At 43.9% G+C, this 72,089-nt stretch overlaps 2 protein-coding genes across 4 annotated transcripts; both read left to right on the top strand.

The window, feature by feature from the left end:
- Positions 1-16,924: 16,924 nt before the first annotated feature.
- On the top strand, positions 16,925-20,140 carry LOC132386148 (N-acetyllactosaminide beta-1,3-N-acetylglucosaminyltransferase 3-like). The gene is made up of 2 exons (XM_059958443.1): positions 16,925-18,038; positions 20,073-20,140. Exons 1-2 carry the CDS (start codon positions 16,925-16,927, stop codon positions 20,138-20,140), a joined length of 1,182 nt encoding a protein of 393 aa, XP_059814426.1.
- Positions 20,141-35,698: 15,558 nt separating this feature from the next.
- On the top strand, positions 35,699-42,641 carry LOC132386146 (probable G-protein coupled receptor 139). Of its 3 annotated transcripts, none has more exons than XR_009509414.1 (3): positions 35,699-35,814; positions 37,547-39,946; positions 42,043-42,641. XR_009509414.1 is itself a non-coding variant. In XM_059958442.1 (2 exons), the coding sequence occupies exons 1-2, from the start codon at positions 35,748-35,750 to the stop codon at positions 38,455-38,457; spliced, it is 978 nt and encodes a 325-aa protein (XP_059814425.1). In that variant the 5' UTR covers positions 35,699-35,747; the 3' UTR covers positions 38,458-39,968. The 3 variants fall into 3 exon arrangements, 1 of the variants encoding a protein (XP_059814425.1); XR_009509413.1 differs by lacking the exon at positions 42,043-42,641 and adding an exon at positions 40,798-41,454; XM_059958442.1 differs by lacking the exon at positions 42,043-42,641 and having other exon boundaries at positions 37,547-39,968.
- Positions 42,642-72,089: the final 29,448 nt, after the last annotated feature.

Genomic DNA, 72,089 nt, shown 5'->3' with positions numbered 1-72,089 from the left:
ACAGTCTCCCTCCTCTTCTCCGTCCACCCTTCTCACCCCCTCTCTCGGCCCTCACCCCCTTTCTCACACCCCACTCTCTCCCCAACTCTCCTCCACTCTCCCCCCTCTCTCCCACTCTACGCTCTTTCCCCCCTCCCCTTCTCTCTCCCCATCTCCCCTCCTCTCTCCCCATCTCCCCGCCTCTCCCCATCTCTCCCCCTTCTCCCCCTCTCTCCCCTCTGCCCCTCTCTCCCCATTTCTCCTCCCCCCCCCTTCCCCCTTCTCCCCCTCTCTCTCCTCCCGTCTCTGGAATGGCCTCCTCAATATTCAGCAGAAGCAGATTATTACCATTAATTCTGTAATCCCTGCATTGTAAATATCACTGCCAGGTGCATGTCTGTTTTCCTTAAAACACACACACACAGTAAAAAGCATCCACGTCCGTAATGCCACACAGTTTTGAAGACGATATCGAACAGGATAAACATGGAAATCCTCTCCTGACGAGGGACGTATTGAAACATCACAACGTTCCCCACCCAGTACGGTCTCTGTGTGTACTTGGTGCTGAGCTTCTCTTTCTGTTCCAGCGAGTCCGAGTCCCTGAACTTAGTGGGTGCAAACAGTAAGTGAGCACACCGTGAGCAATATTCAGTTGATAACACACATATAAACCTGGGCTTCACATCATTCAGCATGTAATTCCACACCCTGCTCCAGAGCGCATTAAGTATATGACACAAAAGCTGATTCAAGCAAATGATTCTACTGGGCTGTTCGGTCCAGGCTTCCTATTGTGCCTCATTGCACGGTGACACAGATTACCTCCAGTATCTGTCCACAACTCAATCTGCTCCAGGGAGCAACCGCGACCCGCAACCCGGCTGCGTTCAGTTGGTGTCATCACACTAATTCATTGCAACACGTTCAGAATGCTGGAGGAACTCAGCGGGCCAGGCAGCATCTATGGAAAACAGGACAGTCGACATTTTGGGCCGAGACCCTTCGGCAGCACCACTTTGCGGAGCACCTGCACTTTGTCTGCCGGAAAAAGCAGAAGCTCCCAGTGGCCAGCCATTTAAATTCCACTTCCCATGCATATTCCGACATGTCAATCCCTGGTCTCCTCCACTGTTGTGGTGAGGCGACATTCAGACTGGAGGACCAACACCTTATATTACGTCTGGGTAGCCTCTCACCTGATAGCATGATCATTTTTTTTCTCAAACTTCAGGAAATAGCTCCCCCCACTTCATCATTCCCCATTCCCCTTTCCCTCTCTGGCCTTAACTATTTACCTGCCTATTGCCTCTCTCCGGTGCACTTTTCTTTTTCCCTGGCATTCTGTCCTCTCCTATCAGATTCCCACTTCTCCGGCCGTGTATCACTTTCACCAATCAATTTCCCAGCACTTTATGTCATACCTCCCCCTCCCTGTTTCACCTATCACTTTCTGCTTCTTCCTCCAACCCCCATCTCTCTCCGTCTAGCTGTGACCCAACATCTTTCTTTTCTCTTTTCTCCAGTCCTGCTGAAGGGTTTGGGCCCGAAACTTCGACTGTTCTCCTTTCTGTAGATGCTTCTTGGCCTGCTGAGTTCCTCCAGCATTTCGTGTTTGTCGTTTGGATTTCCAGCTTCTGCAGACTTTCTCTTGGCATTAATTTATTGTATACTTGGGGATCAATTTATTTTCAGACTGAAAACGGTAGTGACAGCTAAAGGCAAAGATCGTTGTGGAATTATTGTAAAGACACAACATCAGGACGGGCAATGTGAAGTCGGGTGAAAAGTTATGCTTTTGGAATAATATTTTCTTTTGAACTCTGGTCCTTCAATTTCACCAGATTTAACTGTGCTTCCACTGCCTGGAGCTCCACTGATCTCAGAGTCAGCCCTTTTATGAAGCAAATTTCAACAATTGTCCACAATGGGGCCAGTAAAATAATGGGCAAGGCGGCAACTGTGTCGAGATTACAATCTGGAGATAACCTCGCCCTAAAAAGTACAAGAAGATAAAAATATATTTCACCTTCAGATGAGCGTTCACTTGCTAGAGATAAGTGACCTGATCAAGCAGATAAAATTATCACTAATGGGTCTAATGGGTCCTCCCGTTCAGATCCCTGAAAGCTGCCTCACGGGGATGGGGGGGGGGTGCTATGTTTACTGAATGATGAAAAGCCCTTTAACATTAAATTCACTGGATGTGTTTTTGTCAGCCAGAGGATGTTGAAGCGAGATTTAATAAAATTCACATGCTGAATTTACTGTGACCGACCTAGTTCAATTTGTGATCTCAGCGCCTTAATCCTGCCTCTCACCTGTAACATGTCACTCACATGTCCTTCAAGGACCATTACACTGCACAGATTACAGAATTATTTGCAATAATCTGCTTCTCCTGAATATTGAGGAGGCCATTCCAATGAGACACTAGACCCAGAGAGAAAAAAAAACAACTCAACTGTCTACAACTGGCGATAGCCAGTTTCAGTTCTCCCACAACAGAGACTATTTTGGTCACGTCCCTGTCAAGACGCCGCGGGATACTTTATGTCTGATCAAAGACCCCACTGATTTTACCAAACTGCTATGGATGCAATCAAGTACCTTGTATTTTTTAAAAGACTGCGATGTATAGATCACCCTGTAAACTTAGGTCATGTCGAATTCTTCTCAATCACTGAAAAAAGCCAAGATCACAAAGGCTTCATCACAGGACAACTCACAAGATGAAGATAACTCTCTGTTAAACCTTCTTTAGATCTCTCACCTACCCACACCCTTCTGACAGAAGGGCATCAACACTGCCGGCGGTGATCCACTACAGGTCTCTACAACCGATTATATAATGGGACCATCAGCTCTTTAAATCCCTGCAATGTGGGTAGTTAATAATCTGCAATGCGGGTAGTTCTCATAAATTCACCCTCTCCCTGTAGCTACCGACCGAAATGACGCCTAGGATGGACAGATAGTGTTGTTACGAACCCCGCAACTGGGTCACTTACCAGCAAAGATAGAGAGGTCCTTTAAAGTCTGATGATAGGATTTTTAACAGTATTTATTAGTAAAAATACACAAAAATAATATCAATGCAAATATACAGATAATATACGTCGTCATTACTAAATCTAAAAGTGCGGGTATGATAATCATCAATAAGAAGTGGCTGTATCGTTGTCCGGGGAGAATGTATTGTCCGATGGAAATATAAAAGTCACTCAGTTCATGCAGGCTGCAGCCTTTGGTTGGAGAGCGAGAGAGAGATTTGGAGAAACTTGCCAATTCCTTTTATGATTTCGATCCGTCGAAGTCTCGTTGGTGTGGCCGTTCACTTGTGGCTTCTCCTTTAGCTAAGCCGTTCTTCCGTGGTGAGGCCGCCAATCCCAGGCAAGGGAAAGGACGCACACGAGCCCCACCGGCTGTCGCTATTAAACGCTGTCACGGGATTCCTAGCGTTTCTCTGGTGCGTCTAAAGGGGTTGTACCCCAGACCCTCTTTTATCCTCACTCACGGGGTCTCAGATGTCAATCAGGTTGGGATGATGCAATCCCTCAACCAGACCACTCTGGTCATTCCCTGAGGGCTTCAATGAATAGTACAGCACTCAATACACAATTCCGTCTCCCAGAGACAATGGCCGTTATCCGTAGCTTTGTATCGCTGAGGCCAGGACACATTCCAAAACCTTGAGGATACTCTCTCATTTTCTGGGTCCCAGACCCGAATTAATAGCGATCTTGCGATTCTGAAAAAGGAGGGGGCGACTTTGTACCCTTCGGCCCCTCAGAGTTGTGGCACATTCGTAACAGTGTCGATCCCGCCAGCGAAGGAATAAACAAAGCGAATCCTCGGTTCCGTCAGTCAGCGATCAGTAAAGCCCCGGCTGTGGAAACTGCTGGAAACTGTAGCCCGGGGACAGTTCCGAACATCTGGAAGCTAGCTCCTTCCTAGCCTTTGCTGTTCATTCGCAACTGCATTGAAAGTGCGACGTTTCCATTAACACTTCCAACTACACCAGTTTCCCGCCGGGCATGCACAGGAAGTTGTTCTTATTAGTCGAAGGGAATTATTATTTCTTTCAAAAGCGATTCACCTACAGTTCTACTGTTCAATACACCAATACGTTCTCTGTCTCATTTAAGTGTTCACAGAAGTGGCTAACTGCCTTCATGATGTTTATATTTCAGTATATAGCGCTTCTTACCTTGTACCGCGGCTCCAGGTTCTGATACCACCCTGTCCCAGTGAGGCTGTGTTACGGGTTCTGTAGTTAATGGACACACCCTAGTTAATGTTCAGTCAGCTCCTGTTCATAATCATTAACTAAACTCAGAGCTTCATCAGCGGGTCTCTCCTTCTCCTAGTCCTTGGAACAGGGTACGTTCGGTCTCTCAAACACATCAGAATGGGGATGAAATGTGATCTCAGTGACTTAGAACGTGGAATGGTTGTTAATGCCAGACGGCGCAGTTTATAATATCGCAGAAACTGCGGATTTCCTGGGATTGTCGCCTTCAACAGTTTCAGTTTGCGGAGAACAGCACAGAAAAGAAGTGAGGCTGCGGCAGGTCCGTGAGCAAAGACTCCTTATGAATGAGAGTGATCGAAGGGAAAAGGCCAGACTGATTCTATATGTCAGGAAGACGACAGTATCTCAAATAACCACGCTGCAACAATAGCGTGCAGAGAGGCATCACTGAACGTGTAACATGTCGAAGACTGAACTGGGCGGCTTACAGCTGTAGAAGACCACGGACATACACTCAGCGGCCACACTATTAGGTACAGGAGGTGACCGTGAGATGTACTTCAGAAAGTTTTATTTCAGATAGTCTTAAGATAGACTCTATCTTTGCGCAAGGTAGCACAAAAACATACAGAGAGAAACAAATAAACAAGTGCCGAGCTCTTGATTCCGTTCCCAGTGAATTCCCTGGGTCCAAACAGTGAGTGAGTACACCCCGCGGAATGTTCAGTTGAGATCACGGTCAGCAACCCGGACCTCACACTGATCGGGATGTAACTCCACACCCCGCTCCCCAGTGCTTGAACTGAAGGACACCAAACCTCAGTCAGGCAAATGGTTGTATTGTATCGTTCGGTACCGGCTTCCGATTGTACTTCGGTGCACAGTGACAAAGATTACATCCAGAATCTCTTTCCAATTCAGTCTGCTCCAGGGTTCCTGTTTCCTTTCGGTTGGTCTGATCGAATTAATTTATTGTTTAGTTCTGGACCAGTTTATTCTCAGACTGAAAAGCCCAGTGACAGCTGAGGGCAAAGTTCAATATGGGTTTATTGGAGAGACACCAGCAGGACGGACTCTGTCAACTCTGGTTGGGAATACTCTTCCTTGTGAACAGTGGACAGTCGCTTTCGCCAGGTGTGACTGTACCCCATCTGCTGCAGCTGCACTGACATCAGAGTCGGACCGTTTATAAAGCAACCTTCAATATTGTCCACAATGGGGCCTCTATAATAATGGGCAAGGCAGCAACGGTCTGGAGATAACCACGCCCTAAAGAGTACAGCAAGATAAGAATATATTTCCACAGATCAGTGTTCACTTACTGGAAATAGATAAAATTATTAATCAGATAAAAAATATGACGAATGTGTCTGTTTACTTTCCTCCCGCTGGTGTGCTTCCCCGCCCTCACATTTACAGATACCGGAGCCGTTTCTCCTTACTGTGTGATGAATATTCTGTCTCCTGAATATTGAGGACGGTCATTCCCATGACACGCTGGACCCACAGAGAGAGGGAAAACATCTCAACTGTCTTCAACTGGCGGTGCCTGGTTTCAGATCCTCACACAACAGGAACTATTTTATACACGTCCCTGTCAAACTCCGCGGGATACTTTGTCCCATCGAAGTTCCCATTCATTATACCAAATTACCGCGGATACAATCGCATATTGTTGTTTAAAGAAAAACTGTAATGTGTACAAACCCCTGTTTTATGTCACACCACAAGTCAAGATCACAACAGATTCCTCATACAAAATCTCGCTGGGGCAAATATCTGTCTGGTAAACCTTCTTTTGATTTCCCACCTCGCCAATGACTTCTGACAGAAGCGAAACAACACTGCAGGCGGTGATCCACAACAGTTCTGAGCAACCGACTATATAATGGAACCATCAACTCCTTACATCGCCTGCCCCCACAGCAAGTCAATGCATTCAATTAGATGAAGGGAATTATTAATTCATTTAAAAGCGATTCGCTACAGTTCTAATGTGGATGAACACAATATGTTATCAATCCCATTAGTGTTCATAAAAGTGTCTAAATATCTTTATGATATTTATATTTCAGTATATAGCGCTTCTTACCTTGTACCGCGGCTCCAGGTTCTGTTACCACCCTGTCTCAGTGAGGCTGTGTTACGGGTTCTGTAAGTAATGAACACACCCTGGTTAATGTTCAGTCAGCTCCTGGTGATAATCATTAACTAAACCCACAGCTTTATCAGCCGGTCTCTCCCTGTCATGTTCTTTCGTAAAGGGTACGTTCTGTCTCCAGCAAACATCACAATGGAGATGAAATGTGATCTGGATGATTTTAAGGTGGAATGTTTGTTGTTTCAGACGGTTCAGTTTGAATATCGCAGGAACTGCTGAAATCCTGGCATTGTCAAGTTCAATAGCCTCAATTTTGCGGAGAATGGTGCTGGGAAATAAAACAGGTTGCGGCAATTCTGACAGCAAAAACGTCTTAGTAATGAGAGAGGTCAGTGGAGAAAGGCGGGATTGATTCAATCTGCCAGGAAGACAACAGTAACTCAAATAAGCACGTTACTCCTGCACTGTGCGGAGAGGCATCGCTGGACGCGTAACGTGTCGAACATTGAACCGAATGGGCAGTAGGAGACCACGGACATAGAGTCAGTGGCTGTATTACTGGGTACCGGAGGAACACAATACAGTGCACACAGACATTTGTTGTCAACAGCCAATGACATTTAAATCAGCAAGTTTTATTTTAAATATCACTGACAGATACTTGCTGTCTTTGCTAGAATAGCACACTCACTCCTGCAGAAAAATCAGGCGGATCCGCAACGCCACACTATTTTAAAGACAGTAATGAAATGGTAGAAAAACTAGAATTCCTGCCATCACAAGTGGACGCATTAACTCATCGTAAAGTTGCCCACCCAGTACAGTCTCCGTGTTCACTCTGTGCTGAGCTCCTGGTTCTGTTTCCAGCGAATCCGAGCACCTGTATCTCACGACAAATCGATCAGCTCCAGGGAGCAACCGCGACCCGCATCCTGGTTCAGATCGGGTGGTGTCATTTCGCATTAATTTATTGTTTACTTTGGGACCAATGTACTGTCAGACTGTAAACTTCAGTGACAGCTGAGGGCAGAAATCGCTGTGGACTTATCGCTGTGGGCCGAGATGGCCTGTTTCCGTGCTGTGATTGTTATATGTTATATGGTTATAGGAAAGACATAGCAGCAGGATGGGCCATGTGAACTCTGGTAAAAAGTTATGATTTTGGAACAATCTTTTCTTTTGAACACTGGACATTCACTTTCGCCAGATTAAACCGTGTCCCGGTAACGTGCAGCATCACCGATCTCACTCAACAACTTTATAAAGCAAACTTAAATATTTGTCCACAATGGGGCCATTACAATGATGGGCAAGGCAGCAGCTAAGTGGAGATTGCAAACTGGACATAGCCACAGCCAAAAGAGTACAACATATTTCACCATCAGATTAGTGTTCACTTACTGGAAATAAATAACCTTATCAATCAGATGACTTTCATGACTACTGGTTCTATTTACATTACTCCCGTCGGTGTGTTACCCCGCTATCACCATTACTTTGCAAATACCCGAGCTGTTTAAAGAAGAGGAAGTGCTGGCGCTATTAAGGATAGTGGATAAGTCTCCAGGACCTGATAGGATATTTCCTGGGAATTTGAGGGAAGTTAGTGCAGAAATAGCAGGGGCTCTGACGGAAATGTTTCAAATGTCATTATAAACGGGGATGGTGCCGGCGGAATTGCGTATTGCTCATGTGGTTCCATTGTTTAAAAAGGGTTTTAAAGGTAAACCTAGCAATTCTAGGCCTGTGATTATGACATCAATGATGGGTAAATTAATGGAAAGTATTCTTAGAGATGGTATATATAATTATCTGGACAGACATGGTCTGGTTAGGAACAGTCAACATGGATTGGTGCGTAGAAGGCCGTGTATGACAGATCTTATTTAATTTTTTAAAAAAATTAAAAAACAATTATTACATTTTTAGAAATTTACAAAGAATAAATGAGGTTATAAAATAGTAAGAAAAAGAAAAATAATATTAACCCTCTCCCCTCCCCTTAACCCTCCCCCCTTAACGCTTGTCTAAAGAAAAAAAAAGAAAGAAAGAAGAGAAAGATTGCCTGGATACCGGAGGATCCCCACATGCTCCATGAAGTTCAAAATAATTTTAATATTTATTTTTACTTTCCCCAATTACTTTATAATTTTATCTCCAAAGGACCTATATATTTAATCCCACACTTTGTAGGTATGGGAGCCAAATTTTAAAAAATATATCATATTCATTTCTTAGATTGTATGTAATTTTTTCAAGTGGAATACAACTATGTATTTCATTATTCCAACGATCCATAGTTAAATATAATCAGATTTCCATGTAACTGTGATAACTTTTTTGGCTACTGCCAATGCAATTTTTATAATTTTTTTCTGATACTTATTCAATTTAAGTTTCGGTATTGTCCCTTCAATGTATCCTAATAAAAATAATACTGGACTATGTGGGAGTTGTACTCCAATAATTTGTTCCAATAAAGGTCTCAGATTTATCCAAAATGGCTGAATTTTAAAACAAGACCAAGTAGTATGTAAAAAAGTACCAATTTCTTGATTACAGCGAAAACATTGGTCAGACATATTTGAATTTAATCTATTTATTTTCTGTGGTGTTATATATCATTGATGTAAAATTATATTGTATTAATCTAAGTCGAACATTTATTGTATTTATCATACTATCAGAACATAAACTTGACCAGCTTTTTCCATCAATTTTAACATTCAAATCAGATTCCCATTTTTGTCTTGATTTATGAATTCCTGATTTAATTGTCTGTTTTTGAATCAAATTGTACATAGAAGATGTATTTTTTTTAATTTTTACTTTTTGAATTAATATTTCTATTTCACTAGGTTTTGGCATGAACATTGTTTGACCAGCTTTTCTCGTAAATAATCCTTTAATTGAAAATAACAGAAAAGAGTGTTCTTTGATATTTTATTTTTATTTTTTAATTGATCAACCGACATCAATATACCTCGTTCAAAACAATCACCTATATATTTAATCCCCTTTTGGAACCAATTATATAAAAGTTTATTATCCATTGTAAAAGGAATAAGCCTATTTTGAATTAAAGTTCTTTTTGCTAATAAAGATTTCTTTATCTCATCGTCCATATTTACCTTATTCCATAAATCAATCAAGTGTCTTAATTTAGGAGATTTTTTTCCCTTATCCATTTGGATTCCCATTTATATATAAAATCATCTGGTATGTTTTCTCCTATCTTATCTAATTCTATTCTAATCCATGCTGGCTTTTCTTCATCAAAAAAGACGCAATAAATCTAAGTTGATTTGCTTTACAATAATTCTTAAAATTTGCAATTTGTAACCCTTCTAAATCAAATATACATGTCAATTTTTCCAACGATATTCTTGACTTCTTTCCTTTCCAAAGAAATTTCCTTACATATCTATTCAGTTCTTGAAAAACTTCTGAGGTAATTGTATTGGTAAAGTTTGGAATAAATATTGCAATCTAGGAAATATATTCATTTTTACAGCATTAACTCTACCTATTAATGTTATTGGTAACATAATCCATTTATCAAGATCCTCTTTTATTTTTTTAATAATGGCAAATAATTTTGTTCATATAATTTTTTTTACATCATTATCAACTCTAATACCTATATATTTTATCCCATTTATTACCATCGAAATTGAGTTACTAATCGACATTGATTATAATTTCCTTTGGTAACGGGTAAAATTTCACTTTTATCCCAATTTACTTTATACACTGATACCCATATTCTTTCAATCTAAAAGATAATCTTTGCAAAGATTGCAATGGGTTTGTTAAATAAATCAAAACATCATTAGCAAATAAATTAATCTTATATTCTTCTTGATTAACTCTAAAGCCCCCAATGTCTGAATCTGTTCTAATTAATTCAGCTAATGGTACTATTGCCAATCCAAATAAAGCAGGTGATAATGGGCAGCCTAGTTGACCTCGTTAAGCAAAATGGTGTTGAAATCTGACCATTTGTAACTACTTTAGCTTGAGGATTAGGATTTCAGGTTTAAATGCATTGTATAAAGGATTTTCCTAACTCATATTTTTCCAATACCTTAAATAAAAAATCCCATTCCAATCTATTAAATGCTTTTTCTACATCCAAAGCAACTGCCACGCTCATTTTCTCTCTTTTTTGTGCCAAATGAATTATACTAAGTAACTGGCTTATATTATCCATTGATTGTCTGTTTTTAATAAAACCTGTTTATCCATATGTATTAATTTTGGTAAATATTTAGATATTCCTTTAGATAAAATTTTGCTATTATTTTATAATCTGTATTCAACAAAGAAATGGGCCTATATGATGTTGGGTTTAAAGGATCTCTATCTTTTTTTGGCAGAACAGTTATAATCGCTGTTAAAACTGCATTCTTTCCACGATATATTTCTTCCATAAAAGGAGGAATTAATCAATCTTTAAACCTTTTATAAAATTCAGGAGGAAAACCATCTTCTCCTGGGGATTTATTACTCTGAAGTGATCCTAAAGCTTCTTCAACCTCTTTTAATGTAAAGGGCATATCTAATCCTTTCTGTTCTTCCAAATTTAATTTTGGAAGGGTTATTTATGATAAAAATGTATCTATCTCAGTAATCGTATTTTGTGATTCTGATTGATATAGTTCAGTATAATTTTTTTTTAGTTTCATTAATTTGTAAGTGACCTTATACACACTTGTTCTAATTGCATTTATTGTTTTAGAAGCCTGTTCTGTTTTCAACTGCCAAGCAAGAATCTTATGAGATCTTTCACCTAATTCATAATATTTCTGTTTAGTTCTGATAATTACTTTTTCTGTACGATATGTCTGGTGTATTATATTGTAGTTTTTTTTTTAATTTAAAATTGTCTTCGTTTTTCTTCAGTCATATATCTTTGAGATTCTTTTTCTAACTTTATGATATCTTTTTCTAATTGATCTATTTCTGCCAAATATTCCTTCTTAATTTTAGAGGTATAACTTATAATCTGACACCTTAAATATGCTTTCATCGCTTCCCATAATACAATTTTATCCTGAACTGAATGTAAATTTGTATTAAAAAATTTGAATCTGTTTTTTCATAAAATCACAAAAGTCTTGACGTTTTAATAAAATTGAATTAAATCTCCATCAAGAGATCGATTTCTCCTTATCCATCATTATCATTATTATCAAGGGGAATTATTGCTTTATATTCCACACTTTTCACTCTATCTTGAATATTTTTTGATAATAAAAAAAATCAACCCTTTAGTAAGTTTTATGTCTATTTGAATAAAATGAATAATCTCTTTCTCTTGGATTATTTTTTCTCCATATATCAATCAGGTTTAAATCTTTCATTTATAATAAAGTTAGTTTTATTACTTTTGATTTTGTAGCAACTTTAGTTGACCTATCCAAAACTGGATCTAAACAAAAATTAAAAGCTCCACCTATTAATATTTTATCATGTGCATCAGCCAAGTTCAGAAAAAACTTCTTGTATGAATTTTACATCATTTTCATTGGGTGCATAAATGTTCATACAAGTCCATAATTCTGAAAAAAATTGACAATGTATGATCACATATCTCCCCACAGAATCAATTACTACATTTTATATTTTAATTGGTAAAGATTTATTAACCAAAATTGCAACTCCTCTCGATTTTGAATTAAATGAAGCTGCAATGACATTTGCAACCCAATCTCTCTTTAATTTCTTATGTTCTGTTTCTGTTAAATGTGTTTCTTGTAAAAAAGCTATATCTCCTTTCATTTTCTTAATATATGTTAAAACTCTTTTTCTTTTCACAGGTCCATTAAGTGCATTAACATTAAAACTTAAAAAAAAATTAAGTAAATTAATCATTCATAATACATTGGGAACTCTTTGAAATTCTCCATGTTGCTATGAGTCTCTCTCCAACCAACCAGGCAAAAAAGAAGACAAATAGAAGAAAGGTAACTTATATATAAGGAAAAAACCCCAAAATGCTCCCTCACTAATGTTGCGAATAAAAAGAACACAACATTACTCCCTCCCCTCCACTTACGGGTCATGGCAATCGCCATGATTGTACAAGTGAAACTCGCAGCCATCGATCAGGAGCTCCTCCAAATCCCTCGCAAAAAAAAGAAAATATATTAGTGAAGAACAAAAGAAAATAATTAATGTCTCTGCTCCCAATTCATACTCAACTATTTTTTCCCTTATAAATGTCTGTCAAGTCCAACCTTGTTTCATTCTTCTTCATTAGTCCACTTCATTTCTATAATTCTTTACTCCTCTTCGTGGACATCAGGTAATTCTTATACAAGTTTCTCTGCTTTCCGGTAGTCAACGAAAAATCTTCTTTCTTTGTTATCCAGGAAAATTATCAATTTTGCTGGGTAGCTCAATAAAAATTTATAGCCCTTTTCCCAGAAATATTTTTGCACTGGATTAAATTCCTTCCGCCTCTTCAGAAGATCGTAATTTATGTCCGGATAAAAAAAAAACTTTTATCTTCTATTATCAATGGCCCATTTCTCTTTTTAGCACCTTGAGTAGCTGCCTTCAAGATCACTTCTTTACCTTGCTCCCTTAAGCATTTTATCAAAATTGATCTCGGATTTTGATCTTGCTGAGGTCTTGGTCTTAAAGCTCTTTGTGCTCTTTCAATTTCAATTACTTGGCTTCCTTCTTTCATTTCCAAAATTTTCGGAATCCATTCTTGAAAGAATTTTATTGGATTTTCTTTCTCTGTACCCTCCATAAGACCAACAATTTTGATATTATTTCGTGCACTTGAGTTTTCACGCGCATCTATTTTTTCCAACATCCGTTTTCTTTTTATTGTCCAGGCGAGATTATTGTCTTGTATCTTAACTATTCTTTCAGTGTTTTCTTCCACTTTTACTTCCATTTCTTCAACTTTATTATCCATCTTCTTTTGTTTTTCCATCACATTATCGAGTGTGTTCTTCATCCTTCTTATAGCTTTTAATTCATTTATAATATATATCAGGATATCTTTTATGACTCCTTTAATCTCCATTATCTTTTCCTCTTCTTCTTCCTCTGAATCTCCCACAGAGTCTGACTCCACTTCCGATATACTTCCAGGTTCGCTTCTAGCCGTAGTTGGGATTTGTAGTTTTGTTACTTTTGCTGATATCTGTTCATGCATACTTGTTTCTTCGCGCATGCATTGTTCTTGCCGTTTCATTTAGAGACCGCCGACGTTGCTGCAAATTCCTGTCCCGCATCAACAGAAGTGCCATGCACTTCACCGGGAGGAGATCCAACTTGAGTCCGAGGCTTCGCCGATACGGTTAGGCCTTTACCCACGCCGATTTGCGCAGTCTTCGAAGTAGTAGCTTTGTTTTGTTTTAGTTTAGGAGCCATATCAAAAGATAATACTGAGTTATTTATAAATAGTTTCTAGTAGATATTTGTTAACTCTTCTTCATTTAAACCTTATTTCATTACTTTTTCCGAGGGAGCTGGATTCCAAACGTCTTGATCCTACGGCAGCACGCGACGTCCGCAGATCTTATTGAATTTTTGAAGAGGTTACGAGGAAAGTTGATGAGGGTAAAGCAGTGGAGGTTGTCTATATGGAGTTCACTAAGGTCTTTGACAAGGTTCTACACGGATGGTTAGTTAGGAAGGTTCAATCGTTAGGTATTAATATTGAAGTAGTAAAATGGATTCAACAGTGGCTGGATGGGAGATGCCAGAAAGTAGTGGTGGATAACTCTTTGTCAGGTTGGAGGCCGGTGACTAGTGGTGTGCGGCAGGGATATGTACTGGGTCCAGTGTTGTTTGTCATATACATAAATGACCTGGATGATGGGGTGGTAAATTGGATTAGTAAGTATGCTGATGATACTAAGATAGGTGGCGTTGTGGATAATGACGTCGGTTTTCAAAGCTGACAGAGAGATTTAGGCCAGTTAGAAGAGTAGACTGAAAGATGGCAAATGGAGTTTAATACTGATAAGTGTGAGGTGCTACATTTTGTTAAGACTATTCAAAATAGGTCAATCATGTTAAATGTTAGGGCATTGAGGAATGCAGTAGAACAGGGTGATCTAGGAATAATGGTGCATAGTTCCCTGAAGGTGGAATCTCGTGGATCGGGTGGTGAAGAAAGCTTTTGGTATGCTGGTCTTTATAAATCACAGCATTGAGTATAGGAGTTGGGCTGTAATGCTAAAATTGTGCAAGGCATTGCTGAGTCCAAATTTAGAGTATTGTGTACAGTTCTGGTCACCGAATTATAGGAAAGCAGTCAACAAAATAGAGTACAGAGAAGATTTACTAGAATGTTACCTGGGTTTCAGCACCAAAGTTACAGAGAAAGGTTGAACAAGTTAGATCTTTACTCTTTGGCGCTTAGAAGGTTGAATGAGGACTTGATAGAGGTATTTAAAATTATGAGGGGGGTAGATAGAGTTGACGTGGATAGGCTTTTTTCCCATTGAGAGTAGTGGAGATTCAAACAAGAGGACATGAGTTGAGAGTTAGGGGGTAAAAGTTTAGGTTTAACACGCCGGGGATCTTCTTTACTCGGAGAGTAGTAGCTGTGTGGAACAAGGTGGCAGTAGAAGTGGTAGAGGCAGGTTCGATCTTGTCATTTAAAAAAAATTGGACAGGAACATGGACAGGAAAGGAATGGGGGGTTATGGGCTAAGAGCCGATCGGTGGGACTACGTGAGAGTATGCATTCGACACGGACTAGAAGGGCTGAGATGGCCTGTTTCCGTGCTGTAATTGTTATATGGTTATATGTGAGGTGATGGACATTCAGATGAAGTAGAACTTGTACAGTGAATGGCAAGGCACTGACAAGTGCATAGTTCACTAAAAGGCAGGATTGTGAGAAAAAAAAAGCGTTTAGCATGCTTGCCTTTATCAGCTATGGTGTAGAGTGTAGGAGCGGGGGATTATTTGCAGTAATATAATTTGTTGTGAGACCACTTTTGGAATATTATCTACAATTTTGCTTAACCTGTTATAGGAAGGACGCTGTCAAGTTGGAGAGGGTGCAGAAGAAATTTACGAGGATGCTTTCTGGACTAGAGGGTCTGGGTTACAGTGAGGCTGGCCATGCTGGACCTTTATTCCTTGGAGAATGAGAGGTGACCTCAGAAGTTTAAAAGCATAAGGGGTATTGATAAGGTAGATCGTCATTATTGAAGAGTTGGAGAGCACAAAATGAAAAGTCACAGAGAGAGGAGAGGAGGGGAAAAATTGAAAAGAGACCTTGGGGACAACCTCTGTACACTGAGGACAGGGAGTACCCGGAAGAAGGTACCAGAGGAAGTGGTTGAAGTGGGTTCAACTGCAACATTTAACCGGCATTTGGACATGTACATGGAAGGGAGAGGCTTGGAGAGTTATGGACCAAACTAGACATGTGCGACTAGCAGGGAGGATGCTGTGGTTGGTATGGACCATTTGAGCCGAATGGCCTGTTTATCCTGCATTACTCTAGGATTCCTTAATTCTAAAGTGACACAAGTTGCATCCCTGTGCAAATACTTTTACTTGTACACATCGTTCTGCTATCAGTCACTGGTGTCTTTTCAGGGCTCCTGGCATCCAAGGTTTTACACATACACATTGTGGATCATGCTAACTATCTGCCCTGTTCTGCTGTGAGTTAAAATACAATGAAAATCAGATGTTTGCAGTAGCTATGCTAACACGTTACCTTCCCTGCACTGCCATATATTCAGTTACTAATCAATGGTCAATAATACATCATGTCCTATAGTATCAGTAACCTGTGAACTCAATCTGAATGGTGAGCGAGCTGGGACCTTACTCTTCAGAGTAAAGGTGGGGGTGGGGAATTGGGGAGAGGTGATTTGATAGAGGCGTATAAGCTGGTAAGAGGCATAGATAGAATGGAGAGGCAACAACATTTTCCCAGGGTGGAAATGACTAATATGAGGGGGCATAATGTTAAGGTGATTAGTGAAACGTATAGGGGATTGTCAAAGTATTTTTTTTAACAAAAAGAAAATGGTGGTTGTATGGAATGCGCAGCCTGGGTAGTGATAAGGGCAGATGCATCAGTGAGATTTAAGAGGCTTTTAGATAGACACATGGATGAAAAAAATGGACAGCTATTTGAGAGAGTAAGGATCGATTGATCTTGGAGCAGATTAAAAGTTCGGTGCAACATCATGGGCCAAAATCCCTGCATTGTGTTATATTGCTCTATGGCTTGCCCAGCTCAGTTTAAGTCCTGAGAGGAGTGACGAGAGCTGTGAAGCGAGGTGCAATAAACCCTTTGGAATCATATACCTTTAAGGCCCAGAAATAAACTATGCGATTTTCATTTTAATGACAGAGATGGTATCCTATAGGTAGATTTGTTTTACTGCTGGGATGGAATGCTTCAGGTCAATTAAACTTTCAGCAGCGTGTAGGGCTCTGCCTATTCCTTACCTCACCACCATTTTGGGGTCAATATTACAAAGCATTAGTGAACTTCATTACAGTCTAAACTTCCCATTCTTCTCAAGCATCATGTAAATGTAAAGTACTTTGAATTAATCCATATTTTTCTCTACTTCAGGTGAAAGATGAGCGGACATTGGCGATTCTATGAGAAAGTAGTGCTGGGTGTTGTTATTACTCTGAGATTGTTATTCGTGTTCTGGGATAATGGCCAACGTCGAGAGATTGATGTTGCAGAATCTGTTCATCTCAATGACCTGCCCAAGGTTGTTACTGCTGATGCAACTGAATCAGTGCTCAAGCCAAAGTGCCACGCGAACAGGACATTGCTGCACCTGTCCTCATTTCATCAAGAGAAAGAGCACATAAAAAACTTCTTGATGTATAAACACTGTCGAGAATTTTACATGATTCAAAATGTTCCAGACAAATGTGGTGGTGGAGAAGAATCTCAGAATGTCTTTCTGCTCCTGGTCATCAAATCTCACCCTTTCAACCAGGATCGGCGGGAAATGATAAGGAAGACCTGGGGCAGAGAACGCGAATTCAATGGGGTCTTAATTAAGAGAGTCTTTATTTCTGGTGTCTCTCCTGACCAAAAAGAAAGTAGGAAATTGAATCAGCTGTTAGCCATGGAAAACAGAGAACACAGAGATATCCTACAGTGGGATTTCTTGGATACCTTTTTCAACCTCACCCTCAAACAATACAAGTTGCTGCAGTGGGTCAGTGAATTTTGCCCCAGTGCTAAATTCATCTTCAATGGAGATGATGATGTCTTTGCCAATACCGATAACATGGTTGATTACTTGCTAGACATGAAGGTTCACCAACACCTGTTTGTGGGCCGTCTCATTTATGGGTTTGGACCCAAACGCCAGAAGACGAGCAAGTATTATGTGCCAGAAATAGTGACCACCATCAAGTCGTACCCACCATACATTGGTGGAGCGGGCATACTTATGTCTGTGTATACAGCTCACATCATTTTCCACATATCCCAAGACCTTGAACTATACCCCATTGATGATGTATTTTTGGGGATGTGTCTGGCCAAGGCTGGACTAGCCCCACACTCCCATAGCGGATTTAGGTCAGCTGGAGTCAGGGTTCCTTCAACCCAAGATGAATCTTTCAATCCTTGCTATTACCGTGAGTTGCTGCTAGTGCATCGTTTTCGACCTTTCGAACTGCTACTGATGTGGGATGCGGTGCATGATGCCAATCTGAAGTGTGCTCGTGCTCCCCAGGAGTCTGCATCCACGGAAAGGACCACATGAGTCATGAGAGAATGTAGCAACTGTTGGAATGTAATGCAGTTTGTGCACATGTGTTAATCAGTTGTTTATGCAATGTAAGAGGTTTAATTCCTAAATTCTATTGGAGTATACATTAATTCATAGAGTTGGTGCCTTTCTACATTCTACAAATGTTTGAAAAGCTGTTAGGTGTCATCACTCAGCCTAATTATTACTGCAGCCATAATGACATTACAATATTGCCAGGAGCACCACAATTTAAGTCAATTGTAAAGTTATTCCAAGTGAGCAGTCCTTGTTGCATTGCGTGCAGATAGGTACAGCATGTTCACTTGGGGCATTTGTATAATAAGCCACCAATAAAATTTTTATTAACAGTGATTTCTGTGTATTTTCTTCTTGCCGTTTCTTACATGACACTTGCAAAATGTGAAAGAGACAAATGCATTTCTTGGACTGGAACTGTGAGAACAACAAAGAATCTAGATCTGAAATTGTCTCAGGGTTGGAGGAATGGAGACACTTATGGTCATCACTTCTGTACTCAAATGTCAGCCTGCATTGTGTCTGTGTAACTGCATATCAAATAAAAGCACACACGCAGGAGATGGCTTGAACTGGAGTGTTTACATTGCAGAGAGGGAAAGAGATCAATGAACATGTGGGGACAACAGATCAATATGCATACATAGACGGCAGTCCATATGTAGTACGAAGGGAAGTGGCATTAGATTTGGCAGGTGTCTTGTCTAAGACAATGTACTCTGTTGCCAGTGTCATGTTGTTGGTATTGACTCGGTCATCACTGAGAGATAAGCCCGGTAGATTTCACTAGTGGCAACCTGGACATCTGAGATCTGGAGAGGAGGGGACTTCAATAAGGCTCATTGTCCGAGGTGCAGCTCACGGCAGTAATATAGAGCAATCGGTGACCAATCAACTAGTGGCCAATCGGCATTTGGGATTGATTAGTAAGAGCAAATTAAAGGAAGGTGGGAAAAACCCAGTGGCCGTCTTCTGAGTAGAAGCATAGAAAACCTGCAGTACAATATCGGCCCTCGGCCCACAGAGCTGTGCCGAACATGTCCCTACCTTAGAACTACCTAGGCTTTACCCACAGCCCTCTTTTGCAAAGCATGTGAGCATCCAGGAGTCTCTTAAAAGACCGTATCTTTTCCGCCTCCAGCACCGCCGCCGGCAGCTCATTCCACGCACTCACCTCTCTCTGTGTAAAAAAAAACTTACCCCTGACATATCCTCTGTATTACTTCCAAGCACCTTAAACTATGCACTCTCATTCTAGCCATTTCAGCCCTGGGGAAAGTCTCTGACTCTCCACACGATCAAGGCCTCTCATTATCTTGTACACCTCTATCAGGCGACCTCTCATCCTCCATCGCTCCAAGGACAAGAAGGCCGAGTTCACTCAAACTATTCTCATAAGGCATGCTCCCCAATTCAGACAACATCATTGTAAATCTCCTCTGCACCCTTTCTAAGGTTTCCATGTCCTTCCTGTAGTGAGGCAACTATAACTGAGCACAGTACTCCAAGTGGGATCCAACCAGGATCCTATATATCTGTAACATTGCCCCTCAGCTGTTATACTCAATCCCACAATTGGTGAAGGCCAATGCACTATATGCCAACTTAACCACAGAGTCAACCTGTGTAGCAGCTTTGTGTGTTCATTGGACTCGGACCCAGATCCCTCTGATCCTCCGCACTGCCAAAAGTTTTGCCTTTAATGCCATATTCTGCCATCATAGTGTAGGGACTGCGGTCTGCAGTCAGGTACTCAGGATCACTCAGCATAATGTTGCACGAACATTATTAGCAAAACACTCCGACACCAGACGGGTTTCATTTTGTTACAGACAAAAATGCCAGTTTGTACTACAAGTAAACTACATTTCCACATTGGTGGAGAAGTGTGCTGATACCCGTCGCTATCTGTAAAAACTGTGACGAGGTGCTAAGGTGTATTCAATATGGACTGTGTCTTTAAAAAGAGAGACAGTTGGTGTACACCGATTCAGAGAGAGAGGGAGAGAGAGAGAGAGAGCACCGAGCAGCTCGTAAGTCGCCATGGTTACGGAAGGGCGGGGCTATATAATGGGCAGCTGGCGTTCAGCATATTTGGGATATATTCAAGGTCAGCTGGCTTTTCAGACAGACACATAGAAGGCACGGACAGAAAAACAGAAGAAATAGACACTGGATGAACTTTCAGTGACCACGAAAGGCTGGGTTTTGATCGCAGTGTGGGAAAGGGGTGACCGGTGGAATGTTATCGGTGTGTTTAACCTTTGATAGCGTTACTGCGTGAAGGCGGTACTCTGGTGTGATCACAAAACTTTAACAGGAATTCGGAAGGCAACGGAAAGATTGACGACATCAGCTTACTTGGAAAACAAAGCACCTCTCCCTCTCTCTCTCCTCAATTCTACGCCTCTTAATATCACAAACTGAACTGACGTCATTCCTATACCATCGTAAGACTGTATCATTTACCACCTAAGCTGAAGAAGTTTGCGGTTTTATATTTACACACTTACATTTGCATAAACTCCGGTAACCTGTTTGATTTGTCTGGTTTTATATTACGAGATTACGTGGAAACTGATAAGTAGTGTTTTGTTTGTAACAATACCAGACTCCAGGTGTGTTCCAATTCTGCTGGTTCTTTTAACCCGTTACGGGGCACGTAACAAAACCGTTCCAACCCCTACATCACAACGCATTTCTGTAAACCCCTTCGACCCCTACAGCACTCGGCATCTCCGCAAAACCTCCATCATCCACCCTGGTGCATTCAGACAACAGCAGACCCGAGAAAGATACAGTCGTGTCAGATTGAATGGCTCACTGTTGGCAGGAAGAAACTACAGACTGATCAAGGGCGGGGACGCAGACAAACCAGTTCTCTCTGTTCCCCCCCCCCCCCAGCATTTTGTGGACTATGAATTGATTCTTGAACTGGAATAATTGAATCAGAGGAACTGAATGTGGACACAGGGAGCTTCAGGTAATGATCTGCTAAACCTGAGACCATTTTCAAAGAAGTCGCCATTTGTTATGTGAAGGGCGTGGACTCTGAACGGATTCTTGACTCTGGGACAATCTAATCAGAGCAATAAACCTGAGACCATGCTCAGAGGAGCAGCTACTTGTTATGTAAAATGCCAGACATATCAAACAGGCAATCCGCAGTCTTGTTAGTCTCTGACTGGGTTGCCTCATTTAACTGGTTCAGACCAGTCAGGGTGTAAACATACGAATACACAAGGCCGGGGTGGGCAGAGCCAAATAAAATATGTCGGTTGTAGCTCTGTACAATGATCAGTAACCAGGTGACCCAGGTAGGTCTGGTGACCTTGAGCTAATGGTTTGGGGATCCAATGGTTCAACTGATGAGGAACAATATAAGATTCCGCAGCTTCAGATATGCAGGGGTGATAACTCTCCAGCGGCCAGAGAGCAACCATTGCCGAAAAGTAGGGCCACACGGACACGTGGAGATCGGGAACATGGGGATCGGAAGATGATGAGACGCATTGATCGTGTGGATGTTCTGAGGCTTTTTCCCAGGGCTGAAATGGTTGCCAGAAGAGCACACAGGTTGAAGGTGCTGGGGAGTCGGCACAGAGGAGATGTCAGGGGTAGGTTTTTTTCACTCAGAGAGTGGTGAGTGCGTTGAATAAGCTGCCGGCAACAGTGGTGGAGGCGGATACGATTGGGTCTTTTAAAGAGACTTTTGGATAGGTACATGGAACTTAGTAAAATAGAGGGCTATGTGTAAGCCTTGTCATTTCTAAGGTAGGGACATGTTCGGCACAACTTTGTGGTCCGAAGGGCCTGTATTGTGCTGTAGGTTTTCTGTGTTTTCTATGTTTCTATGGAAAGAGTTGCCAGCGTAGACTCTTTTCCCGTATAATACCTTTTCTCTTCATTGACTGTTCATGGAGTTTCAAGGTTTCCAGTAGGGTGCACACAGGAAGAGAGTATGTAAATCTACGTGCTTTTAGTAGAAATAATAAAAGATACTTGTTGTTAAATATAGATTCTCTGTATCTCATTGATCAATGTTACAAGGGATGATTCTTGTCACAGTGGCGTCCATCATTAACATTGCCCACTCACAGGACGTGCCCTCTACACAGTGTTACCATCGGGAAGGAGATACAGAAGCCTAAAACCTCAGGCACAGCGATTCAGGAACAGTTCATTTTTCCGCGCTGCCACCTGTATCTTAGTTTTGCTTTCTCTATATTTATTTATTCTTTATTTCATTGCACTGCTACCATAACGTTAACAATTTCACGACGTATGGCTGTGATATCAAATCTGGTTTTGATTTTTTAAATGTACGATTGAAACCTTTGATTCTGATTGATATGCAGGGGAGATGTGTTTGATCGAACTTACATTAGTTGAAAGCCTAACAGAACCTCGTGGACTGTGCTGTAATATTCTATGTTCTGTGTTCGATCGAGCGTACCGTATCTTGCTATAGTTAAGCAAGTCGATTAATTATTTAGAGCTATGACGCCTTGCTTGTCCAGACTATTCTCAATGCGTCGGATACTAAAGTGCAGGAGAATTTAAAAAAAGACAATAGGGCATAAATATCAGTACCGACCGCTGGATGATCTCGATAGGTTTGCTTGGAAGGGACTCGCCAAGTATTACGTAATGATGAATCGTCCTCGGTGTTCAGACTACGCTGGTCATGGGGTATGAAGGGAAGTATCTGGACAAACAGGAACATTAGCGATAGTCAGGATGGGCCAGTGCGTAGTCGGTCATGTCTAACCAATCTCACAGAGCTTTACGAGGTAGTCAACCAGGAGTGCTGTGGAAGGCAAGGCAGTGGATGCCGTCTAACAGGGACTTCAGCCACGATTTTCTCAAGGTTCCGTATGGGAGGATGCTCGAGAAGGTTCAGTCGGTTGTCTTTCACGATGAGGTAATAAATAGGATTAGTCATTGGGTACGTTGGGGAAGCTAGAGTGTGGTAATAGATGGCTGTCTCTCCGACTGGGGACCAGTGATGAGTGGAGTGTCCCAGGGATCGTTGTTGTGCCCGTTGTTATTCTTAATCTATATCAACGATCTGGATAATCATGTCTTTATCTGGATCAGCAAATTTGCCGATGACAGCAACATTACGGATGTAGTCGACAGTGATGAAGAATACCGGAGCATGAAACGTGATCTGGACCAGCTGGAAAAAAGGGGTGAAAAATGTCAGATCGTATTTAACGCAACAAGTGTTAGATGTTGCCCTTTGGGCGGACCAGCCAGGGTTGGCCTGACACAATGAGAAATAGGACACTGAGGAGTACGATAGAACAAACGAATCTGGGAATGCAGGTTCATAATTCAATGAAAGTTGCGGCACAGGTAGACAGGGTTGTAAAAACAGATTTTCCCACATAGACCAAAGTACTGAGGACAGGAGTTGGGACGATATTTTGCTGCTGTTTTAGGCTTTATTGGGGCCTAATTTGGAATATTGTGTGCAAAAAAGATGAAAATATTATTAAAATAATGCAGAAAAAAATGCACGGCTATTGCCGGGACGGACTGAATGTTTTTGATTAAAAGGAAAGATTACACATGTTAGCAGTTTATTCCTGAGCGGGTAGAAGACTGAGGGGAGATTTGATTGAGGTATACAACATTATGAGGCGTATAGAGAGTGTAAATGCAAGCGGGCTTTCTCCACTGATATCGGGCGAGAATACAACTGACGATCATGGGTGAGTGTGAAATGTGAAATCTTTAAGGGAAACATGAGGGGAAACTTTTTCTCTCAGAGGGTGGTCAGAGTGTAGACAGAGCTGCCAACACAAATGGTAATTGAGATTCCGATGCCAACGTTTAAGAGATGTTTGGAGAGGTACATGGATGAGAGGGATATGGATGGCCACGGTCCGGGTGAGGTCGATGGCAGTAGGCAATTTAAATAATTCCTCACTGACTGGACGGGCTGGAGACCCTGTTTCTGTGCTGTAGTTTCCTATGGCTGTCTGACTCTGTATCAAGGTTAGAACTTCAGTGTCACACAGCAACGACCGATCTAGAAAGTCGTTGATACTGTTCGATCCCTCTGTCCATGCAACACTGAGGTAATTTGGATGGTTATTCTGTATTCCCCAATTGCCTGCGATGGTCTTGAAGGAAGACAAGTGTGAGCCTGATTAATTGCTTTGCCTTCTCTGCGTTTTTAGTTTGTGTAGTTTTGTATGTTTCATTTATTAATGATTTCATAGGGAGACACGGATTCCACACCGGCCATGAGGATTCAGGGTTAAATAGATCGAAATAAGAGCGTATCTACACCCGATATGCTAAAACCACGATTCAGAGGTAAATTGGCATTTGGATAAATTGGTGTGTACTTGAATTGGGAATTCGGATTGGCATTTTGGACTTTTAATAAGCAGCAGAAGCTGCTGCTGAGCACTTTGAAATGCTGGTTTTAAATTGTAGGGCTCCATTGGAAAAGATGCTTTGAAGTCATTGTAGCATTTGCCCTGTAATATGTAAATGACAGGTCAGTTTAGAAAACGCGCTGGTGCAATCAATCACTCAGCGATTTGCTGGCATCTTCAGCCCTAATTCCATTAATTATCCAGGTGCTACGGTGTGATCAGATTAAATCGATTATTTCCTCAGCCCTATTTCTGAGAGCACTGGTAACTGCAGACTCGCAATAGAGTTGTAAACTGCAGCAGAATTTCGACTCTGCTTGAGGAACACGGCTGCGCTATGTCTTCCAGCCAGAATTCACTCTATCTACTACATCATCTGCCTTCGTGTTAGGAAGCCAATTCTGAATCAAAGCAGCCAGGTTTCCCTGGATCCCATGCCTCCTTACTTTCTGAATGAGTCCACTATGGGGAAACTGATCAAACTCCTGACCATGTTCGGATTCATCTGTTTGTTTTACTTACACTTTTTCAAATAATTCAATCTGGCTCATAAAGGACAACATGTTGTCTTTCCGTAGCCAGACTACGTTTCTCCAAATAGTCGTAAGATCCTCCTTCAATAATCCTCTACAGTACTTTACCCACAACCGATGTAAGACTCCCTGGTCTATAATTCCAAAAACAATCCCTACTAACTTTCGTCAACAAAGGAACAACATTTTCTACCCTCCAATCATCTAGTTCTACTTCCGTGGCCAGCGAAGACACAAATATCCTGTCCAAAAGCGCAGCAATATCCGAGATCGCCTTCCAAAATTACCTGGACTATATCCCTTCCGGCACCGGGGAATCATCTATCGTAATGTTTTCCAAGTTTTCAGCGCATCCTCTTTCTTAGCGTCGGCATGTTCTAGCATATCTGCCTTTTTACGCTGTGTTCTCATTGATCAATGTACTCAGTGAGGAGCTTCACCGCCTCTTTGGACTCCAGACACAAGTTTTCCTCTTTTACCTCTGATCTGCTCACACTCTCTCCAGTCTCCTCCTGTTCTTCACAGTGCAACTCATCAAGGATTTTTCAAATCCCCCCTATAAGTCTTTTAAGTCCATTGTTAAATTCCTTCCTGTCTACATTGTGACTCGCTGTAGCATTACCTGATCCTTTCTTCCTTTTCTGTAAGTATCGTTCTTTCTTCCTCTTGACGTGTTGTTCCAACTTTCTTGTCTCCCAGGGTTACTTTACGCTATCATCCTTTCCCTGCGTCACTCATACAAGCCTATACTGAACCCCGTGTCAGTGCTCCCTAAACAATCCTCACATATCTGTTGCGCAATACCCTGAGTGCATCATTTCCCAATGTAAGTTCCAAAGCTCCTGCCACGGAGCACCACAAATCACTGACTCCCAATTAAATAGATCCCATGCTCCCTGGTCCTAACTCTGTGCAAGGTAAATGTCGGGGAGTTCTCCCTGTTGTTCAGAAATGCGGACCCGCGGAAAGATCTTCACGACCCGTTTCCTTTTCTAATATCAGATCTGGTATGGAAAGTTCGCCAGTCAGCCTTTCTTCTTATAGAAACATGAATCCTTCCTGAACACAACTGAGAATTTATGCCATTCCTAAACATTTTACCTTGGGTAGGTGCCAAAGACTATTAGGGAAGTTGTCGTTGCCCGTGCCAATATCATGGCTCATGTCCAGGTTCCACTTCCCGGTCGGTTCCTCACTGATCCCGTTGCGTTTTTTTTTGTTGATCTGGTGGGCGGCTGTACAGAATACTCCAACTGGTGAGATCGCGCCCATTTCAAAAGGGAGAACAGAAACAGTGTTCGTCTCCCAGTCTATTAAAAAACGAACGCACCACGTTGTCCTCCCATTCTGCAGCTGTGATACTATCCCTGGTTTCCCATCGCACTCACTTTACACTCTGTTACCCGACCCTGTCCATTTTTAAACATGTAAATCCCAGACATTCATGAAGCCATCACTGTCCTAGTGACAGTCGAGTGTCTGTGATAGTTTGGAACATAATTCAACCAATTTAACAACCACGCCAGCAGCATTGAACGTTTGTATTGCTACCTACCTGAACTGTATGGGGCAAACAATCTTCCACCAATTTTGCAATTTCCGGATGACCAGGATGAATTCCGGATGAATTTATGACAAATTTCCCAAATCTGTTCATTGTAAAAGGACTTTATTTGAAAACTCCGCTGACATACCATTAGACACGGGCGTTATCTACACAATGGCCATTTAATGTAAACACATACTTCATTCCATTCCTCAGCTCTTCTCTGAATTTCCTCTGTGTCATTGTATAGAGACAAGTATTGGTGCACATGCTGAGAAATTGTAACATGAACCCAAGTTGTTGTAGGATGTATACCGGGGAACTCAAATATCTGTCCTGGTAAAAATAGTTTTGTGTTTGCCATTTCAGGGAATGGGCTACAGAGGGCATCCACAATAATATGAAATTAGCTGATATAGAAAACAACAAACTCATCGAATTTCTGCGTTTTTCCACCTCGGCGTCTTTTTGACTGTCGCTGCTGTGCCTAAGCCTTCTGCGGACTCTATTTGCCACAACGATATGTCTTATGGTTAACCCGTTGAACACCAGGATTAATCCGATTGGTAGCAATGGTGTTAAAATGCTGTCCAGTAATTCGTATCCCCTCCACACGGGTGAAGTAGCGTATTCATATGTGCGGATGCACCGCCACGCTGTGTTGTCAATGATGACGTAAGGTTCAATGGCAAAGTAAAACGGGACACATTTCCCGCAGCTCACGATAACCACCGTTGCTGTTCTCTCGGTGCAGTATCGCTCCCGCAACTTTCGGCAACATATTGCGATGAAGCGATCGAAGGTAAAACTGACCGTGAACCAAACAGAACAGTCCGTCGTTACTTGGACAAATACAAGTGTCACAGCCCATACAGGAGTGATAAGCAGGAATCTAGAATAAATGTAGATATTGTTGGTCTGTTCCACTAAAGCAGCAACAATAACCACCATCAGATCCGATGTTGCCATTCCGACCAGGTAACGGGTAATGCATTTGGAGAGTCCGCATTTTCCAAGAGATAGGATCACAATCGCCGTTAAATTAACTAGAAGAAATTTGGAATCAATATAAAAATATGGTCAGCAGCAACTCTCTGAATGCCTCCATGGAGATGGTCTGTTTGGAACTGGAATGCGGGCGTCCAGTGTGTGCGGTCTCCGTTACTGCACTCCGGCTGGAGGACAATGACGGATGTGAGTGTCAGTGGATTGGCGACCTCCCCACAGTTTAGAGCAAAGAATCTGAGATCCACGACTCACGGACCAGTGAATGGAAGATCGTAAACAAACAATTTCCATTATTAGGGCGAAACAATTGAAGGGTTTGTTTGTAGTGGCGACAAAGTGGAATCAAAAGATACAAAACACAAATTATCATTTACTGACTTACAGAGGAACAGAACGACGTCTCGAAAATAGACTGGACCATCATTTAAATAAGCTGCCACGTTGTTATAAGGTTGAAGTGTCTGCACTGATAGGGACTCGGACCTGGAAAAGCAGAGACCAGCATCACTTCAGAAAACCTAGCGAGATGAAATCATGAAACAACAATATCGGCACCAGTGTAATTGACAAAAGAAGAAAACACTGCGATTAGAGTATGGAAAATGAAAATAAAATCATTGGATGCCTGAACCCTCCATTCCGGAAACACGTTTCAGCCGACGGTAGCATCTGTGCTCAGTAACAGTGCGGATACCGCAGCAGAGTAACGACGGCACCATACATAAAGTGACCAGCTCCGGCATCTTACCGGGGACACCGACCGCTACAAGTGTGGGATAGTAAATGGCCACGATGTAGTAAATCGTCGAATATCCCATATTCCGTCAGAAGCAGCGTTCAGTTGTACGGAGCGTTTCAGCTGCTCAGATGGACTGGTGATCGGTTTAGCGGACTTTTATTGAGGAGAGAGCAATTCCCCTGAGGCAATTAACGTGACTGTCACGTCAGGGACATTAGTGACAACCAACTGCAAAAACACTTACGTTAAACTATTTTTACTCACTGTTCCCGTGTCATTAATTTGACTCCTCACGGGACATTGCAATCTATGTTCTTTAAAATAAAATATGATGTGAATTTTCCATGTTATCTTCCATGATTCCTGGCTTCAGGGATTTAAATAGTTTATTTTTTTTAAATATCTGTGTTACTTTTAAAATTGGTAATCATCTTGAAGTCGATTTAAATTGTAACAGTCGACGGAGTACATTTACTTCTGAAATTGAGGGAAGGAATTTGTTCTGGCTGGTGAAATGGAGAACATTTCTTTATTAAAGGGGAACTTCCGTTCATCTTTACTTTCATTTGTTCCAGTTATTCCGGGGGTTTGATTGATGAAAATCACAGTGACAGCTGACCTGTATTACAAAAACACTGCACGTATATTCCTCCAAACACCGTAGAAGATCCATAGTGATATTCCAGAGACCTGTGATCAAAAAGGGAAATGGTCTTCGGGAAATTAGCAAGGGATGTGGAGAATTTGAAGAACAATGTTTTCCTTCGCACACATGGGCCGTTTTATAGGAACCTGACCTCTGCCAGTCAATGACCTGACCACCCCATACCCGTAACATGCGATGCAGTCTATTTAACTTTAAAAATACTCACACCTGCCACGATTCCACCACCATTTCTCCATTCATTCTCTGTCTGAAAAAAAAGTAGCAAGTAGAAATCTGTGAACAATCCGCAGATTCCCAGGCTGTTCTATTATTTTCCACGAAGTTGTATTTTTTTCTCCTGATTTACTGTCAGGCATTTTGCCTTTCCAGCGTCACGATGTGTATGTGCAGAACAGCGGATGTGTTCAAGCTGTCAATTACACTTCTTCCCGCTCCTGCAGTGCTGTTCTCGCACCGATGAGCAGCCCTCGGTTTATTGGAGAGAGTCTCATCACTCCGTTTCCATCGTGGAAATCATACTAATGTGTGGCTCTTCGTTCACTCCAGAAAGTATGAACACTGTCTTAAAATTTACCCACCGGAAAGTGAATCATCTATAACATTACCGGTTGAACTCCATCTGCAACTTTCCAGCGCTGTTCTGCATCCTGTCACTGTTCTGTTGCAATCTGTGACAACCTTCTATACTGTCCATAATTGCACCAACCTCCACATCATTGAAAATACAATAATCTATCCTTCCACCTCCTCATCCAAATCATTCAAGAAAACATAAATGCCGAGAATCTCTGTAGGACACCTGTCAACAACATCCAGGGAGAAAACGCTCCATCCACAACTATTCTCCTGTGGGCGTCAGTTCTGAATCCATCAGCCAACTTTCCCTGGATACCAAACCTTCTGACGTTAAGCATGGTCCTATCAAGGATGACTTTAACGTCTTGTTAAAATCCATTCATATCAGATCAATTATCCCCCACTTTATTTGCAGAAGACAACGTAACAATCACGTTCTCCCATCTGTTTCTCTCTTCTGTTGTCTCCGTCTTTAGGCAAGTGCGAAGATGTGACCTGTCCTCATCCTCTGGGTACAAAGTGAAAGTGATTGCCCAGCTCATTGAGGGAGCAACTGCTCCTTCATCCACGTAACCTTCGATTGCCTGAAACATAGTTATGAGGAGTATCTCATCTCGGACCAGAGCATCCCATTGACAATATGTTTTCCGGAACTCAGCTACTAGAGGACATTGACTATCTCCAAGGGGTTTGAGTTGGTTAATATGATACCAATCCAACGTATTTGGAGCAGTTTGAACTCGATATACTGCTGGACTGGCTCTGTCAGTGATGTCATATGTCCCGACAATTCGCGAAGCTGTAAAGGGGGTCGGCTGATGTACAGACATTATAAACTTCTGTCCTATTTCCTTGTTTGCCCTTGTTTGCTTTGCTGCTTCTTCCGTCTCCTATTATGCGCGGCAACATAATGGGCCTCCTCAATAGAGTCAATTAATTGCTATTTCCATTTGTCCTTTCCAGTGCCACTATACTCGGCTGATGATAAATCTAGCCCAAACGAACATTCTAACTCTTTCATTTTAGCTAACATTGTCATTAAAATTATATTCATCCATTTAACAATTGCACTGCATTGTGGTCGATGACAGATACCAACTGTGTTTTAACCCAAACGGTTTCATTACATTTTGGATCACGTGTGCGGTGCAGAGGCGACCATGATTGATTCAAGAGTGCTTGTCAATTGCCAACGGGTAAAAACTCTCTCCAAACAAAATCTTGGCCGTAACATCAGCGGTTTTCATTATCTATTTGGGTATAGATGAAGAAGCCTCTACACACTTGGTGAAAACATCCACTATTTCGAGGATTTATTTTAGTCCACCAGGGGATGGAGATAAAAATCCAACAACATAATCCTGTAAAGTAACACATATTCCTTCTACGGAGCATATCTTAAAATACTTCTATAGCCAATTCATCTGGTTTATTACTGGGCACAAAACAAGCAATTCTTGCAATAATGGTGTACATCCCCTCGCAAATTCGGCTATCAACACAGATTCTTCAGCTTTTCCATTGTTCTATCTGCTCCTTGATGCCCACAAATGTCATGGCAACAATACATAATCTGGAACCACAAATCTACCATTATTAAGCACAATCCCATTCTGTGCCTGTATCTCTCGACACTCCACCTACTCTTCAGAATCCTCTCCCCTTTGTACATTTTCTAACTCCTGATCCTGTTGCTGTGTCATGACTAACTCTATATGTATACAGTTTCGTGGTTTCTCTGCCATCGCTATCTCTAGATGTGGATTCCATTTCATCATCCAACTTGATTCTAGTTTGGCGAACTCACCAGCCTTGTTGCTCCCTTCCGGGGATGTCTTTAACTGAGCCCTCAGCTTTTTTCATCCATCATTGTTTCCTCTTGCCTTCTCAAATATTTACTCCATCAAGGGAGCTGATGGTAAAGGTTTACTGTCTATTGAGATATTACCTCCAGCTTCCCAAAACGGTAAATATTCAGTCAAAGCACATGGGTATGCAGTGACTCCCATCTGGTTCGTAGCCCGCAGTAACTCACTCATTCATGAATTTATCTAAGCTTCTGATGGAGACATTATTGGGAAGAGCAGTAGAAATATCTCAGCGGAATTATTTCGTTTTGTTTTTCAACAGAATCTGGAAATTGTGATAAGTAGTGGCCCAAGTATAAGGAAAAAAATAGGATTAGAGGATTCCAGGATTCCAGAAGCACAGGCAGCGACAGCTCCTAGGAGACCAACCATCACAGAAGTGGATGATCCCTAGTCAAAAACTTGATTACATCAGGATTAAGAGAAACGACGAGACAGCGTAGACCCATTGCGCGGGTGTTATCTTTCCGATTATTTCACGGTCTTTGGAGGGTACGGGTAACCTATGGGTGCATGCAGGTGTTTACTGTACATTTATAGCACGGCCGCTTTCGACCAACGGCGCTAACATTTCGAAGAACTCTCGCAATTTTTTATCTGTGACTCACCTGCTATTACACCATGTCACCTCATTCCGCCAATTCATTCCCTTCCATCAATCGGCCTGTTCTGGTCAAAGACATTTGTCTTTCTATGAGTTCCATAACGGATGTTGTTTCAAGGTATAATACAGAATCAAAGACCAGTAGAACTCGTCCAGTGAACAGAGTGCGTTTAAAGAGAATCTCACTTACACACAGCCCCGGGACTGGGTCCAGAGCGTCAGTCTCAAATCCAACGTAGAAGTGACGGGACGGTAAAGGTAAATTAGACCATGGACCATGGAGCTTTTGCAGCCTCTGTAGAACGTGAACTATTGCCCGCCTTTAGGACTATATGGTGCCTGGGCGAGGAGGGGTCATGGGCATCACCAGTTCAGCCGGTCTAGTAAAAAGAAATCAGCTCATTTCCGATCGTTGGATGGTATCCAATTGGTTGATGAAATGCCGTTCCTCTCGTTTATGCTCTGCCTGACGAAGGCAGTGGAGAAGGGCGTAGACAGAGAAAATATCGGATCAATGGAATTGGAGTTAAAGTGCGGTTAACCAGGAAGGTCGGGATCAACCACGTGACCACGCAAAAAAGTATTGCGGAGAACGTGTCGCTTATGTTTCTTTCTCTCTCTCTAACATCATTGTGGACACTGAATGTTCAGTAGCACAGTTCGGCAGATCTGTAAAGAAATCGCTGCGTCAATTCTTTACATCAGAATGAAACGAGGAAAGTTAACAGCTTAGGCTAACTTACGCAAAGCTTACATTTCCACTCAACCCATGCCCTCCTTATTAGATGCGCCAGACATGGAGAAATTGTTTCATTGATGAACACTGCAAGCCGCTCAGAATTATTAAACTTCTGTGTGAAGCAACGATTCACCGTCCACTTCAATTAAAAACTGGCGGGTCCCGTCTGATATCTGAAATGTTCTTGGGGAATCCTCTCTCCATCGACTCCACTGTAATCACATCCTTTACATATGGAGATCAGCAACTCGAATCTGACCAGTATTGTGTATTATTGCATCAGGACCTTTCCCGTTAGTGAAGGCAGTTATTTCCAATGTATTGAACCCATATTATCAATCCGCACACCTGCTTTCATGGATGACTGACCTTCAATTACCTTGCCCGGCTCTACATCAGCACTCTCGAGAACCCCGTCACTCTTTGCGAATATTCGAGTCCTGCCCATCCGTGGAAGATAATCCCCACATACTTCAGTATTCACCCCTGTCTGCCCTTCGCAGACCATTTAACAGGCTGATCAATGTCATTTCATAACTGCCAGCCCATTGGTATATCACTACGAGGAGTATCCAGGCACAGTGAAAGGCTTCTCCGTGCGGCACTCGGTTCCCAACGTTCAAAGACATCGAGGAAGCACGTCAGGTAAAACAAAAACAAACAATATTCAATGGTGTGTTATATATCCAGTGAACATGCAGTTCAGATTGTCAGACAAGTCAATTCGATTGTCTATATTGCTGTCAACAACGCTACCAATTCAGTGCATCTGCTAAACAATTGTCATTGTTGGATCCAATGTAACGAACGCAGACGCTCGGTAAGTTTATTCATTTGCAACGATTGGAAGATCCCGTGCACGTTGATGGAATTATTTTGTTTCATACAGGCGTGAACTTCGATAGGAGCTGGTTTACCATGTGATGGACTACATAAATTTGATGCACATTCACAATGCCGGAGAAACCCAGCAAGCCGGGCTGTATCTATTGAGCTGGATAAACAGTTGCACTTTCAGGCCGCGACCATGTTTCAGACTGCAAAACGAATGTGGGAAAATACCAGAACAAAATTTTGGGGGGAGGGGAGAAGGCAACCGAGAACGATTGACGGCTCAGTCTACAGGAGCCTCTATGGAAATGTACAAGCAGTTGAAGTTTAGACCATAAGAACAGGACTAGTCCTTTCAGCCCATCGAGTCTGCTCCGCCATTGCATCAAGGGTGATCCCGGATCCCAGTCAACCCCATACACCTGCCTTCTCGCTTTGATGCGCTGACCGATCAAAAAACGATCATCTTCCACCTTAAATATACGCACAGGCGGCCTCCACCACAATCTGTGGTAGAGCATTCTACAGGTTCACCACCCCTTGGCTGAAAACAAAGTCATTTTTACTTCCGTTCGGAAATGTCAACCCACCATTTTGAAGCTGTGCCTTCTAGTTTTGGATACCCCCACAATAAGAGACTTCCTCCCAATATCCAGCGTATCTAGTCATTTCAACAGTCGATACGCTTCCATGAGCTCGCCACGCATTCTTCCAACTGCAAAGCTGCCAAACGCTCCTCATATGTTGACCCCCTTCATTCCCGGAATCAGCCTTGTGAACCGAGGCAGAGCAGGAGAGGAGAAATAAAAGGGGCGGGCAAGTGGAAGGGGAAATAACGGAATTTAGAGATTTCTATGTTTATGCCTTATGATTGGACCGAATAAAAGGTGTTAGTCTTCCAACCTGAGAGTGGCCTTATCCTGGTAGAAGAGGAGTCTATGGAACCATATGTCGGGTCAGGAATAGGGCTAGACATTGAAACCTTTAGCTACGAGTCTTTGAATATGTATAAACTGCGACTTTTCGGAATGCGAAGTCGGAAGACATCACGGAAGAGAGAGGGGAAAACATATGGAAGTTGATAGGTGAAGTCAGGTGGTTGGGGAAGATGGACGAAATAAGTACCTGGGAAGTAATGTGGGGAAGGCAAAGAGCTCCGGAAGGATGAATCAGATATGAGAGGAGAGTGGATCATGGGAGAAGGGGAAGGAGGAGAGGTATCAGGGGAAAGTGGTAGGAAAATGAGGAAAAGTGTAAAGGAAAGTGGGAATCATTGGAAAACAGAGATATCCATGTTCATGCCCTACGATTTGAAGTTACCAAGCCGGAATGTAAGGGGTTATTACCCCAGCCTGAGAGTGGCCTTATCACGCACAAGAGGAGCCCAAAGACCGTCATTTCGCACCGGGAATGGAGACAGGAATTGAGATGGTTTGACACTCAGGATTCCGCTTCTGTTGATGGAGCTCAATTACTCGACGGAGCCTTCATTAATCTGAATAAGGGACGCGGCCGGAAACGTCGACTGTTTACCCATTTCAAAAGATGCTGCCTGACCTGTTGAGTTCCTCCAGCATTTTGTGTGTGTTGTAATTAATTTTATTAGTGATTTGCCTGCGTTCGTTTTCTTCGTAAGTCTGGACACTACCTTGATTTAATGCTCTTCACTGTATTACAAGATGACACAAACAACATATTATTTACATATATTTGTTTTTATTGCTGTGATTTAAAACCGAGACAATTTCCAGAGTAAAACAGTGCATCATTGGTCTATGATGACAAAGTCTATGCAGCCTAGGAATGGTTAAGATCAACAATAACAATTTTGAAACCGATAGGTCGGCCTGAGAGTGTTTCACAACAACATTCACTGACTTCTCCAATTGTCATTTCTTCATCTGTGAGATTTTGCAACTTCGGGTCATGCGATCCATGCCTCATCACAATTGGGATTTTACTTGAATGACATCGTGTTTATTTTTACCCCAGCTGTTGGAAGACACGTCAGCCTTGTGCAGTATTGAATATTCAGTGTGATGGAGCGGGTATAAATGAATGACCGCGGAGATTCACCAGCTCAGAGATTATTCAGCGAGATCGCGGGCAGCTGGAAGACAGGTTGAATCTCACACAGCATGCTTGAAATATTTTTCACTGTGAGGAAGATATGGTACATGATCATTGCCGTTATTGGTGTTCCCGGTAAGAACAGTGGCGAGCGAACATTTGCAGCTCTCTGTGCGCGGCTTTGGACTCGTTCAGTTACCGACAGCGTTGTGATGCCGGTGTATCACTGAGTGCGGTGGAGTCATTGTGAGAAAACTCTGTATTCTTTCAGAAGTTTTCATGCAGAGTAATCAGTGGCCTTGGATGAAAATAAACGGCCACTTGAACCAGATGTACACTGGGAGATCGGAGAGATGGATTCAGTTTGCGGATTCATTTCAGTAATTAATGTTTTGATTTATCAAAACCATTGTCAAAGTAAAGGTCGATAATTCAGACTTCTCGGCACCTTCACAGGAGACTTGGTGTTATTCTGTATCAATACCTTATCGTGCTCTCCATTCAAATTTAATGATATTGCGCTATGTTTCAAGAAAGTGTTGTAAGTTTGAAGGCGTCCCTGGAAGCGAAACCTCTGTGAGATTCAGGGAAATAACACTCCGTGTTTCGCAACTTGAAATAAGGGTATGTGTGTTTTATAGTGTGCCAGGGTTTCTTTCCACGCCCGATTGTCCGTGAAGTGAGGAGGGAATTAAGAGCCAACCCAACGGTGTCCGACAGAGGTCACACCGGGTCAGATTTATGCGACATCCAACACTAGAACAATAAGCATCGAAGCATTTAGAATAATGCTGCAGTAATTTGGAGAAACCCCGAAAGAGGTCAATGGTTGAGGTACCTATATTGTCTTTCCTTTGGAAATTGGATGGTTTAAGCAATAACGTCCAAAATACCCGTAACATTCACCGGGTCAGGCAAAATCTTTTAAAGCAGAAATTGAAATCTTCTGCTCGGTTTCCTTGACACAGTGTGAAGGACCCGCAGACAAGCGGAGTGGCGAATTTTAAGAGAAGTGAGCCGAGTGGGGCCCAGGCACGGAGACGGTAAACTGGAGTTGCGGAGGGGGCGAAGACACGTGAACGTGGGAAATAATTTCGATCTAAACTTTGTAAGAGGACTGAAGCGGAGTGAGAGGGGTTTCTGTGTATGGGAAGAATCCAGAACAAAGCTGACAGGAATGCGGCAGTCACCATCGCCGAGAAAGTAGCCGAGGTATCCAGGCTTTACACGTCAGTCCAAAACCTGATGTGGGAGATCTACAGCGATTTCTCCAAACCGCCCTCGGTGATCAGTTGACAATGCCTCCTTCCAAAAGACTGATTTCCTCCCGTAGCGAGAACACCACCCTTTCAGCCAGCTTGCAGGCGGGTAAGATATTGTTCTCTCCAAACCGCCCAAAAGAGTGATTTCCTCCCGTACCGAGAACCCCACCCTTTCAGCCAGCTTGCAGGCTGGTGAGGTATTGTTCTCTCCAAACCGCCGAAAAGACTGATTTCCTCCCGTACCGAGAACCCCACCCTTTCAGCCAGCTTGCAGGCTGGTGAGGTATTGTTCTCTCCAAACCGCCGAAAAGACTGATTTCCTCCCGTACCGAGAACCCCACCCTTTCAGCCAGCTTGCAGACTGGTGAGTTATTGTTCTCTCCAAACCGCCGAAAAGTCTGATTTTCTCCAGTACCGAGAACCCCACCCTTTCAGCCAGCTTGCAGACTGGTGAGATATTTGTGACTCAAGCTTTGGACCTTCTAAAATTCCGGAAGCGAGCTGTCTGCAAAGTCTGATTGTATCAATTTCCAGCTTATCTCTGCCCTGAGACCCATGGAGCGGCGAGACAAAAATTAACTCATTCTTTTTGTTGTTCCCCCCAGTGAATTTAGTGGCGATTACGATCCTGTCCCGGAGAAAGTGCGGCCTCTCCACCTGCACCACGCGGTACCTGGTGGCCATGGCAACGGCGGATCTACTAACCATCATCTTTGATGTGACACTGTGGCAGATCAGTTATTATTACTTCCCCGGGACTTTCCTGGACATCACCCCCGTGTGCAGCGCGATCTCTGCCCTGGCAGAGGCAGCCACTGACTGTTCTGTCTGGTTCACCGTCATGTTTACATTTGATCGGTTTGTCGCCATCTGTTGCCAGAAGCGGAAAGCGAAGTATTGCACCGGGAAAACTGCGGCTGTGGTTCTGACGGCAACTGGCACTCTGCTCTGTTTCATAAATGTGCCCTATTTCTTTATATATCATCCAGCGAAAGTGGTTGACAATATACCCTGGGACTGTATTCCAAAACCAGGATACTATCAATATCCCGTGTGGGTTGGGTATAGGTGGTTAGCTACCGTTCTATCGCCATTACTCCCGTTCGTGTTAATACTGCTGTTCAACGCTCTGACAGTCAGACACATTTTGGTGACTAGTCGCGTCCGTAAGAGGCTGAGGGGTCAAAGCAAGGCGGAGAACCGCAGTGACCCGGAGATGGAGAGCAGGAGGAGGTCTGTGATCTTACTTCTCACCATCTCCGGAAGCTTCATCATCCTGTGGTCGGTGACTGTTGCCGAATTCCTTTATTACACCATCGCCGGATTGGATCCAAATAATTACAACGATTCGGAACAAATATTTGTTCAGTCCGGATACATGCTGTTGATACTAAGTTGCTGCACAAACACGTTTATTTACGGGATAACTCAGTCCAAGTTCAGAGAGCAGTTCATCAGCGCAGCGAAATATCCGCTCACGTCAATTATACAGCTAATTAATAATCAAAACGTCTAGGTTCTTCTCAGCTCAGAGCCACCCGTAGTAATTTCAATCTTGTTAGTACAGACTCTGCGGTCATCGGAGAATGTGGACGCGGGGAAAATAAAACTGGTTCAGCGCCTGAGAGAGAGGCACAGAGCACAGTTACAGACCCTCGTCACCCGCAGTCCCCGACCTGCTTCTCCTACCAATAATTACGTTCACACTACCTCTTATTTTTATTTCACCATTTTCCCGTACTTGTCCCCACCGCACCCCTTTCGACAACGAATACCGCACCCTAATTGGCCATTCATCCGGTGACCTACAAAGCCGTTTCGTCTCGGTGACAGAAAGGTATCGGGACACCTAGTGGAAATACTGCCTTCACGAGGAGATGGTTGGAATTCACACTGAGCGCCCCGGAGATCAGTTCGAGTCTGGCCCGTACTCAGAAATTTAGCTGATTACACCCAACATCGGCACGTCCTTTTATATGCGATAAGCAGTCAGAATCCACGTAGACAGACATCGTAACTTCAACTCTGAGTGTACCTTTGTCCAGTGAGTTGGTATCAAATTTGTGATGTGTTCACCAGCAAAGAGAAATTCTGAACAAGGTCTAATTATCATCTGCAGAAAGTTTTTCTCTGAAGTTGTCTTTCATGAAACTACGAGGAGGGAGTCTTTATTCCTCATTTCCCTAGGTAACAAAGAACTTCAAGAAATTCAACACCGTAGAATCGGCCAATAGGCACTTTAGGACGGCTTTGAGCCAAGGCCAGATGGTTAATTCAGACGTTTAAACTACCTGGGATAAGAGCATTAACCACTGGGTCCAGGAGCGGAATTTGTTCATTCGCTTCATCGAGCTCTCCGCCTTTCCTTCTCGAGTGATCTGTTCCACAACTCCAAACTCTTTCCTTCTCCCAGAAACAGTTAGACCCCTCACCATTCGAGAAAATTTAAACCCTTTTCTTCGCTACATCCAATGTCTTTGTGTCCACAACTTCTGTGCCATCGAATTCGAGTCCCCTTGATATGAGTGCCGGCATTGCATTTGTCTTCGTTACCACCGATTTAACCTGCAGGGTAGCCATCAGGAAATCCAGAACAAGGAGCCATAACTCTATATGTATCTCTTATTTCTGACTTTCCCCCCATTTACAACCTCTCTACACATTAATCGTTCGTTTCTAAATGTATCCCCCACACCTCCATACCTGTCACTACTTTGCCCACTTACTTAATCTGATCCCTGCCGGCGGCACTATCTGCCTCTGCAGGTAAATACTTTCCATCTGAATCTCACTCTTGAGCTCGCTCTCCAACGTTGAAAGTTTTATCAACCCTGGCGTAGAATGCATTTATTGAAAGTTACAGAATATCTCTCTGATGTTCCACGCTCCCTACCCCCTCCTTTATTCCTGATCCCAGCCACGAAATCCCTCACCCTGCCCCGATTCCACTCTCATCCCGCATCGGAGACCTACGTCAGAATCAGCGTCAGCATCACTTAACATAGGTAAGTGCATATGTAAGTGTAAGAGCAGTACTGTGCAAACGTCTTCTTCTTACTTAGGCAAGGTTTTACCAGGGCGCAGGCCTGGGCAGGGTTGTATGGGAGACCAACAGTTGCCCAAGCTGCAGGCCTTCCCCTCTCCACGCAACCGATGTTGTCCAAGGGAAGGACCCATTCAGCTTGGCACTGGTGTCGTCGCAGAGCAATGTGTTGTTAAGTGCCTTGCTCAAGGACACAAACACGCTGCCTTCAGGTTACTAGTTCGATGCTTTGTCCACTAGGCCACTCGCCAACACGCAAACGTCTTAGGCACACTAAATATATAGATATAATATTTTAGACCAGTACGTGAAAATCATCTTTTGCTTTCCCCATTCATCTGTTCTGTACGGCCATACTTTACACTATTAGTGAACTAACAGGTCGCTTAACAAAGACCTGGCTTTATCACACCTGCCAATGTCTGACACATATCTCCTTATTTTCCATCTTCAGGCCATTAATGACCATATTCAAAATAGCTGGTCCAATGTTGCCCGCAATGCCCATTACTCTAACATGGATATTCTGCCACCGATGGCTTCTTAAAAGCCTCACACTCGCCCGGCGTCCTTAGCTGTGATAACATGTGCCAGTTCCTTATTTATACCACCGAAGTTAGGGTTTGCACAATTTAGGATTTACTTGAACGTCTCTTCCATCTTCTTCCTACTTCACTAAGTATCCCTGGTGTCACAGAGTACATTTTACCGGATCTAAATCGTTGCCATCTAGCCGTTTGCAGGAGTGACAGCGGCTTACCGGGAATTCCAACGGCTGAAATAACAGGGTAGTAAATGTCTTCTATCCGCCAGATTACTGGATATCCCATTTGAGTGACGCAGTGAACGCGATTGCTCTGAATTCCACAGCTCGGCAAGACACTCTGGGCTGACGTACTGCAACAGGCTCTGATTTGAACAGGGGGTCGATCTCCAGTGACAAGGTCCCACCTCTGACCATTCTTATTGAACAAACAAATTACATCACCGGCAGTGTCTCAGGTGTGAATTCTGTGGGCATGTTCCAAATGACCGGCTTCATTTCCAACATTCCACAGTTGTATTGACAGCGGTCACGACTGTTCCCATTTTCCAAACTGAAACTTTCACTGTGCTTCTCTTTCCACAAGCATCCGGAATCGATGTTTCCAAATGTTCGGCAATGTTCACTGTACACTCTGTTTCATCCACAAATAGATCCGGTTTCTCCTCAGTGTGCTCTGGATCCAGGGACACATGATAACCCTCCCAGTCTCCTCCTACAGACTCTCAGTTAATGTCATTCACAATTTTTTGCTTAAGCAGCTCCACTTTTGCCGCTCAGATAGCAAACCCATCCCACCCCGTCCACTACGTGCCACCAGATATAAAACTTCCCCACTGTGTACACAGACACGCTGTCCAATTCTCCATCAGACCTGGACGACACCGATTATTAAAACTGTGATCATCTTCCCCAGTATAATGCTTATTTCCGACACCTTGAAGCTGACACGTGTGTGTGTGTGTGTGTGTGTGTGTGTATAATTGTGTAGCTCATATATCTTACAATGTATACATATAAAATTTCCTACTCGTGTTGTGGATTTTGTAACAGTAAGGTGATAGACAAAGCCGCTGCCGAATCCACCTGATGAACAGATTGATGCTGAAATACTGTGGTGTTGAATTAATTGTAGGAATATAATGGGATGATGAGGCCACTACACATTCATAGTCTTATGGGTTACGAGCACAACCATCAGCACAATTCTCCCTGGTATAAATACATTCTGCCGTGTATAGATTCCATTCCGATTCATCGCATGGTTGAACATGAAAATGCCCGTGTCCTTGGCATTACCTTTGCAGTGTCCTGACAGAAATAAACGCAGGACCGACAAATAAGGCCACACCATCAAAGAAAACCATATAAGGAATCATTAATAGCAGATACACACACACAAACACGCACACACAACAACATACACACTCTCTACGCACACACACACACACACACACACACACACACACACAGAAACGTCAGTACATATATTAAATTCTTTGTCGATCTCCCAGTTCATGGCTTTCTCTTCCCAATCGGAACACGTTGACGACGATATTTCACTGTGGAGTCTGAATATCGATTAAGGGATTCAAGAAACAAAAGCGACATTGAAACAGCTGCAAGGCCATGTTGTAGAAACTAGGATTATTCACAGCGGAAGGAAAGAAGAACAATAAATTGGGAGGACAGATTAATAGGCCATTCTGCCAGAGAGAGGAAAGGATTAAGCATGAAGTCGATTTCAAACTGCAAATGAAGAGAGGGTTAATATGCAGTTCACATGAAATGTAGAATTAGTGAGAGAGGACGTCAGCAGTGCAGCGACAATCGACAAATGAGAGACATTCAGTCGGGTAATATGAGAGTGTGTGTTTCATTCATCACCAGACTTTCGCCAGTATAGTGTGAAGAGTGGTGGTTAATTTTGCATTCATCTATCTCCTGTGCAATGAGAGACTGTGGGGGTCAATTTTGCAGAATTCAATCCCTGCTACAGGCTGGCAGTGTGAGGTTCTTTAGTTCTCATTCTCTGGTTCAGTGTGAGAGTGTGCAGTTCAAATTGTGCAGATCAGTCTCTGCTACAGTGTGAGAGTGTGGGTTTCATTCTGTATCTGTCAGTCTCTGTTACAGTGTGAGAGTGTGGGGTTCATTCTGCACCTGTCAGTCTCTGCTACATTGTGAGAGTGTGGGTTTCATTCTGTACCTGTCAGTCTCTGTTACAGGGTGAGAGTCTGGGTGACAATCTGTATTTTACGTGCCTTGATTCCAGCGTTAAGTGTGCCGTTTCATTTCGGTCCATCTGATTCAGTGTGAGCGAGTGTATTTTTTCTCCTTCTTTCCCACTGTTCCTCAAACCTATTAAATAATCTTAAAATAGATTCTATATTTCCCGAGCTATTTTTTAGAACAGGAGTCTCCTGCAGTTGGTTTATGTTATAATTGTGAGATGGACAGTGCACTGACGAATGATGACGGTTGTATCGAGCAGGACATTTGGCGTTGTAGAGTCATATGACAAACAGACCATTCGGCCCGGCATCATTCTGCAAGCTTTTCGTTACTCAACCACATCGAGCTAATTGAGCAGCACATGATATGTAACTTTCTGTGGTTTGGCAAAAGAACCTCCTAAATGTTGAATGAAAATAATCAAATAAAATAAATTCATTACTTTCTATATATATAAACTGAGTAGCTAACTTAATAATGCGATCGAAGTAGGTCCAACCGAGGCAGATATTTTCATGTTCCAGCTTCATTTCCTTTCAGCATTTCTAAATTCCTACCTTCACCGTGTATCTGCTGCCGATTCTGTCTCATATTTCTCAATGCGCACTAGCCCATGAATCTATTCGACTTATGTCCCACTCATACATAGTATAGTATTAATTTCGAGTTTCTTACGACAACTTGAGACTTCCCTGCAGATGCCATGTATTTTCCATTGATAAAATTGTGTCTACGTTGTTCTGTGCAGCACTGAGAGGGTTTGTGAGTAGGCATGACAGAGAAGATCATGTTTCATATTTGGAATAATCCTTAATTCCACATTGTAGCATCCGGTTGATTGATGACCTCCCGAGAAATTGGCGGCACTCCTTACGTTACAGCTCAGCCAGGAATGTTCTGCTCGTCAGAGACATGGTGGGTGGAAGAGTTTACTCCTGTGTTGCAACACACCGTGTCTTATGACACCCATCAGTGCTAAAGAACGGGATAAATGGAGGAGAATGGGCAGCTGTTGATTAATACATTGTGATTACAATTTGAACACATCACGTGGATCTGATAGGATCATGGGAACAGTAGAACACAGGAACAAGCCCTCTGACTCCCTACTTCTGCGCTGAACAAGATAACGAATGAGACGGTACATGGCCCATCTCCATTCATTCACCGCATACTCTTGCACTTTAATTGAATATTTACCATTATGGGAATCTCGAGGTTATACCCCAATGGGTGTCAAACCTGTACCATCAGCTCCCATGTTGAAGTAAATATTTAAGAAGAGAAGAGGAAACAGGTCCAGATTTAAACAAAAAGGTGAAGGCTCAGTTACAGACTTACCCGGAAGGGAGCAGGAAGGTTGGTGAGTTCTCCAAACTAGAGTCAAGTTGGATTATGAGATGGAATCCAGATTTAGAGGTAGGGATAACAGTGAAAACAGCAAACTGTACACAAATAGACTTAGTCATGACACAGCAACAGGATCAGGAGTTAGCAAAGGTACAAAGAGGAGAGAATACTGAACAATTTGGGAAATATCGAGGGAGACAGGCACGGAATTGGACTGTAATTAATTATGGTAAATTTGTGGTCCCAGAAAGTGAAAGAAATCATATGATGTATTGTCACCATGACTTTTGTGGGCATCAGAGGGCAGATATAATTATGGAACAGTTGAAGAATCTGGGTTGCTGCCCTAAACTGCGAAGAGATGTACATTATTGAAAGAATTGTTTGCTTTGTGAACAGTGATAACCCAGATAAACCGGCAATAGAAGCAGTTTTAAGTCCCGCTCCGTCGAAGGACCATGTGTTAACTTGTAGGAATATTTTGTTGGATTTTCACCTCCATGGCCTGGAGGGCTGAACTATATCTTCGAGATAGGGGATGCGTTCACCAGGTGAATAGAGGCTTCCCCAACTAGATAATGAAAACCGCTGACGTTACAGCCAGGATGGTGTAGGACGGAATTTCCACCCTTTGGGGATTGCAAAGCTCTCCAGAATCAGCCATGGTCCCCGCTACTCCGCACATGTGATACAAAATGTAATGAAACTGTCTGGGGTAAAACACAGGTTGGTGTTCCTTATCGATCACAATAGAGTGCAATTGCTGAACGGATGAAAAGATCTTTGAAGACAATCTAATCTGAAATGAAATAGTTAGCATCCCTGTTTGGGTAGATTTACCACAGGCCGAATATGATGGCATTTGAAAGGACAATGCAAGTAGCGATTAATTGACTCTATTAAGGAGCCCTATTATGTTGCCGCCAATAATATGTGACGGCGGAAACAGCACAGCAACGCTTATTTCGAGGTGTGAACAAAACCGCAAAAGTTGGAAATCGGACAAAAGGTCATGATATCTCTACATCCGCCAAGCCCCTTTACAGCTTCGCGATTTGTAGGGACATATGATATCCCCGACAGATCCGGTCCAGCAGTCTATAGAATCTAGACCGCTCCAAACAAGTTGGGTTAGTATCATATTAACAAACTTCAACCCCTTGGTGATAGTTAATGTCCTCTAGTCGCTCAGTACCAGAAAACACAGTCAATTAGATTCTCTGCACCGAGATCAGATGATCCTCTTAGATTTATTTTTCAGGCAATCGACGGTGACGTGGATGAAGGAGCAGTTGCTCCCTATGAGAGTTGGGCAACCACTTCCGGTTTGTACCCGGAAGTTGAGGATTGGTCACATCTTTACTCTCGCCCAAGCTAAGGCGGAGACAATAGAAGAGAGAAACAGATGGGAGTACATGTTTGTTCCGTGGTCTTCTGGAAATGAAGTGGGGGATAATTCAGCTGATATGAATGATTTTAACAAGGCGTTAAAGTTAGCCAAGGTGGGACCATTCATAACGTCAAAAGGTTTGGCATCCAGGGAAAGTTCGCTGGTGGATTCAGAAATGACGCCGACAGAAGACAGAGGATAGTTGTGGATGGAGCGTTTGCTCCCGGGATGTTGGTGACAGTGGATCTGCAGAGATTTTTTCTGGGACCCCAGGTTTTCGTGTTTTTATCAATTACTTGGATGAGGAGGTGGCAGGATTGTTTATTGCATATTCAATGATGTGGAAGTTGCTGGAATTGGACAGTTTATGGAGAGTATAGTAGCTTGTCAGATATAGACAGAACTCAGGGCAGCGGTGATCATTTGCAGATGGAGTTCACCCCGGAAAAGTACGAAGTGATTCACTTAGGAAGGATGAATTTGAAGGCAGAGTTGGTACTTGCTGCAGTTAACTGAGGGCTTCACAATAGTACGAGTACTACAATGGAAACAGAGTGATGAGACTTTCTCCAATAAGCCGAGGGCCGCTCATCGGTACGAGAACCACAATCGGCACAGAGCGGTGTACTGTAGGAGCAGAAGGAAGTGTGATTGACAGGTCAGCTTGAACACATCCGCTGTTCTGCACATACTCACAGTGACGCTCGAAAGGCAATATACCTGACAGTAAATCAGGAGGAAAAAATACAACTTCGTGGCAAATAATAGAACAGCCTGGGAACTTGCTGCTTTTGTTCAGACAGAGAATGGATGGAGAAATAGTGGTAGAATTGTGGCAGGTTTGAGAACATACTCAACGTCAAATAGACTGCATCGCACGTCACGGGTGTGGGACGGCCCGGTCATTCACTGGCAGGGGTCAGGTTCATGCCAAACGCCCCATGTGTGCGCTGGAAAACATTGTTCTTTAAACTATCCACAACCCTCGCTAATTTCCCGAGGACACGCTCCCTTTTTGATCACAGGTCTCTGGAATATCGCTTTGGAACTTTTACAGTGCTTGCAGGAATATTTGTAGTGTATTTTACTGTAACACATGTCAGCTGTCACTGTGACATCCAACACTCAAACCGCCCGGAATGACTGGAACGAACGAAAGAATAGAATGAAGGAATGTTCCCCTTTAATAAAGAAGTGTTCTCCATTGCCAGAACAAACTCCTTCCCTCAATTTCAGAAGCGAATGTGCTCCGTCAAATGTTACAAAATAAATCGACTTCAAGATGAATGCCTATTTTGAAAGCTACATAGATATAAAACTATCCTATTTAAATAGCTGAAGCCATGTATCATGAAAAATAACATGGGAAATTCACATCATATTTTGTTTTAAAATAAATAGATTGCAATATCCCTTTAGGAGTCAAATTAATGACACGGGAACAGTGAGAAAAATAGTTTAACGTAAGTGTCGGTGCAGTTGGTTGTCACTAATGCCCCTGGCGTGATAGCCACGCTAATTGCCTCAGTGGAATTGCTCTCTCCTCAATAAAAGTCTGCTAAACCGATCCCCAGTCCATCTGAGCAGCTGAAACGCTCCGTACAGCTGAACGCTGCTTCTGACGGAATATGGGATATCCGGTGATTTACTACATCGCAGCCATTCTCTATCCCACACTTGTAGCGGTTGGTGTCCCCGGTAAGATGCCAGAGCTGGTCACTTTATGTATGTGCCGTCGTTACTCTACTGCTTCTCTGCTGCGGTATCTGCGCTCTTACTGAGCAGATACTACCATTGGCTGAAACGATTCCAGAGGTGAGGGTTCAGGGTTCTGATTGTTTTATGTACATTTTCCATACTTCGATCGCAATTTTTTCTTTGTCAATTAAGTCGGTGCCGATATTGACATTGTTTCATAATTTCACTTCGCTAGGCTTTATGAAGTGACGCAGGTCTCTGTTTTTCCAGTTCCGAGTCTCTATCAGTGCAGACAATTCGACATTATAACAACGTGGTAGCTTACTCAAATGACTGTCCAGTCTATTTTCGACACGTAGATCTGTTCTTCTGCAAATGAGGAAATGAAAACTCTTGCATAGATCTCCTTCATTCCACTTTGTCATGGCTACAAACAAACCTGTCAGCACTTTAACCTCTAATAATGGAAATGGTGTCGGTCACTGGGGAAATCGACGACTCACCAGTACTCAGTCGTGGAATTCATTTCTTCGCTGTCAACTGTCGGAGTTTCGCCAATCCACTGCCATTCCAATGCGTCATTGTCCTTCAGCCAGAGTGCAGCTACTGAGACCGTACACACTGGATTTCCGCACTTCATTTCCAAACAAACTCTGCTCTGAAAAGCATTGGAAGAATGGGTGCATTCAGAGAGAGTTGTTGGTGACCAGATTTCTATTTCTTTTTCAATTTTTTTTGCAGTTTATTTAACGGCGATTGTGATTATTTCTCGGGGAAAATGCATCACCCGTTACCTGGTTGGAATGGTAACTGCGGTTCTGATGGTGGTTATCGTTGTTGCTTTGGTGGAACAGGCCAAACAATATCTACATTTATTCTATTCATATTTCTAATGGTTTTTTTTTTACAAATTTCTTGCAGTTAATTTAACGGCGATTGTGATCCTTTCTCGGGGAAAATGCGGACTCTCCAAATGCATCACCCGTTCCCTTGTTGGAATGGCCACAGCGGATCTGATGGTGGTTATCGTATTCGCTTTAGTGGAACAGACCAACAATATCTACATTTATTCCAGATCCCTGCTCATCACTCCTGTATGCGCTCTGACACTTGCATTCGGGATGGTAGCGACGGACTGTTCTGTTTGGTTCACGGTCAGTTTTACCTTCGATCGCTTCATCGCAATATGTTGCCGGAAGCTGCGGGAGCGATACTGCACCGAGAGAACAGCAACGGTGGTTATCGTGACCGTGGTTATAGTGAGCTGTTTGAGATGTGCCCCGGTTTACTTTGCCCTTGAACCTTACGTCATCATTGACAACATGCCCTGGCGGTGCACCACCACATATGAATACACCACTTCACCCGTGTGGAAAGGATACCAATTACTGGACAGTATTTTAACACCATTGATACCAATCGGCTTAATCCTGGTTTTTAATGGATTAACCGTAAGACATATCGTTGTGGCAAATAGAGTCCGCAAAAGGCTTCGGGACAGCAGCGACAATCAGAAAGATGCCGAGGTGGAAAAACGCAGAAAATCGATGATTTTGTTTTTATCAATATCAGCTAATTTCATATTATTTTGGATGCCCATGGTAGCCCATTCTCTGAAATGGCAAAGGCAAAACTACTTTTACGAGGACAGATATTTGAGTTCCCCAGTATACATCCTACAGCAATTTGGGTTCATGCTGCAAATTCTCAGCGTGTGCACCAATACTTGTATCTATACACTGACACAGAGGAAATTCAGAGAAGAGCTGAGGAATGGAATGAAATATGCATTTACATTAAATGGTCATCTGTGTACATAATGCCCGCGTCTAATGGCATTTCCACGGAGTTTTCAAATACGCCCGTTTTACAATGAACAGGTTTGGTAAACATGCTGTAAACTCAACCAATCATATGTCTGGTCATCCAGAAATTGCAGAATTGGTGGAAGATTGCTTACCATACAGTTCAGGTCGATAGAAATACAAACGCGCAATGCTGCTGGCGTGATTGTTACATTGGTTGAAGTATGTTCCAAACTATCCCAGACACTCGACTGTCACAAGGGCAGGGATGGCTGCAGGACGTTTCGTGTTTTAGATGTTTCAAAGTGGACAGGGTCAGGTAACAGAGTGTAAAGGGAGTGCGGTGGTATCAGGCATAGTATCGCAGCTGCAGAAAGGAAGGACAACGTGGAGCATTTGCTTATTAATAGATGGCGAGTCTAACACAGAAACACGAAAGACGAGAGCACCCCATTGGGAGTATTCTATGCAGATCAACCAAATAAGTGCAACGGGAAAGGTGAAGAACCGATTGGTAAGCGGATATTGGACATTGGCCATGTTATTGACACAGGTAACAGAAACGTCCACAATGTTCTTTGGTACCTCTCCAGAGTAAAAGGTCTAGATGTGACATAATTTTTCAGTCGTGTCCAGGAAGGATTCATGTCATTATATGAAGACAGGCGGACTAGCGAACAGTCCGTACCAGATCTAATATTAGAAAAGGAAATGTAACAGGTAACAGATCTCTGGGTGGGTCAGCATTTCAGAGAAATAGGGCAGATCTGCCCTCGATTTACCTTGCACATGGATAGGACCAGGGAGCATTGAATGTGTTTAATTGAAAGTCGGCGATTTATGGTGCTTCATGTCAGGAACTTGGGAAGCTACATTGGGAGATGATGCACTCAGGGAAATGCACGACAGATATGTGGAGATTGTTTAGGGAGCACTGACATGGGGATCAGTAAGGGCTTGTCTCATTGTCGCAGGGAAAGGATAATAGCAAAATATAACCCTGGGTGACAGTAAAGTTGTAACAACTCGTCAAGTGGAAGAAATAAAAGTACTTAAGGTTTAGGGAGAAAGGATTAGGTAGGGTTATGGACGGTCATAATACACACAGGAGAGAATTTAACAATGGATTTAGAAAAGTTCGAAGGCGACTTGAGAAGGCCTTGACGAGTTGCACTGTGAAGAACAGGAGGAGACTGCGGAGCGTGTGGGCAGATCAACGGTAAAAGAGGAAAACGTGTCTGGAGTCCAAGGGGGCGGTGAAGCTTCTCACTGAATACATTGATCAATGTGAACTCAGCGTGAAAAGGCAGATAGAAAAGGCAGATATGCTAGATCATATCTAGCATATCTGCCTTTTCTATGATATCTACCATATCTTGTGGAATGAGCTTCTAGTAGAAGTTGTCGAGGCAGATTCGGGATTGTCATTTAAAGTAAAATTGCATAGCTATGTCGACAGGAAAGGAATGGAGGGTAATGGGCTGAGTGCGGGGCAGTGGGACTAGATGAGGGTAAGCGTTCTGCGCGGACTAGAAGGGCCGAGATGGCCTGTTTCAGTGCTGTAATTGTTACATGTTTATCATGCCGATACTAAGAAAGAGGATGCGCTGGAAACTTGGAAAACAATATGATAGATGATTTCCCGGTGCCGGAGGGGAAATAATCCAGCTGATTTGGGAGGGAAGCGAAGACATTGCTGAGCTTCTGGACAGGATATTTGTGTCCTCCCTGGCCATGGACGTAGAACTAAAAGATTAGATGTTGGCAAATATTATTCAATTGTTGAAGCAAGGTAATAGCGGTTTTCATTGGAAGTATCGTCCAGTGAGTCTTTCGTCAGTAGTGGGTAAACTATTATAGAGGATTATTAAAGATGGAATTTATGAGTATTTGGAGAAACGTAGTTTGGTTACGGAGAGACAACGTGGCTCTGTGAGAGGTATGTTGTCTTATATGAGCCAGGTTGAGTTATCTGAATAGTCGATGTAGGTATATGAATTCCGATAGTCAGGGGGCATGTGATCTAGGTAATCCTTCGTTGATTCAGAACTGACTTCCTAACAGAAGGCAGGTGATGTAGTAGATAGAGTGAATTCTGGCTGGAAGACAGCGGGCAGCCGCGTCCCGCTAAGAGGATGGACATGTTGGGACATTTTACAACTTCTGCACTCAGCAGTTACAGTGTTCCGAGAAATAGGGCTCAGGGAAATAATCGATTCAATCTGATCACACAACAGTACCTGGATAATTTATGGAATTAGGGCTGATGACGTAAGAAAATCGCTGAGATATTGACTACACTGCCACTTTATCTAAGCTGACCAGTCATTTCCATGTTACAGGGCAGATGTTACAATGACTTCAAAACAATCTTTTCCAATGAAGACCTACAACTTGAAACCAGCATTTAATAGTGTTGAGAGCAGCTTCTGGTGCTCATTAAAATAACCATCCTTCTAGAATGACAATTCCAATTTCCCAATTCAATTCCCAACACTTCGAAATCGTGGTTTTATCATATCGGGTGTAGATACGCTGAAACTTCGATCCATTTAACCCTGAATCCAGAGGGCCGGTGGGAAATCCGAGTCTCCCTCTGAATTAATAATAAAGAAACATACAAAACTACACAAACTAAAAATACAGCGAGGGTAAAGCAAACACCCGTGCACATACTTGTCTCCCTTCAAAACCATCACAGGCAATTGGAGAATACAGAACAAACAACTTCCTCAGCCTCAGCACGTATTCTGTAGAAGAGATGGGAGCGTGAGATGTGGGGAGCTGAGGCTCACATACACCAGCACTTCATAGAATTTCGGAATGATATGCATCCTTCGAATTTCGCATCAGTTCCTGGAAATCACTTCTCGCAAGACGACACAAATTTTGTTGCCACGTATATGGTGAAAAAGAAGATTAATTCAATCATCCCACCAACACAAACTAAAGAAACACACAACTGACATAAAGTCATTTATGACCCTAATCTTTCTCTCTCTCTTTCAATTGACATCACTTATGTCCAAACCGCATGCTGTATTTTAAATCTGCAATGCATTCATATTTTCAAAATATCGCAGAAAATGGCATGGTCTTATTTGTACAACAGTTAACAAACATCTGTAATGGCAATCATGCAAGTTTTAATAAAGCCTTTCGACTCTGGGACAAAGAGACGCCGACGGTAATGTGCCCCCGAGTTAATATTCAACACAATTAAAACATGACGACTCCACAACTGCAAGCCTCCAAAGGCTGCCAAGGTTTCTGACCTTAAATTTCTGTCCAAGGATAGGATTCGGGCTAAATGAACCCTTTGTTGTATAGTATCGGGGCGAATGATCCCCATTACCACAGCCGAAGCAACTGATTTGTTCCCTGTACTGGGACCACTTTCACACCCACCTCCAGACCTGAACTATTGTCTCTAACACCTTTCTGAAGGTATATTCAGCAGTGTGATACTCCCTTTATCATCTCACATCTATCTCCTCATGCTGTAACCATCCATTTTACTCAGTCTCCATGCTTCAGTGTGTGCAAGGACAGAGGGATCGAGCAGTATCAACGACTTTCTAGATTGGTCGGTGTTGCGAGACACTGACGTTGTAATCCAGACATAGAGCCACAGGAAGCCTCTGCACAGAAACAGGGTCTTCAGTCCGTCCAGTCAGTGAGGAATTATTTACACTGCCTAATCCCATCGACCTCACCCGGACCCTGTCCATCCATATCCCTCTCATCCGTGTACTTCTCCAATCATCTCTTAATCGTTGAAAGTGAAATCTCAATTACCGTTTGCGTTGGTAACACTGTCTGCACTCTGCCGACCCTCTGAATGAAGAAGTTTCTCCTCATGTTTCCTTAAACTTTCCACATGTAACCCCCTAGCTTGCCCCAGGCTCGCTCAGCTCTCTTCCGTCTGGGGGAGCAGCCGTCGACCCCACCAAACTGGATAATCAGCTTGTTTGAATGTTGTGTGATGTCCCCAATCCCGCCAATTAACAGATAGTACGCCATGTGCGATGAACTGATTACACTTCTTAGAGATTACTAAAACTAAGTGATTAATAAAGATGCAGGATATAAGAAGGAAAGGAAAATAAAGAAAAGGCGCCAATTTATCAAAGTCCAAACCACTTCGTGCAGAACCTTTGGAGCTCAATGAACGAAGTCTTCTAGCCACCATTTAATTGCCTCAGACCTTCTCGACTCGCAGCTCAGGACCACCCGCAGAGATCAACCAAATCCCCTCCCCCCGGCACGTCTGTCTTCTTCTCCTCTCCTCGCCAAACCTCCTGGCCTGGGACACCCGCTCTGGGTCCGTTCCGTCGCCCAGTTTACAGCATCGCGTCCTCTCTCTCTCTCTCACCCCCTCGCGCCGACTCCCCAAAAGCCCGCCAACAATAGCTTACAGACCCAGAAGAAAGAACAACATTAATCCCCATTGGTTAACAAATGAATACAATTCTCGTGATCAGTAAGTTTTAACCTAAACAAGCTTCCAGTACTCTCTCATAACAAAGAAGCATTCCTACTTTGAACAAAACTAAGAACCCATTTTGATTAACATGCGCTATAACAAAGACAAAGAAGAAACCCCTTTACAATCTTCCCGCACCAAATAAAATTCATGACCTCATGACTGTTAAATAACTCGACCACTCTTTCTGCCAACACACACCATAACCCAGGCGCAAACAGTTACATTGCTCCCCAAACAGTAAACCTGACGCCCCGTCCCACAGGCGCTACATAGGTCAACTTATCTGGGAGTTCCCTAACCCTCCGAGACCTCCGTACCCCCTCACCTAAATCCTCCAGGCTCAGACACAACTGGAAATACCTCGGGTCCGCTTGCAAACTCCTCTCTCCCGACAGCCCCTGTCAATCCTCGAATCATGTGGGTCCACAAATTCCCCACAGCTCTTTTACAATCCCTAAGGTAATTAGTTATGGGAAGTGGAATTATGGTGCTATATATCTGGAAACGGACCTTAAATCAGAAACGGATGTGCTCTGGGAAATACACAACGGAAATGTGGAGGGATGGTAGGCGGCACTTGCATGGGGTCCTGGGTAGATTTGTCCGATTGAGGCAGGGAACGGATGGTAGGGTGAAAGACACATGAGTGACAAGAGGTGTGGATCATCTCGTCAAGAGGTAAACGAAGCTGATTTAAGATCTCGGAAGCAAGGATCAGACAGGAGTGTAGAGAGTTACAATTCAGCCAGAGACGAACTGAAGAATCGGAATCTAGAGAGCCGGAAAGGTCTTTGGAAAGACTTAGCAAAGAAGATTAATGAAAGCCCCATGGCATTCTAGACTTATGTGAAGAAGAAGGAGATGATTACAGTGAGGGTAGGAATGGTCAGGGATAGACGATGAAACATGCGCCTGGAATCGGGGAGTTGGGGCAAGACATTAATGAAGACTTTACTTCAGTATTTACCACCGAGAGGGATCTTGACGTTTGTGAAGGCATTAAATGTGTTGACGTGCTGGAACATGTCGAGGTGAAGAGAGAGAAATTTTAAAAGACTTTAGGATAGATTAGTCCTCGTGTGCTCGGAAAATACCCAAGGTCACAGCGCGAAGCGAGGGAAGAGATTGCCGCTCCCTTGGCGATGATCGTTGTGTTATTACTGGCCACCGAAGGGCTGCCAGAGGATTTGAGCTTGGAAAAAATTATTCCGTTGTTCAAGAGAGGGAGTGGCGATAACTTTGGAAATTATAGTCCAGTTAGTCTTACTTCATTGGTGGGAAGCTTTAGGGGAAGTTTCTTTTTTTGACGGGATTTAGAAGAATTTGGAGAAGCATATCCTGATCGGGGAGTCAGCATGGCTCTGTGAGGAGCAGGTTATGCGTCACGAGCCTGACTGAATTCTGTGATGTGACACAGGTGGAGTTCAACCTGGAGATGTGTGAACTGGTTCACTTCGGAAGGACGAACGAGACGGCAGAACACAGGGTTAATAGCAGCATTGTCAGCAGTGTAGTAGAACAGGGGGGATGATGGGGTCAACATCAAAGGATTCCTCAAAGCTTCTCTGCTAAGATAAGTTGTTTTTTTGATGAGTTTGTTAAGGAGGCGTATTGGGTGTTTAATTCATTAGTCAGGGGCTTGAGTTAAAGCCCTGCGAGGTATTGTAACTCTAAAATACTGGTCCGATCACGTTTGTAATATTGTGTTCAGTTCTGAGCGCCTCCTTATAGAAAGGATGTGAAAACTTTACAGAGGCTGCACAGGATGATTACCATGAGGCTACGTCGTTAAGACATTCCGGACATTCTCTTTGGAGCATAGGAAGTTGAGAGCTACTTGATAGAGTTTTACAAGATCCGTCTCTACCGAACGAAGTATAAGTTGCGTCGTCCCACCACTAGTCTGCAGGTCACCCTGGGGCGAGATGCAGCACTTCCATAGCACCCTCTGCAACGCAAAGTCACATGAAGCCATGGGAGCAGGTGTTGGATGGTCGTATGAGAACCCGATGCCGGTCCCATGCTCTGCTGATGTGATCACTGACACCAGGAACAAAATCGCTGAAGAGTATTGATGACTGCTGGAATCAGCTGTCTTGTAAAGATAATTTCTAGGACAAGGCAATAGTCAGTGCAAGTGGTTCAGATGGGACATCCGGGTGGGTTTCTTAAATTAATAAGTATATTGTCAAGTCAACCCAAGTCAAGTCACTTTTTATTGTCATTTCGACCATAACTGCCGGTACAGTACACAGTCAAAACGAGACAGCGATTTCCAGGGCCATGGTGCTACATTAAACAATACAAAAACTACACTGAAATACGTAAAACAACACACAACTACACTGACCTACAGACCTACCCAGGAATGCACAAAGTGCACAAAACAGTGCAGGCATTACAATAAATAATAAACAAGAAAGTAGGCACAGTAGAGGGCAGTAGTTTGGTGTCAGTCCAGGCTCCGGGTATAGAGGTGTCTGATGGCTTTTGGGAAGAAACTGTTAAACAGTATGGTCGTGACAGCCCGAATGCTTCGTTGCCTTTTGTCAGATGGCAGGATGGAGAAGCGTTTGTATGAGGGGTGTGTGGGTTCCTTTATAATGTTGTTTTCTTTGCGGATGCAGCATGTGGTGTAAATGTCCGCAAAGGCGGGAAGAGACACCCCGACGTTCTTCTCAGCTGATCTCACTATCTGCTGCAGGCTCTTGCGATCCCAGATGGTGCAATTTCCGAACCAAGCAGTGATTCAGATGCTCAGGATGCTCTCAATACAACCTCTGTAGAATGTGGTGATGATGGATGGAGGGAGATTGACTTTCCTCAGCCTTCGCAGAAAGTCGAGCCGCTGCTGGACTTTCTTTGCTATGGAGCTGGTGTTGAGGGACCAGGTGAGATTCTCCGTCAGGTGAACACCAAGAAATTTGGTGTTCTTAACAATTTCTACGGAGGACCCGTCGATGTTCAGCGGAGAGTGGACGCTCCTGAAGTGTCCTGAAGTCAACAACCATTTCTTTTGTTTTTTTTTCACATTCAGAGATAGGCTCTGCACCAGTCCGTTAGCTGCTGCACCTCCTCTCTATATTCTGACACATCATACTTGCTGATTCTTCCCACCACGATCGTGTCATCGGCGAACTTGATGATGTGGTTCTAGCTGTGTGTTGCAACACAGTCGTGGGTCAGCAGAGTGAACAGCAGTGGACTGAGCAGACACCCTAGGGGAGCCCCCGTGCTCAGTGTGATGGTGATGGAGATGCTGCTCCCGATGCAGACTGAATGAGGTCTCCCAGTCAGGAGGTGTAGGATCTAGTTGCAGATGGAGGGTGTTCAGGCCCAGTAGGCTCAGCTTTCCAATCAGTTTCTGAGGGATAATTATGTTGAATGCTGAACTGAAGTCTATGACCGCATTCGAATGTATGTGTCTTTTTGTCCAGGTTGGTTAGGGCCAGATGCAGGGTAATGGCGTTGGCGACGTCTGTTGAGCGGTTGGAAAGATACGCGATCTGCAGGGAGTCCAGTGAAGGGAGCAGTAGGGTCATGATGTGCCTCATGACGAGCCCTTTGAAACAATTCATGATGATGAATGCAAGTGCATCGGGACCGTAGTCATTTAAGGCGGACACTGAAGACGGTGTCGGCCTTGAAGCAAGTTGGAACGTTAGCGCTTCTCAGGGAGATTTTGAAGATGTCAGTGAGAACATCTGCTAGCTGGTCTGAACATCGTCAGAGCACTCTGCCAGGAATATTGCCTGGTCCAGCAGCCTTCCGGGGGTTGACCCTGCACAGGGATCTTCTCACATCGGCCACGGTAAGGCACAGCATTGTCATTGGAAGGAGGAGTGGTCTTCCCCGCCAACACGTCACTTTCCGCCTCGAAAGGAGCGTAGAAGTTCTTCAACTCATCTTGGAGAAAGGCATCACCAGCACTTGTCGCCGCTGTCCTGGAAGTGGCTGTGGATTCGCAGGGCGTGTACACGCTTTGCCTCTCTGATTGCCCGGGACAGTTTGGCCCTCGTTGTTGCTAGGGCTGCCTTGTCGCCTGCTCTGAGGGCCGAGTGACGCCAATTTCCAATTCTGTTAGTGACTCAACTCGATTCTCCTTCGTATGGTGATCATTTCAAGAGGCTTGAGCAGGATGTAAGCAAACTAACTGAGTGAGATGAAGTGTTCAGTTCAGGGCCACTAAGTTGAAAAGTATGTAAAGGAATTCTCATCCGCGGAAATACAGGAATTTGGACTATTTGTAGCTCACAACATAGTGAGCTGCAGGGGGTAGTTCCGAAATCAAAAGCTGTGTTATGTTTAGACTCATGGAGCCCTACGTCACAAAAAGGGCCCTGTGGTACATCTGGTCAGCGTTGTCGGCATAGTTTCATTAACCCGCATCTGGTCACTCACCCATCCATGTATTTATCTGAACTTCTCTTGGAGAAATTATTGGGTGGAAAAGTAAAGACGTCACAGGGCAATCATTTTGTTTTGTTTTCAAACTGCACCTGGACATTGTGTTAAACAGTGCGACCAGTATAAGGAAAAATGATAGGATTAGAGAATTTCTGGAGTACAGGTAGCGACAACTCTGAGGAGACCAATCATCGCAGAAGTGGATGAACCCAAGTCAGAAACTTGAAGATTGCGTCAGGATCAAGGGAAACGCCGGGACAGCAGAGGCTCCGTTTCCCGTTTACTCTCCTTTAACTGCCCGTGGAGGGGTCGGAAAACCTACTCTACATTTATAACACTGCCGCTTTGGGGGTTTAATTTCCTAAGAGCTCGCTCAACTGTTCTTCATATGAGATTCAGCTACCATTACACAACCTCAACCAGTTCCGCCACTTCATTTCCTTCCACCGATCGGCCTGTTTCGGTCAGTGCCTTTGTCTTTGTCAGATGCCGTTTCAAGGTCTAAAATAGAAACAAAGACCTGTCAAACTCGTCCGGTGAACTGGGTGCGTGTAAAGAGAAGCCAGTTTACACTGACCCGCAGGACAGGGTCAGGAGTGTCAGTGTATCAATTTCCAACATGGAGATGACTGGACGGTGAAAGATAAGCTAGACCATGGTGCTTTATTCATTCTCCGTGCAGCGTCAAATATTGTCCGTCTTTAGAATTATGTGGTACCGGGACGAGAAGGGGTCATGGACATCACCATGGTCCAAGAAGAGGGCAGTTCAGCCGGTGTCAGAAAAAGAATAATAGCTCATTCCCGATCTTTGCAAGGCATCCATATTGGTTGAGGAAATGCCGCTCTTCTCATGTATGTTGGCTTGTCTCACGAAGGCGGTGGAGAACGCCGCAGTCAGAGAAAAAAGTCCGATTATCAGTGCGAGAAGAATTAATGTGTGATGAAGCCGAATGCTTAGGATGAAGCATGTAACCATACACAAGTATTCCTTAGAACGAGTTGTTTATCTCTCTCTCTCTCTCTCTCTCTCTCTCTCTCTCTCTCTCTCTCTCTCTCTCTCTCTCTCTCTCTCTCTCTCTCTCTCTCTCTCTCTCTCTCTCTCTCTCTCTCTCTCTCTCCCCTCTCCCCCTCCTCTCTCTCTCCCCTCCCCCCCTCTCTCTCTCTCGGCAAATATGAAACTAAAATCGCTGTGTCAATGGCTTACATTAGAATGAAACAGGCAAGTCAACCGCTTTCGCTAATTTACGCTGAAACTGACATTTCCACTGTACCGATTTCCTCCTTATTGGATGCGCCTGGCATGGTGAAACGATTTCACTGATGAACACATGAAAGCCGCTCGGCATTATTAAACTTCTGTGCGAAGCAACGATTCCCCCTCCACTGCAACTGGAAAATGAAATTCACGAATTCCATGTTCGGGACTTCCTTGGGGTAACCACTGCAATCACATCCTTTACTGAAGGGCAGCAGAAACTCGAATCTGACCAATATTGTGTATCATTGCATCGGGACATTTCGCGTCCGTGAAGGCAGACATTTCCAATGTGTTCAACTCCATTTTATCAATCCGTATTCCCGCCTTCACTGATGTTTGAATTTCCATTTCGTTGTCTGTCCCTACATCAACACTCTCGAGAACCCCCTCACACTTTGTGAATATCCCAGCCCTACTCATCCGTGGCAGATAATCACCACGTCCTTCGATACTGACCACGGCCTGCCCGTCGCGGGCCATTTAACAGACTGATCAATTTCATTCCGTAACGGGCAACCTATTGTCTAATTACTGCGAGGAGATTCTATACACAGTGAAAGGCTCTTCTCGTTTGGCATTCGGTTCAGACCATTCATTGGCACTGTCAACAACGCTAGCAATTCCTTGTATCTGCAAATCAATTGTCTTTGTTGGCACACATTTAATAAATGCAGATGCTCTGTCGGTTTCAGCATTTGCACCAATTCGAGGGTCATGTGTACAATTCATTAAGCATGTTTGCGTCATAGCGGTGCGAACCATGTGAGGGATCGCCTTAATTTGATGCACATACAAAATACTGGGGGAGTTCCGCACATCCGCAGCATCCATGGAAATGATCAAACAGTTGGCGTTGTAGGCCGCGACATTTCTGCAGGCTGGGGGCGGGGAGAGATGGCTGTATAAGAAGGCTGGGTGAGGGAGGGTATGACAAGCTAGAAGGTGATAGTTGGTCAGGTGGACGGGGTTGGTGGAGAAATAAGTGGCTGGGAAGTAGTAGGTGGAGAAGGCAAAGGGTTGGAGAAGAAGAAATATGGTAGTAGAACAGTGTGGATACTGGGATAAAGGGAAGGATCAGGGCCCCCAGGGAGGGGGGTGTAGGTTAAGAGGCTGGTCAGGAGAAGAGGTAAATGACCAGAGTGCGAAAGATGTGGAAGGGGTAAGTGGAAAATTGGAAGTTATGGAAATCGATGCTGATGCCATCAGATTGGAGGCTCCCGAGACTGAAAGTGAGATGTGTCCCATCCAAACCGAAAGAGGCCTCATCTTGGCGGAACTGGAGGCAATGAGCCGACAAGTCGAAGCGGGAATGGGGATAGAATTTGAAATGGTTAGCCACCGTGAATTGCGGATGGAACCCAGGATCTGGACAAAACGATCATACATTTCTTAAAGGTCTGCATGCGTTCAGGATCTACATAAGCCTCGATCCCACATTAGTTTAAGGTTCTTCGGTATATTAGAGGTACGTACAAATAACATATTCTTCTTAATAGTTCTATTGCAAGATCTATAACTGAGACAATTTCCAGAGTCAAACAGAACAGCCCAATGACAGTTCAGCATTGTTCTATTGGGATAAAGTCTATGGAGTTTAAGAATGGAGAAGATCAACGATAACAATGATGAGAATGTGATCCGGAGAGTGTTTCACAGCCACATTCACTGACTTCTCGATTCGTAATTTCTTCATCTCTGAGATTTTGCAATTTCGTGTCAAACTATACATCCATACCTCATCACACTTGGGATTTTTCTTGAATGACATCATGTCTATTTTACCCCAGCTGTTGGAAGACACGTCAGCCTTGTGTAGTATTGAATATTCAGTGTGCTGGAGCGAGTATAAATGAATGACCGCAGAGATTCATCAGCTCAGTTTATTCAGCGAGGTCGCGGGCAGCTGGAAAACAGGCTGAATCTCACACAACATGCTTGAAACATTTTACCGTGTCAGAAAGATATATTTCATGATCATTTCCGTTATTGGTGTTCCCGGTAAGAACTAACATTGGCAGTTCTGTATGCGCGGTGTTTGGACTCGTCCAGTTACTGACAGCGTTGTGATGCCGGTGTATCAGTGAGTGCGGTGCAGACATTGTGAAATGCTCCGTGTTCGTTCCGAGGTGGATTGTCGGAGTTCACTTGGACACTGGTTTTCATTTATCATTGCAAACCACTAGTCAAAGTAAGCTCCGATAGTCGAACAAACTAGCAACCGGCTCGGTGTTATTGCGTATCAATGGTGCAACAGGCTTTAGATTCAGATTTAACAGATTGGCGCCATGTTTTAAGCAATTGTAATTAAAGTGGGAAGTGAATCGCCGTTGTGATTCAGGGGAGAGCGGTAGACATCACTTGAGTGTTGGATCCCAAACCACCGGGAGTTTCTGAATAAGCGTCTCTGTGTGTTTTAGTGTGCCAGTGTTTGTTTCGGTGTCCTCTTCGGTGAAGTGAAGAGGGAGTTAAGAGCCAGAGCAGCGGGGTCCATTAGCAGTGAGACGGGGTACGGTTCATGCGATACTCCGCTCCGTAACAATAGCATCGAATCATTTAGAATCCTGCTGCAGCAATTTGGATCAACTCCTGAAGAAGCAGATGATTTGAAAAACCTATATTATCTGTGATGTTTTATACACTAACGTGTAAAGTAGCTGAAAAGTTCAGCGAGCCAGACAGAATATCAAAATGCGATCATTGAACTTTCTGATCGGAATCCTTGACACAGAGTGAAGGAAACCTGGCATGTATTGCAGAATGTAAAAGAAGCGAACCAAGCGGGGACTCATTGGGCGGCCGCCCAACGGGGAGTCTAGACGGAGACGAAGGAATGCTGACGGTGAAAATGAATTTGCTTTGAGAAATCTGCCGAGGTATCCAGGCTTTACACATCAGTTGAAACCTGATGGTTAAAGATTTGGTATTATTTCCCCAGAGTGCCTACGGTGTCCAGTTGACAACTCTGCGCCTCTGTCAGTGCTGTGTACCCATGCCTTTCACCGAACATGCACGCGTGTGAATCGTCTGCGATTCCAGATTTACACCTTTTAAAGCTCCAGAAATGAGCTGTCTGCAAAGTCTGACTGATCTCAGTTTCCTGCTTATCTCTGCCCTGAGACTCGGGGAGCGGAGGGACAGCCATTCACTCTTTCATTTTTTTCTCTTCCCTCAGTGAATTTAGTGGCGATTGCGATCCTATCCCGGGGACAGTGCGGCCTCTCCACCTGCATCACTCGCTACCTGGTGGCCATGGCAACGGCGGATTTACTAATCGTCATATTTCGGGTTATCTTGTGGCGCGTCAGTTATTATTACTTCCCCGGGACTTTCCTGGACATCACCCCTGTGTGCAGTGTGATCTCTGCCCTGGGAGAGGCAGCCACTGACTGTTCTGTCTGGTTCACCGTCATGTTTACGTTTGATCGGTTTGTCGCCATCTGCTGTCAGAAGCGGAAAACAAAGTATTGTTCAGGGGAAACTGCGGCTGTGGTTCTCACAACAAGCGGTGTTCTGCTCTGTTTTAAAAATGTGCCCTACTTTTTTATATACCAGCCGGTGAGAGTGGTTGACAATATACCCTGGGACTGTGTTCCAAAGGCCGGCTACTATACGGATCCCGTGTGGGTAGGATATAGCTGGTTTTCTACCGTTCTAACGCCATTACTCCCGTTCGTGTTAATACTACTGCTCAACGCGCTGACAGTCAGACACATTTTAGTGACGAGTCGCGTCCGTAAGGGGCTGAGGGGTCAGAACAAGGCGGAGAACCGCAGTGACCCGGAGATGGAGAGCAGGAGGAGGTCTGTGATCTTACTTCTCACCATCTCCGGAAGCTTCATCATCCTGTGGTCCGTGACAGTTGCCGAATTCCTTTATTACACGTTTTCCAGATTGAATCAAAATAATTACAACGATTCGGAATACATATTTGAACACACTGGAGACATGTTGCTGATATTAAGTTGCTGCACAAACACGTTTATTTATGGGGTAACTCAGTCCAAGTTCAGAGAGCAGTTCATCAGCGCAACGAAATTTCCGCTCATGGCGACCTTTAAATTAATTAATAAACAGAATATTTAAATTCTTGTCAGAGGCGGTCGTAGTGTTTTCCATCTTGACACTATAGAATTGGCGGCCATTGGAGAAAGTATCAGCGGGGAGAATAAAACTGGTTGAGATCCCGAGAGATACACAACAGCAACGCAACACATCAACAGACCATGTGACACCCGCAGCCTGTGAACTCCACCTCGTACCAATTCTTAAACTCATCCTAGCTGTTATTTTTATTTTCCCCATACTCCCGCTCTCGTCACCGCTCCACCGCTTTGAATAACTAATCCCGCACCCCAGCGTAAATACTCGTCGCTCTATTTAACCTGCAAAGCGGTTGCATCTCGGTGACGGAAACAACACAATTCAACTGGCGGAAATGCTGCCGTCACTAGGGAGATCGGGCGGTATTCACTGAGCGGTCAGACCAGGCCTGTATTCCGACTGCTCAGGTTGAGCAGGCAGTGCCGGCAAAGAGAGTTCGCTGACTGCGTCCTACATCGGCACGTTCTTCAATACCCTATCAGCAGACAACAGCGAGATCCGAACTTCAACTGTCGAGTTTACTTGTGTTCAGTAAGAGGGAATGAACTTCGTGATGCGGTTACCAGTACAGGGAATGATCCCCAATGTCGAACTATCCTCTTAAAAGTCAATTTCTTAAGGTGATGGCATGGCTTTATGAGGTGGGAGACTCTTCTTCATTTCCCTGGGTGTATTTCAATCCTTATCGAAGCAGTTTAATGAACACAATGCGGTAGAATCCACCAACAGGCAGCTGAGTGAGGCTTTGGGCGAAGGGCCGAAGTTGAATTCAGACGGTCAAATAGCATGGCCTTAAACCTGGGATACAGTGGCATGTAAAAGTTGGTAAAATTTTCTGTAAATGTGAATAGCTAAGCGAGTAAAAGATGACCTGATTTCCAAAAGGCAGAAAGTTAAAGATGACACATTTCCTTAATATTTTAAGGAAGATTACTTTTTTTTTATTTCCATCTTTTACAGTTTCAAAATAACAAAAAAAGGAAAAGGGCCCGATGCAAACGTTTGGGCACCCTGCATGGTCAGTACTTAGTAACACCCCGTTTGACAAGTATTACAGCTTGAAAACGTGTTTTGCAGCCAGCTACGAGTCTTTCAATTCTTGTTTGGGGGATTTCCGCCCTTTCCTCCTTGCAAAAGCCTTCTGCGTCTGTGAGATTCTTGGGCCGTCTTGCAGGAACTGCTCTCTTGAGGTCTATTCTGAGTTTTCGATGATGTTTATGTGGGGGACTGTGAGGGCCATGGTAAAACTTTCTCTCTCCCTTTCTTCCACGACCCATTCTCCTCTCCTGTCAGATACCTTCTCCAGATCTTTGCCTTTTCCACTCATCACCTCCCAGGCGATTATTCCGTGCACCAAATGTAACCAATTGGATTCCCCAGTCACCCTTCTAGTTTTCCCACCTTTCCATAGCCACCTTATTCTATCAACTTTCACCTTACCACCAGGGCAAGAGGCAGATGCTTTGAGGTACATATATTGTTATTCCTTTGGATGGTTTAAGCACTAACGTGCAAAATATCTGAAAGTTCACAAGGTCCGGCAAAATATTTAAAAGCGGAAACTGAAACTTTCTGATAGCATCCACTGATGAAGCCTGATGGAAATGAGTGGCTGCAGAATATAAAACAAACCAGACTGAGGTATGCAGACGGAAATAAACTTGCTCTCCGCATCGTATCCAGGACATGGAGAGAGACCGAGAGGCCGGGTGTCCCCTGTATGGAGAGAGTATCAGAACATGGGTGACGGGAACGGGACAGTCCTCCCAAACACTGCTCCTCTTCCAGTACCGATTACCGCACCCGTTCGCCCAGCACGCATGCGTGGAGAGAGTCCGAGAGGCCGGGTGTCTTCTGTATGGGGAGAGTGTCAGAACATGGGTGACGGGAACGCGACAGTCCTCCCCAGACACTGCTCCTCTTCCAGTACCGATTACCGCACCCGTTCGCACAGCACGCATGCGTGTGGGCGTACCCGCCTCCCGCTTTACGCCTTTTAAACCTCCAGAAATGAGTAGCACGAAAAGTTTGACCGTTCTGTATTTCCAGATTAGCTGTGCCATGTGACCCGCGGAACGGCGAGACAGTAATTCACTCATTCTTTTTCGTGTTCCCCCAGTGAATTTAGTGGCGATTGTGATCCTGTCCCGGGGAAAGTGCGGCCTCTCCACCGGCACCACTCGGGACCTGGTGCCCATGCCAACAGCGGGTCTGCTAACCATCATCTTTGAGGTCATAATGTGGCGGTTCAGTTATTATTACTTCCCCGGTACCTTTCTGAACATCACCACCGTATGCACTGTGATCTCTGTCCTGTCGAAAGCAGCCACAGAGTGTTCTGACTGGTTCACTGTCACTTTTACGTTTGATCGGTTTGTCGCCATCTGTTGTCAGAAGCGGAAAGCAAAGTATTACACCGGGACATCTGCGGCTTTGGTTCTGTGGAAGAAAAATAGTAAGACATTGTGACGAACGTTAAGGGGTTAATGACCTTCTTCTAGTACGTGAATTCGAAGTCCCTAATCACTTATCTGCGACTAATGTACACTATGCGACTGAAATGTGCTTTGCAGATGGGATGGGAAAATGACGATATCTGTGCTTCCTTGTTCTGAGAATCATCACATGTCTGCGCTCGGGAAAACCTGATATACTGTCCTGGGAACTAATGCTTAAGATCTATAAAAGCTCAAGGACATGTGGTGCAACTTCGCTGTTCTGACGTGTTGTAGCTGAAGTTCCCTCCTTTTTCAGATTTAAGCGCCTCTTGTCACGTCGGCCAGGGGTACAAATCAGAGTGTAATCTATTGTTGAGCAGAGTCTCAGAACTCCGCTTTAAGTGTCTGGACTCTTCATGATATCAAATAATATAACCCCTTAGTCTGAAGCAATTCTCTGAGTCGGCCTCATTTATTCTGTCTGCTGCTCCTGAGATTTTTATTCCACAACAGTTTGGCGACGATGATGGGATCCTCAGTGTAGTCTCCTATCTGAAAGGGGAAGAGCAGCATCCAAAAAAAAAGAACCCTAGGTGGAAAAGGAGAAGCAAGACAGGAAGGCGCCTTGCAAGTTGGGAAGGATAATCAGTCTCCTAGCTGAAAGTGGGAGGCAGGTGTCCTGGTCCAAGCTGAAAGGGGGACTGCAGCGGGTACTCGTGGGATAACAAGGAAGCTACCGATTTATTCCGTGACCGAACTCAGAGACTTGTGGAAAGACTGAGGAAACAAACCAGGGCGCTCATTGTGCACATAGCGTGAATAAAGAAACTTCGTGCTGTCTTTACTGAAACTGAAATCCTAAAGAGGAAAAACGGGAAGTGCGAGCAGTCGGTCGGCTGGCGCGGATCCTGCTAATGGACCAAAGAGTTCTGGAGGGAAGACGAAGGCTTTGAACACTCAACTGCAGGTAGGAAAAAGACCGCCTCAGAGACTCAGAGACCATGTAAGAGACTCCTCAGTCCCGCCTGGATCCACGGCGGATATGGTAATCAGAGAGACCGGAGATGATCCTCATGCGGTTACATTCGGTAGTGATTTGCATGAGTGGTCACATGGGGAGTGGCCGTATGGGGGGAATTTTAGTTTGAGACCAATCCAGTTCTGGAAGGACGCCACCCGAAATGGAGACTGCGACCCAAATTGGGATGCTGATTACATGTTAAGACGATTTAAACGATTGAAGGAGGTTGTTAAAACGACACCAACCTCCAAAGAAAATGAGATTAAAAGGGCTGAAAAGAAACCTGCCTCTGGACTTTATCCACAACTCCCCGTACCGGCCAGTGACCCACTGGTACCCAATAGTGAAATAGACGATTTAATAATGACGACGACCGCCTTGGGACGACCCGCACCCACTCCCTACAGCCCCCATGCCAGAGATTCAGGCACCTGACACCCCCAGCGGGGCAGACATCACTCTACCGAGAGGAGGGTCTCAGGAAAGAGGAATTGAAACTGATGGAGCTGAAGGAAGTGTCAGCAGTTCCAGAGGGGGAAAAACACCAGGAAAAGCAAACAAAAAAGAGGCAGTGAAAGAGAAAAACAGAATGGAGGATAAACATTTAACAGATATCTTCATTGTATCTAAAACAGCCCCGTTTCCCCTGCTGGGTCTACAGACCATTTTTAAATTAGGGGCAACGCTGCACCGTACAGCTGAAGGTATTTACACGGAGCTTCCTCAAATTAGGATCCCTGAAATGCTAAAATTAATGAACGGGTTAGAAAAGGACTGTTCAGGACCCCTACTCTACTGTCGGCAGCTGGATAGTAATCTCTATGCTTGTCAGGTTCAGAGACTGTCTGACACATTGATAGGACGGGCCAACATCTACATGGGAAATCTGCAATTCTTGATTAACAGCAGCCGGGAAAAGAAGCAGCTCCATTGCACGGTCTATTACGGTTTACAGACTGACCCGCACTGTGCAAACGGTAAAGGGGAAGGCAACACCGTGTGTGTATTTTGGTCCCGAGGGATTAAGGCTCCTAGTAGTTTTAGTGGAAGATTAGGAGAAATGATTCCGACCTCAATGCCTCATTTGACAGTGGCCATAAAGCCACCAGCAAAGCTTAAAGATATCGGGAGGATGATAAAACGATTGGCCAGAAAAAAAACAATGCTGTCTAACAACTCTGCCGGTATTGGGACAAGAATCGCGAATAGAAGTCTTGAACGAAAAGGAGGGCAGAAATATGATAAAGTCCGAGAGCTGGGAAACATCCTTTGAGAAGCAACCACCACCAGCAGAAGACCCTGTACTTCCCGCTAGAGCCTCAGAGCGGGTGTAGGGAACCTCTGAGCCCAACATAAAACATCATGTGGGAAAGACCCAAACAGCTCCAGCGCATAAAGTTAACCTAAAAAAGAGAATGTGCCACTGTTCTGTATTAAACAGTACCGTATGGCTACTGAAGCTGAAGAAGGTTTCGTTCCAGTAACTGACTCATCTCAGCAAGGGGTGCTAGTGAAAACATAAAGCCTGTGTAACACCCCTATATTACCTATTCAAAAAAAAAACGGGCAGGAGTAATGAGTGCCATTTTGTGCAGGACCTCAGAGCCATTAACAAGATATTCATCCCTATTGCTCCGCTAGTGCCGCACACCAACATTATGCTTAGGTCAATACCTGTGGGAGCGATTACCTTTACTGTAGTCGATCGGTGCTCAGCATTTTTATCCACACATTTGCACGAGGATAGCAAGCACTTATTTGCCTTTACTTATAGGAATGAGCAATATACGTGGACACGTCTGCCTCAGGGATTTACCGGAAGCCCTGCAGATTATGCTGCAGCAGTTAAAAATGATTTTGCCGAATGGAAGCTGTCTGAATATTCCACGCTGATTCAGTATGCCGACGACATCCTGATAGCTTCTGCTACAGGGCCACAATGTCTGACAGATACTTTAACACTCCTTGAACTTTTGGCGAGAAGAGGGCACAGGGTGGCTGTGGAGAAAATGCAGTTTTGCCAAAAGACTGTCCAATACCTTGGATTCCTGCTCAGTGAAGTTTGGCGAAGTTTGGGAAGGGATCGAATAAAAGCAATAAAGAAGACCCCGGTCCCCAAAACAAAAAAGAATTACGTTCTTTGTTTCCTGGGCATAGTAGGGCGCTGTCGACAGTGGATTCCCGAATACCGGGAGAGGGATGCAGTAGTGCGTTCTGCTGCATTGAATGATCTTTATTGTCATTATACATAGGTACAATGAAATTCTGTTTGGCTTCCTCTCCGGCAAACAGAGCGGTAGATAAAAACAAGACTGTAATATAAAAACAGTATTAAATGGTTAAGTAGCAGAAAATAAGTTGCAGCAGCAGCAGAATGTCACAGTAATGCACAAAGTGCCGTTAGTGCAAGTATTTGAGTCCTTGTGTGTGCTCACAGTTTCAGTCATTGCTCTGTGGAACTGGTGTGACGGAGGCCACGGCTCTGGGGTAGAAGCTGTTTCTCAGTCTATTTGTGCTGGTTTTTACTGTACTGAGCCTTTTGCTGGACGGCAGCGGGTCAAACAGGGAGTGGCCGGGGTGTGTGGTGTCTCCGGTTAACCTGATTGCTTTCCTCCTGAGTCTGCTGGAATAGACGGTGTCCAGTCCTGGGAGCTCCATCCTGACAATTCTCTGGGCCGCCTTCACCACGCGATGCAGGTTTTGTCGCTCAGCGGCTGTGCAGCTGTCATACCACACCGTGGCGCTTTTGGCCAGGATGGTTTCAATTGTGCTTCTGTCGAAGTTAAGCAACAACTTGTCTGGGGGGGGGGGGTACATTGAAAACGGAGAGCCTCATCGTGGAATGGCCACCCGAAAGGGACAAAGCCAACCATGACCTTAATGCAATAGTAGAAAACTCTATTCCTTTTGCATTGGATCGGCCGTGTACTGTGATGGTACCTCTTGCTGTAATGCTGTTGAATTCAGCAGCGACTCCGCATTTTACCACGGCTAGAAGGACAGGTTATGAGCTGATTCTTCTCTCTCGATGCAACTGAACGTACAAAAGATCTCCGGCTATTAATCCAGCTACTTTTGTTATGTCACCATCTGCACAACAGGATGGGGATGGCATTAACTCTCTGTTCGCAGTGGAAGCGACTACTACTTCCCCACCAGACCGGAGAAGTGAACCTTTTGATAATCCTGATTTAATTATTTTCACAAATGGCTCTTTGCACCGCCCAAGAGATGATCTGTTGCTGGCAGGGTATGCTGTAGTAACTCCCCACGAGGTAGCAGAAGCTTCCGCCTTGACAACAGGATCATCAGCGCAGGCGGCGGAACTCTCTGCCGTTACCCGAGCTCGCTTGCGTTTTGGCCGAAGGAAACGCTGCCGATGTTTATTCCGACTCACGTTATGCGTTTGGGAAGCACATGACTTTGAACAATTGTGGGAAAATAAAGCATTCATCAGCTCCTCGGGGAAAGCGATTCAACACGCCTCCTTCGCACTGAACCCTTCAGAAGCTATACAGTTGTCACAGACTTTAGTGATAATTAAGTGCGAGGCGCACACCTCATCCCAGAATGAGGTCTCCAAGAGAAATGCAGACATGGTAGCTAAACAGGTGGCCCTTCAGGGACAAACTGCGCTACAGACCCCTCGGGTTGAATCGGGAGGGAAGGAGCTCCCTGTGTGTATCGACGTCCAGCAGTTGCAGGAAGCCCAAAATCTTGCCTCACTGGAAGAGAAATGTGCCTGGAGCCGATCTGCACGGTACCGGAATACCGTGCTGTGGCGTCACCCAGACGGCCGAGTATTGTGCCCGCATAGTTTATTTTTGCCCCCGGCTCGCCTGGCACATGGCTAGAGGAGGGATGCAGCATGTCATCACTTAACAGTGGCACGCCCCTGCAAATTGACCTGTACATATGCCTGCTGAAAGGAGGTTTAAATATATACTGCGAATAGTAGACGTGTTTTTCAGATGGGCGGAGGCCGATCCAACTAGGAGGAATGATGTAAGAACTGCGGTGAGCATATTGATGAAAAAAAATATATACCTAGGTTTGGAATTTCCCCAGGGATAAATAGCGACAGGGGAACCCATTTTACAAATAAATTAGTACAGGGACTGAAGAAAGCCTTGGGGTTCCAGAAGAAATTGCGTATCCCCTACCAGCCTCAGTCCTTGGATGCAGCAAACGGGGGAATAAAAGATGCTTTGACAAAAGTTGTCAGACAAACGGTCTCGGATGGCCAGAGGCAGTGTTCTTAGTAACGTACACTCTTCAAAATCAGAAGAACAGAAATACAGGACATACCCCTCAAGAAATTTTGATGGGGCGGCCTATTACAACAGGACCTCCCATGACCCCAGAGATGGTAGCGCTAATATGATGTGATGAGAAGACACTGAAATACGCACAGGCCTTGTGTCAGGAGGCAGAGAAATTGTATGAGAGTGTCCGTCAAGCCCATGCACCTTTAACAGAAGGTAACATCCTGCGTTAAGCCGGCAGATAGAATATATGTGAGATCAATGATTAAAGATTTTTTATCTCCCGGGTGGAAAGGCCACCTCCTAGCGCTGCTGACGACCCGTACAGCCGTTAAGATGAAGGAAAAAAACCTGATTAAACACATACCAGCAGGTGCAAGTTGCACCACGTCGAGGACGAAATAAAACACTGAACGAGTGACATCTTCCCCGGGAGGAACGGTGCTGAGAACCAAGAACCAAGTGCTAATGGGAGACTGGAACATAAATCTATTCTAACCAGCACCTCATGTTATATACATAGTGACTGGTTATGAACAAAATATATACTCAGCAGAGGACTAACGTGAAAGAAGTAGGGGTAATAATCATAATTGGGGTGGGATTGATTGATTATCTAACAGCGTCGAAGGGCAAGTACAAAGAAAAAGGAAAGTGGAGAGGAAGCACTAGCCTGGGAAGGAGGGGTCTGTGCGTTAGTAGGGAAAGAATGTTGCACCTACATACCCGATGCTTCAGAAAATATGACCCACGTGTTAGAACATATGACCCAGCTGCGAGATGGAATGCACAGACTGAACTCTCAAGCACCTCCAGTAGGCTGGGATTTCTTTAAGTGGGTTAAATCAGTGTTAGGAGAAGGAATAGTTTTTATGGCCTCATTGCCCTAGTAACGAAATCGTGGGAAATAATAGAGGGATGGTTTTCTGGCTGGGGAAGCTGGATAACGCATGGAACAATTATAGTGGCGATGATATGTGATTTAGGGTGTCGTGTATGTGAAGCATTGCGATTGTGCTGTTATCGATTAATGAAAAGAGCCTGGTCTGTCTCTGAAGGTGTCCCTATGGTACCTCAAATGATGAATGACACAGCCAGCAAGGAG

This window comes from Hypanus sabinus, unplaced genomic scaffold, assembly GCF_030144855.1.
Source record: "Hypanus sabinus isolate sHypSab1 unplaced genomic scaffold, sHypSab1.hap1 scaffold_1033, whole genome shotgun sequence".
Lineage (NCBI taxonomy): Eukaryota > Metazoa > Chordata > Chondrichthyes > Myliobatiformes > Dasyatidae > Hypanus > Hypanus sabinus.
Note: the sequence above shows the minus strand (reverse complement) of the source record. Positions and strands in the feature narration are given on the sequence as shown.

Excerpts from the sequence above, each read along its gene's own strand:
- LOC132386148 (XM_059958443.1), top strand. The coding sequence starts at position 16,925 with ATGAGCGGACATTGGCGATTCTATGAGAAAGTAGTGCTGGGTGTTGTT. Across the intron at positions 18,039-20,072 it reads TGCCAATCTGAAGTGTGCTC|AGACAGTTGGTGTACACCGA; the intron begins GTGCTCCCCAGG and ends CTTTAAAAAGAG.
- LOC132386146 (XM_059958442.1), top strand. The coding sequence starts at position 35,748 with ATGCTTGAAATATTTTTCACTGTGAGGAAGATATGGTACATGATCATT. Across the intron at positions 35,815-37,546 it reads TGCCGTTATTGGTGTTCCCG|TGAATTTAGTGGCGATTACG; the intron begins GTAAGAACAGTG and ends TGTTCCCCCCAG.